The 72,089-nt window shown below is 45.1% G+C and overlaps 1 protein-coding gene across 2 annotated transcripts; it reads left to right on the top strand.

The window, feature by feature from the left end:
• Window positions 1-46,066: 46,066 nt before the first annotated feature.
• On the top strand, window positions 46,067-71,887 carry LOC119186867 (maleylacetoacetate isomerase-like). Of its 2 annotated transcripts, XM_075866593.1 has the most exons (7): window positions 46,067-46,205; window positions 46,286-46,337; window positions 47,306-47,373; window positions 53,017-53,097; window positions 53,643-53,720; window positions 68,225-68,351; window positions 71,556-71,887. In XM_075866593.1, exons 1-7 carry the CDS (start codon window positions 46,197-46,199, stop codon window positions 71,819-71,821), a joined length of 681 nt encoding a protein of 226 aa, XP_075722708.1. In that variant the 5' UTR covers window positions 46,067-46,196; the 3' UTR covers window positions 71,822-71,887. The 2 variants fall into 2 exon arrangements, with proteins under 2 accessions (XP_075722708.1, XP_075722709.1); XM_075866594.1 differs by lacking the exons at window positions 46,067-46,205; window positions 46,286-46,337; window positions 47,306-47,373 and adding an exon at window positions 51,159-51,221.
• The last annotated feature ends 202 nt before the right edge of the window (window positions 71,888-72,089 follow it).

The following is a 72,089-nucleotide window of genomic DNA, read 5'->3' as shown; positions in this document are numbered from 1 at the left end:
ACCGTCAATGTTTCTCTTCTTTTTTTTTTTTTGCCGCAGGCAAGCATTCCACGTATCGGCGCTAACATGTGCGATGATTCAATGGAAACGACTTTTACGATAACTTCTTTTGCATTCCTGACGCCGCTACCTTAAGACAGAAAGAAGTAGATATTTAGATGTTTAAGAGATGTCGTGCCAGCACGCCAGAGCATCTAATTTAGCTGCTAATATCATTACTGGTTTTGCCAGCCAAACCTTTTGAAGATTTTTTGATTGTGCAAGGGCGCGACAACCTGCATAGACGTGGAAGAAATTGAGAAACACCCGCGACGTTTTTAAACTGAAGAGCCTTGATCCATCTATCCTATTTACTTGGCGTCGTTTCATCAGCAACGGGAAAACAGAATCATTTTAAAATATCATCAAAAATTTTGATTTATTTCTTATTCAGGATATTTCTTACCTTGGGCGTCTTTTCTAGGCCCCACCAGCAGAAACATATGGCCAGCCGCATGCTATGAAACGTGACTTTTTTGTTAATTTATTTCACTTTAATATTCAATACTTTGGTCTTACTGTTCTCATTTTATGGTATTCCACATGGCTGCCCTATTTTTTTATTTATTGATACATAAGCGAATCATTCTTCAATTTTTGTATTCCCTAGGCGACCGATTAAACCCACTTCCTTCTTCTCAATTCTAAAAATTTCCCGCTTACAATAACCGATGGTTTCGTGACATATCCACCGCATTAGGTAAGAGACAAAATTCAAGGGTCTAGAAAGCAAAGAAGCAAGCAAGCAAACCATGAAGACGCCATGAGTTTTGAAACTCAACTAATATACGGATGTTCTCACAGTATCTTTTCCCGATGATCCTGCTTTGTTCGTGTGACCGACGTAGGCGTACGTCAAGCGGCACTATTTAAAAAGCTTACCGCGTCTAATAACTTCTAAAATTCGTAGTTGTAATCGCGCGATTTCCAAGAAATAAAATATAATTTGAACATTAGATGGTGCTCCACTAAAAAGAATGAAATAGTGATGCCGAGGATATACCGTTTCGTGTCCGCCACTGAACCTCTAGCTTCACTAATGTAGCCTGATTTTTCTCTTTTTCTTTTTGACGCGCCGAAGGTTTACGATTAAAAGGAGACTACTACAAGAGTCTGCCCGACAGATGGGCTTGGATTTGTTCCTGGTGGTGGTTCCAGATACACGTACGGTGACACGTTCTGTGCATGATGCTGCATGTTGAATAAACTGCGTTACGGCAGCGTGGTTCATTGGCCGGAGGAGTGACATGGTTACTTTTTAACACGTCGCATACCTACTTGAAGGTTAGGACAAATATAGCTTCTATGTAAGTAAGACAAATGCGGTTGTTCTTTCAACACTGACTTTCATAGTGTTTTGGACAAAAAAAAATCAGTTCCAAATCTGCATGTTACAGCGCAAATATCGTCGAAAAACGATAGTCTTGCGTCTGGAGACAGTGAACAAAATGTTTATTTGATGTTCTGCGCAAGAAAATCGATTAATGGTATTCGGCAGGCGCTGCGTTAGAGTGCCTCGAGCGTGTGGCGGAGGCAAACGAGCGCATCTAGGAACGTTAGACACAAGTGCCATCTGGCAGTTATCTCCGAAAACGAAGGCGGCAAGCCCCGCGGAGAAAGATGTGCGCCAGTCTCGGAGGTGATAAGGTGTAGAACGCAAAGCCACGGGCAGGTGCCACCACCGTGACGTCGTAGCAAAGCGTTGGAAACACCTTTTTGAGCATCGCATTGCACTGTCAGCGCAGCGCGATTAAACGCTACATTCCTTAGAGCTACTTGTGTGTGCCTCTTCTAGTATAAAGGCAGACATACAAAACATCGAAGTGTTGTTGTGGCGCCTCATATATGCGCAATAATTGCTTTTTAATTGACAATCGCACAACTATGAACGCTAAACCTTGATCAATATTGGTGGGTGCTGCGGATGGGGTTGGCCGTTAGGTGCCGTTTGAGGTATCGTTACGGCGGACAAACAGAAAAATGTACAGACAGACAGACAGACAGACCAAAATTTTTCCGTCGAAGGTCCCCAAGAAAGACTATCGTCTTTAAAAAAAATGGAGGACTTGGGCAGTCCGCCTCACACGCAGCTTTTGCTCCGGAACTGCAGCCGTCAGGTTCCCTCTTCATAAATACGTCAACGACGCATGCGATAATGTTAGGGTGATCATCTCTTTAGCATAGCGAGTTAGGACGAAGAAGGGGGCGGGATGCACTAACAAAAGAGTCAGCGAAATGAGGGTGGTTGTTTTTGTCTATTTTTTATGGCGTTCTGTTTCAGACTAATATACTGTCCATTCATTGGTGCAGTACTTCAGCTGGCCATGCGATGTTCTCAAAACTCCCTTTCGCCTGAGAACGCACTCGTACAGGTTGTCGCATTTCACGTGCAACTTCAGCTAGAGCCCTTCGCAAGCCACCGCCACAATTCTTGGTTCCTGCGATTCATGCGAACTTCGTGTTTCGGAGCGTGGCGCGCGTTGTTGTGCGTGCATTGGATGTCATGAAAAATTACTAACTGGACGTTCCGAAACAAATTTGGGTCATATAGCCGTTCAGAGAAGGTTGTCGCGAAACTCGAGAAACTGCACGAAATGCCGGGACAGTCCCGCAAAATCCCGGATCATTGGTTACCTTAGTTAGAGTGAGCGTGGCCAAGATAACGCTGCCCCAAGACCATTGATCGTCAACGTAGTCCTTGACGGCGATGCATCAGGCCTATATAGGATATCATCAAATGAAAAACGCACAGCTTTAGCGACAGTGGATGACAACTTGTCGAGCGGTGCCACAGGTGAGGCAGAAGAGTCTATTGGGCGTGGTTCGCCACACGACTGGGCGGCGAAAAAGGAGTAGAAGCTCTCGTGAACGAATGTCACGCAGCATTTGTGAGCATATGACATATGGGCTGTTGCGGGACCTTGCAGCGACTATGGCGTGAGTAGCTGCACAGTGAGCAGTGGTTGTTAGAGCATGAATGGACTGGCTTCAGCAGCCGGGGTGCAAATGACGTGCTGCAGATGATAAACCAATTAAAGGCGTGCCTAGCATCACCACTGTAAATCTTTATGCTTTGCTTGCAATTAAGAACTTTGTTGAAAGTTAGCGCACGTGCTGTGTCCTTCCTTCTCATTTTGATGTTACATTACGCTAAATATTACCTATTGTTTCATGCCGAGCTTAATTCTTATCAATATCTTTGTTACGGGGCTTATGTTCCTCTCATAATTACAATGATATTTCTTGTAGAAGAACACTAAATATTGCTTTGCATAGTAATGCATAGTCTTAGAGCTCATGAATGGCACCGGCTCACGAAGATACGGCCATTTTTTTGCGCCCTGGAATAGTGGGCACCGTTCGTGGCTCTATACGTCATGTTTACGCACAGTCCCCTATCTGCTGTGATATCAGTTTGGGCTAACGCTATTGATACGATAGCCAGATACATATAGTGAGCTACTACTACCCTGTTTTTTTTTTCAGATCCAATAACCTGCACTAACGGTAAGTAGATGTACATTGTCTAAACTTTCGTACGTCATTTGCTTTATTTTGGTTATGGTATAGCTAGATTTTAGTAGAATTCGCTGTGGGGCTAGTTGGTGCATGTCTTGATTAAACAGTCAACTTCGCGCCAAATTCACAACCACACAGAAGAAGAAAAACACATGGACACTACATGTGCTCGTGGTGTCCATGACTTATACAGTACCTGCTTATACAGTACTTATAAGTACTGTATAATTTACTTTATACAGTACTTGCCGGTGCAGAGATCAAAAGCTCCGATGGTGAAAGCCCTTTGAGAGTGCCCATATTATTGCTCTCGCAATAAGAAGCGATGCATAAAATATTTACAGTCTATAAAATTTACTGTAATCCTTAGAAGTTTTCTTTTTTTTATTACTTTTTTATTTAAACATACTGCAAGTCCCACTCGGGCCCAATCAGAAGTGGGAATATCAGTGAAAAACAATACCAACAGTAAAGCTTGCAACTATCGATAACTAAAGTATAAACCACAATCAATAAGCAAAAGAAAATGATAAAATAAAATGCCTCGAAACATTACAACAGACAACATTACAAGAAAAAAAACATTCACATACAATAATTCAACACATGAGATGAACACCGTGCATGGAAAAGTGAACGCGACAATCAACTGCCACAAAGCTGCTCAGCATAAAAAGAACTTTATATATCAAACGACAAGTTATTTAAAAACTGAACAAGTGATTCAGCTGTATTAGCGTCTACCACTTATCAAGTATTTATTCCATTGTAATATAGCATGTGGAAAAAAAAGGGTATACTGGCTGCGGCGGCTGCATTTCCTATGGAGGCGGAAATGTAGGCCTGTGTGCTCAGATTTGGATGCACGTTAAAGAACCCCAGATGGTCAACATTGCCGGAGCCCTCCGCTACGGCGTCTCTCAAAATCATATGGTGGTTTTGGGACGCTAAACCCCACATATCAATCAATCAAAAAGGGAATACTGATGCATGTTAAGCTTACTAAATGGCTGCTTGTCTGTTTAGTTGTGGTTTGTACGACCAGATCACATGGGGGGCTCTCTTATGTAGCTTTCATGCGGTATTTTCTAGTGACCATGGAACAGTTGATATAAAAATTTCAAGTGAGATACAATTCTGCGATGAGCTAGTTTTTTTTTTCAATCGGACCCGGTCACGAAGAACTGAAACACTGCAAAACGCGAGTATGTAGTGTAGATAAACCTCAAAACCAAGTTTTGCACTCTTTTTAATTTCCTGATCAAGTACTTTTGATGTGAGCTCCAGATCAGATCCGCATATTCTAACTTTAGACTGACGAGAGCTTTGTACGCAGTTAACTTTATGGTTGATGACGTAAGTCGTCATTTTCGTTTGAAAATGCGAGCTTTTTTTAGCGCGTTCTTGCAAACGTTTTTTATGTGTGTTTCCCAAGTTAAACTGTTTGTAATTGTAGGACCTGAATACGTTATTTATTGTTTTTTTAATGTAAGCATTATTAATAGTATAAGACAATTCCAAGGGTTCTTTTTTTGTTGCTAAATCTACTGCATGCCGTATTGGAAGTATTAGGCTTCAATCGCCATGTTTCACACCATACGCCAATTGAGTGCAACGTATCATTTAGTTTAACTTAGTCAGAACGATCAGTCACATAAATATATAAAACACAGTCGTCAGAAAACAGTCGGATCTTCACAGGAGAAGGAACACATAAATATCTTCTATATAAACTAAGAACATTAAAGGGTCAAGTACCGAGCCTTGCGGTACTCCTGAGTGAACATCCAGTATATCGAAATTACGGTCATTAACGGCAGCATATTGTTTCCTTGAGGACAAATAACATTTCCAACGAATGATATTGGGTTCAGTGCCCCTACAATGTAGTTTGGTTAATCTATAATTAGAGGCATCCGAGCGTCAAATTTGGGGCGCCAAATTTTGTTGTTTATGATGGTAATTTGGATTTAATGTGCTTGCTCATGTTTAATACTGTCACGTGAGAGAAGGAAGGATTGACGAGACTGTAAAAGAAATATCTTGTATGCAGTAGTTTTGGCGTGACCGGCTATTCAGCGACCGAGCAGAGACATCCTTCGTCCCCTTCGTCGGGCACACACGCGCATAGCCGCAACGAATGTCAGTATATGCATGCATGTAGCTAAATCCCCGGCGGCAGAAGCGTCGTCTCAACGCATCTAGATGTCAACGTCAGCGGGAGAGTGGTATGGCTTTAAGCGCGCCACATGTACGATATTGGTAGCCTGTGGTGCACATGAAGATGACGGAATGACACAGCGAATTTCATATGTCACAGGAGTAACCGCGTGAAGGACTCAGTATGGATCTGTGTAGCGAGAAAACAGTTTTTCTGGCAAGCTGGCTTAATGAGTTGTAGACCACAGCAGTACCCAAAGAACCGGGAGGAAAGTGTACGTTGTGGTGTCGTTTATGATACAACCTCAGTTGGTTTTTGTGAGATATCAGAAGGTGAGTACGGGTGGTTTCGTGTGCGTGGGCAGGCCGAGCGTTAGCGTCCATGGCGTATTCACAGGTTAACACTTCAAGGGACAATATGACTGTATATAAGGCAATGTTCGTTCTCGGCGAAACAGCAAGAAAAATGGAGAGTAACAGAAGATGTCACGGCAGGAAGAATTGTAGCCAAATGTCACGTACGGTAAAGCAAGACCCCAGTCGGAGTGGTTGCAAAAGACACACTTAGCGAGCATGCCTGTAAGTCTTCGATACAGACGCTACGTCAGTGTATTGTATGCGGATGTATGACGTAGGGAGTTTGTGTGTCGTTTCACATGATTGCTAGATGTCGTCTATGACCTTCGATAAAAACGTGTGGCAATGGCTGTAAACAACAGCGTGGAGCTCCGTGGGACAAAATAAGATGTTTTAGGAAAAAAGTCAGTGACTTCTGCGGCGCAGCTTGTTGCAAGACCTTGGAGATGGCGCAGCGCCTGGCGTAGTCTGTGGCCACAGACATTTTTTTTCATTTATTTATTTATTTATTTATTGACAATACATGATGCAGGAGACGAAAGGCGACATTAGTAGTCACCTGACTAGGCCTCTAGCATTACACAATACATTCTTCACACAGAGCAACTGCGTTGAAAAAAAGAAAGAAAAAGAAACATAAGAACACAATCACATTGCGAAGAACTATAGGAGAGAGCTTATACAAGATAAAGACTGCAACAAGGCTTCGAAACATTGTTTAGATTTGATACACGTATCAATGCAAAGCAAATAAATACAACAGATTGAGGGAACAATAGTGGTGTGGACACCAGTGTTTCATATGGGAGCATATGTACATGGATAGTCGTAAAAGTTAGTGTATATATATATATATATATATATATATATATATATATATATATATATATAACACTTCATCCATACAATTATAAAAAATGGCAGCATATCCACGGTGTGAATGATGGAGAGTGGGGCGAAGCATTCGTCCGTCCATGCGTCCGTCTGTGTGACCGTCCATGCGTCTGTTCGTGCGCCCGTCCCTGCGTCCGTTCATACATCCGCCCCTGCGTCCGTTCGTGCGTCCGTCCCTGCGTTCGTTCATGCATCCGCCCCTGCGTCCGTTCATGCGTCCATCCATGCATCTGTCTGTGTGTCCGTTCGTCCATCTATTCAACACTCCAAGTCACACCATCTCGCATCTTTTTATCATATATTCTCCATATAGAAGCACCGCCATTCAGTGGACATTCCAAGGACTAAACGAGAGGTGGCACACGCACACTTTCTTACGGCTTGCGCTTCGTGTCTACTTCCCACCTTCAATTACCTTGAGTTCATGGTATATACTAGTTCATTGTATTCATGGCCCTGCGGCTCAACGCTCGCTAAACCTTTCTAAAACCAAGGAGGTTACACCCGGCGAGTATAACGTAGCAACCCTTTCTTGTCCGATAGTGCTCAATGTACATGTCAATGGCTGCTAATGGGGATCGCAGCGTGCGCGTTGACTAAAAGCCGAATGCTCCTGCCTCTCATTCCCCAATAGCAGCCATTGGCATGTACATTGAGCACTATTTTTTATTGTTAAACAACGCACAGAAGAAATCTCTCACCGGCATGACCTTGGAGGTCAAATGTTATACCTATTTCGGGTATGTGCCACTAGTGGTTACGTACTACGAGGAACGCACAAGCCACGCCATAAGGAGCATTGTGATATTCTGTGTTTACAAAAAAAAAAACAAATTTTTTCACTATTGGCCACGTTCGTGCATTCAAACGCGCATTTAATTTAGACTGTTATTTTTTCTTCGCGACATCTCGCTCCTCTGGAGTTGGAAATATTATTTTTAACCGTGCTCTTCTGCGCAATCATCATGTTTTCTATGACGGGTTTGGACGGATATTGGCCTTTTACTGCGTCCTATCATCCTTCAAACTGCGTGTTTTGTGTTTTTGTGGGCCAGCTCAAGCAGCGATGTCTAACAATTTTTTCCGTGACCTGGACGTGTATTTTCTAGACGGTCGTCATGTCATACTCACTGGAGACTTTAACTGTGTATTAGACACGCGAGCTGACGTGCAAGGTCCAGGATGGGGTCGCTCTGATTGGAACGCGCGAGAGCTGCGTCGCCTAGTGCAACATTTCTCTTTGACAGACACGTACAGACTAGTGCATGGACCACAGTATGCCTGGACTTGGCGGCGTAGCACGTCGTCTAGTCGTTTGGATCGTTTCTATGTGCCGAGCGCGCTAGCTTCTTACGTATCACACTCTGATGTAGTAACATTACCATCATCGCCTGTTTATATATTAGACCACCGACCAGTGACGCTCGAGGCTCACTTTCCGTTTTCATCATCAGTAAAACCTTGGCGTTTTGACATCCGCATTCTGCACGACGCGCGTACACGCTCCAGTTAATCTAGAAGCTTGCGGGCCTCTCTCTTGGGATGCGGTCCGGAGGTGTGGGACGTGCTCAAGACGCAGTGGCGTTTACACTGCTCAGTAGCAGGGCGGGCCCTTAGACGCCGTACGTCCGAAGAACTAGCGGACACTAACACAAAGCTGCGTATTGCTCTTCGGGTTGATCGACTAACTCCCTTGATGCGCGCATGGCAGCGAGAGTTAAGGGGTCGTTATCAACGCCTCATTGCAGCTTCGTCATTGACGGCGGCTGTTTGGCGTTGCAGACATAGTCCTTGTGCTCATCCTGAGGTTCTACGCTTTGCGAAAAGCTCGCTGCTCAACCGGTCGAGTCGACTAGGAACTCCGGCTGCCAGATTCTTACACACTGCTTTACCGCCGACACGTGATCAATCAGTTTTCCTAGCTTACTTTGCCAACATGGCTCGTACGACAATGTCATCACATCGTGGTACCACCGAGACAGCCACAATGTTAAGTAGGCTCCCTCAAATTTCATCTGAAGTAGCTGAACTACTGTGCACAAGTCCGTCAGCTGACGAAGTGAAAGAGGCACTGTCTTCCATGAACCGTGGCTCGGCCCCCGGGCCCGATGGGTGGCCTGTTGAGTTTTATTTAACGTTTTGAGACGACATTGGTGCTCTTTTCACCTCTGTTATTTGCCGCTGTTTCGAGAACTTTGATTTTCCTGATAGGTTTCGCGATGGTCGAATTGTTTTAATACCTAAAAATGACCCATCCTCAGTTCGCCCACAGGAGTGGCGACCAATAACGCTCCTCAACGTTGATTATAAAACTTTCGCGGCAATTATCACTCGGAGTTTGAGAAGCCTGATGCCCTCCTTAATAGGTCATCATCAGGCGTGCTCTATTCCTGGAAGAGAAATCCACAGTCTCTTCTTTGTTACGCGCGATATAGTTGCGTACACGTTAACAAGATCAGCTCGGGGACTCTTGGTTTCACTTGACCAGGAAAAGGCATTCGATCGCCTCGAAAATGGCTTTATATTTAGCGTAATGGCAGCATTTGGCTTCTCACAAAACTTCGTCGGGCTTCTGAGAAACGCATACCGAAATATACGCAGCACGTTATTTCTTGATGGTTTAGAGAGTGCGCCATTTCCTGTTACCCGTGGTGTTCGCCAGGGGTGTCCTTTATCCCCTGCACTTTTTGTATTCAGCCTCGAACCATTCCTTCAATCGCTAATCGCTGATCCTTACGTTAGAGGCCTTCCTCTTCCAGATAGTGGTACCGTGACAGTGACAGCATTTGCTGATGACATCACGTTGTATTTGAAGAATGAGGACAGTTTATCCCGTAGCCTACGACTTTTTACTACATATGGCACGATTTCAGGTGCCGCGTTAAATTTTTCCAAATGTCGATATTTATTCATTGGTTCACCAGACGCAAGTATAAGTTCCTTTTTCGGTCTTCAAAAAAGTGACTCTATTCGCATTCTGGGGCTTGATTATACTTGCTACGGCATATCAGCCTCCTTGTGGAATTCAGTAGTCGAAGATGTAAAACGACACGTCCGGGAAGCACAAGAGTATGATTTACCGATGCTTGAAAGAAGGTATTTAGCACAGACGGTGTTTTGCGGCCATGCATGGTATATATCTCATGTCTTACAGCCCCCATTACGAATCACTAGGTTGTTGCAATCCCCCATTGGCTCTTTTTTCTGGTCGGGTGGAACAGAGCTGGTTTTCCGAGCAGCTCTTGGGCAACCGAGAAACTGCGGTGGATTCGCATTCCCATCCGTCTCTGTTCGCTACCGGCTACTTGCCCTACGATTCTTACTTCGGTTGTTGCATGGTGATCAGTGCCCCGCGCATGATCTCGCCTGCTATTTCTTAGGCACCAAGTTACGCTATTTACTACCAGATGCACGGCTTAATTCTGCACCGCAAACACTTCACGTACCTGCATTTTACTCAACGGCAGTAGCATTTTATCGACACGCGCAGCAGGTTTGTCCCGATGTGGACATTCTTGAAAGCCGCATTGTAGATACAACGGCGGCTCTTCTGCTTCCTCTGGTTCCTCCAGCCGTCTAGCACGATCGAGACATGTCTCGTGGAGCGCGATAACGGCATCGTTTTTGCCTGGTCACCTCCGTGACTTTGTGTGGCGTCTTGGATGAAGAGTACTCCCAACACGGGACAGACTGGAGAGGTGGGGCATGGTCCCATCTTCCATTTGTCCTAACTGCCCGTTACAGGAGTCTAACCAGCATATGCTGCACCAATGTGTCATCGCAAAGGTGTTTTGGAAGGCAGTTAACACTAGTTTTCGTGGCCTAGGTGTTAATCGCTTTGTAACATCTGGTCGCTGCTCGCGTAGTCGCTTTGCACGCCTTCTAATAGCTGCGGGAGCTTTTTGTTTATGGCGTAATAGGTGCGAAGCTGTTGCGGCAGGTCATCGTCGTCGTGCTCTTTTTCCGATTCTGGAACGCCTCTACTCTGAACTCTTATCGTTTCTGTCAGAGGAATTGTTCTTCCTTGGGGAGGAAGAATTTCTGCGACAATGGTCGTGCCGCTTTCTGTCCGTAGTTGACAGACGCGTTCGATTAGTCTTCCACCTGGCCTGGTTCCTATAGCCAGGTCACCTGTCAATGTCTGATTGGTGCATGTAATCACTATGTGTTTACTATTTTTATGTGTTTGTGTGTGTTTTATATAGGTGTGAGCTCTCCTATGTATGCACGTTATTCTAACGCTGTAAGTTATGTAACTTTTATGAATTTTGATACCTGTTGTACATATTTTCTAACATCTTCACCAAGTCTTGTAAATTCTGTACATATATCATCATGTACATTGTCCATATTGTGATTAGTGCATTTATGTAGTGTATGTACAGTTATTAGTACAATGGACTATGACACGCAGAAAAGAGACGCGTGCTTGTGACCCCAATATATCCCGGGAACAATCCGCCGGCAGATGCAGGGCGCGAGACGCGTGCGTCGCGTTCTATTTTCACCGATGCCGTCTGAAGGTTTTTTTTTATTCGCTAGGCTATGCATTCCGGCACTGCAGTCAGACTGGAAAACTCGACTGAACGGTGCCTATAGTTGAGTACGAAGTACTTGAAATCTTTAAACATTTTTAGGTTAGAAAACGGGTTAGAACGCTAATGGTTAGAACACTAATGAAATTACAAAAACCGCTTGAATGCAGTATGTTTGTGAACTAGACTATATACTGACGGACAGGATTGTATAAGATAATATTAAAATCCCCGAAGAATAAAACCAGAAATTTTACGAGAAAAGATAGTGTAGTACATATTCCAGAAAGTAGAAATGATCTGGGATAGATCCTGCATGGTAGGTTATAAACGACTCCCAGGACAAAATGTCTTGTTTCTATATAAAGAGTTTCATTGCTTGAAAGCATAGCCGAGAAGTTCGTGATAACGTCATACACAAATGATTTTTTGATATAGAGCGTAATGCCACGCCCCTTCTTATCTTCACCTTACGATACCTCGCAGTTGTATCCAGTGAGGGGTGTGACGTCAGAGCTGCTGTGGCTTACCAAGTTTCACAAAACACGAGCACGTCGAACTCATGGTTTATCGAAGAGAGAATCATTTCTAGTTCTTCTTCCTTGTTTCTCAAGTTGCGATCGCTTAAATGAAAGAACGTGAAAAAGTTTGATGGTCTCTTAACGGGGAAGATGGTACTGAGGAATAATTCGGAACCTAGGTAAAGTGATTTAGCCATGATGTATCAAGATCAGTGTGATTGCGCACTGTAGTAGCATTTCAAGCCAAAAGTTGTACTACTCTGTCCAGATCGATCTCATTCAGAATACGAGTCACACTCTCGCCTTCAGTTTTCCGCACAAAAACATGTCCGTTTTTCTGCCACGCAAAGCGAGCAATCTTTTCAGAACTTTTTGATCGGGAAAGCCACAAAAGCTGCTTATTCATGGGTGTCAGATTGCCGTAAATCTTAACTCTTGGTTCCTCGTTTCTCAGGAGAGTGCGATTTCACGTCATTTTTTTATTCAAAGGATAGGTTGTAAACCATAAACTAACGGCGGCTTCCTTGCCTTCACGAGGAGGTAGTCTGTGGATAGCTTCCAGATCACTTTCTGCTAGGGCGGGTAACTCAGGGTGACAAGCAAGAGTGTTCCTTTTTTAGAGATGGTTTTTATTTTCCTCTGTTAGCAGACGAAGACGAGGGAAAGGAGCCACGTATGTGTAAGCCAACGCGGAAGAATGGCTCTGGCGGAATGTTAAGTGGTTGAAGGTGGCTGGCGATGAAGCGCCGATGGTGTTTTGCGGCGCTCACGTCTCTTCTGACTGAGCATGCAAGCCCCGGCCAAAAGAAGCGTCGGCGTGTCCGGGCGTAAGGTCGCGACACTTCGAGATGACACGCAGTTGAAAGATCATGAAGCTCATGTAGAACACTGCCGCGCAAAGGAGTTTTGGAATGCCAAGCAGCAGGGCCGGGCCATACGACTCAAATTTTCGGTGGTATAATACACCATCGTGGAAAAAGAATGAGCGATGAGACTGATCAGAAGATTGTGATTCGAGGCGCTGGACGATAGCCCCTAAGGATGCATCATGGGGTTGCTCGTCACCCATGCAGGTATAATTTGCGAAACGGAAAAGACGTAAGTGTCGGTTTCGTTGTCAGGAATGGTGCTCGATTAATCAACCGGGTTGCGGGACAAGCAGTATGCATCCTGATGTAGGCATCCGGACTTGTGCGTCACCGTGTAGGTGTACTGTTGCAGTCACAGAGCCCAGCGCCCGAGCCGGCCAGTGGGTTATTTCAGTGGCGAAAGCCAACCTAGCATATGGTTGTTAGTTATTACAGAGAAACTCGTGTAATATAAATATGGGCCTAACTTGGAGACTGCCAAAACAAGAGCAAGACATTCACGCTTGGTAATGGAATAGTTGCGCTCAGCAGCTGTGAGGAGGCGGCTATGGTAGGCGATAAATCGGTCGTGTCCCCGCTGGCGCTGGGCTAGGACTGTTCCGACCACGTGACCACTTACATAGGTTCGAACTTCTATCGGATCAGATAGGTCAAAGTGGGCCGATATAGGTGGAGTCGTCAGGAGTGCGGTAAGGTGAAAAAAAGCGACAGCTTGAGCGGAACCCCACGTAAAAATGTCGTCTTTCTTCAGAAGGTCCGTGAACGGTCGAGAGATGGTTGCGAAATTGTTCATGAACATTCTAAAGTAAGAACAAAGCCCTACAAAATTCGGACATTTTTACTGACTTGAGTGCAGGAAAACTCGTGACTACAGAGATTTTATCAGGGTCCTGCTGCACACCCGATATGTCGACAAAGTGGCCCAACACCGTAATCTGCCGGTAGCCGAAGTGGCACTTCAACGAGCTTAACGGAAGACCAGCAGTGTGGAAGATGCCTGGAATACCTGACAAATGCTGAAAGTGGGTCTAAAATGTAGGCGAACATAAAATGTTCAGGTAGCAAAGGCATGTTGAACATTTGAACCCTTGTAGCAGAGTGTCCACCATGCTCTCGAACGTGGCTGAGGTGATGCATTGCCCAAACGGCTTAACCTTGGACTTACGTAGGCCGTTGGGAGTTCCAAACACAGTCTTTTCTTGGTCTTTCTGGTTGACAGCAATCTGCCAATAGCCAAAACGTCGGTCTATTCAAGAAAAGCATCGTGTACCTTAGAGACAATTGGGAGCGTCATCAGTGTGGGGCAAAAGGTAAACGTCCTTTTTTGTGATTCTATTCAGACGATGGTAATCAGCGCAGAAGCGCCACGTCTCATCTTTTTTTTAACGAGCACAACGGGGGCTCCCCGAGGGCTCGAAGAGCGTTCAATCTTCCCGTTGGCTAGCATTTTGGTGACTTCTTTCTTAAATGCCTTACACTCAGTTGCAGACAACCGGTATGGTCTGTGGCGAATCGGAAGAGAATCACCAGTGCTCATGCGATGTTTTACGAGTAAATTCCTGCCGAGTGGATGGCTATTGATGTCGAATATGTCATGGTAGTATGAATCCAGAAGGCGGCATAGCACGACTGACTGCTCAGGTTTGAGGTCCGTTGCGATTATAGAGCCTAAGGCAGCATCGAAGCACATGACATTCTGTGGGTGACATGTCCTGCGGGTGACATGACGTATGTTGTGGGAGACCGCAACATACGTCTGCCGCAAAACTGGTGACGTGATCGTCTATTAAGGGTGTGAGATGATGACCGAGATTTCTTGGGGTAGCACTTGCTTCGTAAAACCAAAATTGATAACAGGTAACTTATGTTCAGTGAGAGGCCATGGTTACGACGGAGTGTGGCACAGCGATGTCACGTGCCAGAAGAACACCAGGCATGTGCGTTACGTTTACGCCACGAATGAATAAAAGAAATCGTGCTGGCAGCGGCAAGGCTGGTGCACGAGGCGCAGAAAATAAAGAAGTCATTGTGTTTTTCGCGTGGTTTTTCAATCCAGCGATAGACAAACGTGTTGAGTGGCTTTTGTTATGTGGGCTCTACTATTAAACATGCTACGTGCTTGTGGCATGGAGCTGAAGAGGACAAAGAAGATAGACTGGCACGAGCTAATCTGTGTGGCTGGCGCGACTCGCTTAACCGGCTGTAAATATAGCAGTGTCTACTCTTCCGAGCCGGTCTCCTTCTTGTAACACATTTCGTGGAAAACACACTCACAGCGAAAAACACACTGACTTATTTATTTCCTGCACCCCTCATGCCAGCCTTGACCAAAATACTGCACGTGGTATGAGTACGATGCATCGTCACCCCACGTGTAGGATCTGATGACCGTGGAGCGAAATTGGCAGGCCCCACCCTCTTCTTTAACCACCGTCTTCTTTTCTCTTTTCTGGAAGCCTTCTTTCTTTCATGTTCGTTCAATAAACTTCAGTTGATAGTTTGCGCTTTTACTGCCCACTTCGTTTCTTGTCTCCTCCCTAGCTTCGTTTACCCCAGCATCTGTAGCGCAATTCTTCAGTCATTGCAGTAATCCACAAATTAAACTTCTCGAGTAAGATCATACAATGCAAAAGTAGGCACTAAATGGTTGAAGTAGTCTGGGGACAGAATAATGATTTTGCATGCAACTCTTTCAGGCGAAAATACAGGATTCCCCAAGTTTCTGATGAGTGCTTACCTTTCTGTTTTGATATGCAACTTTGTTTCTCACTGAGATGATAGCGCTTGCGTGGTGTAATTTTTTGTGTTTCATTTCTTGTGCGCGCTAATCATCCTGAGTTGTCTTGCGTTTTAAGCCAGATTATTGAGTCTTCAATCATCATTCGCGAAAGGTTGGATGCCGTATGCATGGGTTGCCGGAGAAGAATGGATATAGGTGGTATACGGGTGGTATTCATAACTGCGGCTGATGTCCAGATCTTGGGCTTTCGGGTGTTGTCGTAAAGGAACTGCTACTCTGGCTGTTATCCCTTCCATCCGCAGCTACTTCCACGATATGGATTTTGTTTCGTATCACCTTCTTCACTGCTTGAGCGCTTCGCGAGAGCATCCAGTTTTTCTTGAAAATGAATGAAGCAGCACCTCCACCAGATGTCATGTGGTTATGACGTTGAAGAAGGCAGCATTCGGCGTATTCAAGAAAAAAGCTTTTTACTATGAAAGCTGGAGTGATATCACACAACAATAGCTAATTTCGGAGCCATATTTACGTACTGCAGCCGCCAATCTTGTCCGTAACGACTATCGCGTGAGAAAAAAATTGGCCCGAATCTACATGTTACACTCTAAATGTCGTCAAAAGGCAATAGTCTTGTATCTGGAAAGAGTGAACAAAACATTTATTTGATGTTCTGCGCAAGAAAACCGGTGAATGGTATTTTGAAGGCTCTGCGTCAGAGGGCCTCGAGCGTGTGGCGGAGGCGAACGAGCGCATCTATAGGCACGTTAGGCACAAGTGCCATCTAGCAGTTATCTTCGAAAACAAAGGCGTGCAGCCCGCAGAGAAAGATGCGCGCCAGAGACGCGGGTGATAAGGTGTAGCACGCAAAGCGACGGGCAGGTGCCACCACCATGACGTCGTAGCAAAGCGTTGGAAGCACCTTTTGAGCATCGCGTCGCAATGTCAGCGCAGCGCGATTAAACGCTACATTCCTTAGAGTTACTTGTGTGTGCCTCTCCTAGTATAAAGGCACATTGCAAACGTCGAAGCGTTGTTGTAGCGCCTCAGATATGCGCAATAATTGCTTTTTAATTGACAATCACACAATTAAGAACTCTAAACCTTGAGCAATATTGGTGGGCGCTGTGGATGGGGTTGGCCGTTTAGTGCCGTTCGAGGTATCGTCAGGGCGGACAAACAGACAAATGTACAGACAGACAGACAGACAGACAGACAGACAGACAGACAGACAGACAGACAGACCTAAATTTTTCCGTCGAAGGTCCCCAAATAAGATTACCGCCACTAAAAAGTTTAGGTCAAAAAGAACAAACAGAGATCATATAAGATTCATACCCGGGCCCCCATGGTAACAGTGGAATATTCTACCGTAGTACTTTAAACTCCTTCCCAAAAAGAAAAAGAAAAACTTCACAGGTATCATGCCGAGCGAGGAAACGCCACAACACATGCATTTATATGCTTGCTAGACGAAAAAAAACAACAACAAGAAAACAAGGCGTCAGAAAACGTGAAATGGGGAAACACGTGCTGGTTGAATGCGTAGAGTGAGTGAGTGAAACAACTTTATTCGGTCCACAATAGACGCGAGTAAACTCAGCGTCACCTGGCTAGGCCCACTCGGGGACCATCAGGTTAAACCTGACGGCCCTCGCGCGGGCCCTCTGCACGGCCAGGATTTGAGAGGTCTGGTCCTGGGCCTTAATGAGTCGCTTCATTTCCTCTTGGGTGAAAGGGGGACCGGCATCTTGGAGCTTATTAAAAAGGGTTCAGCCATAATTCTTCCTTGTTATCACTTCTAGAAAAAGCAGAGCAATGTTGGGAAGGGGGGTGTTTATTACGCGGGGTAAATTGCACGAAAACTTTTTCGGGAGAAAGAAAAAAAATGCGGTAATGCAAATAAAAATATATAGGTCGCTTAGCCTTTCACAATTTACATGCGCTTACACTGTTTGAAAACAGCTTTTTTGTTGCACATCACTCATCTTCGGTGGTTGATGGCGCTAGCACCTGACAGCTGTTCCCGGACCACCCGCACACTTTATAAAAACGCTTTGCGACTATCTTTTCTCGCAATCTATCGTTTCACCACAACAGTGGTATCTGCTTGTGATCTCGAGGGACGCCCAAAAGCGTGCACTCACAATGAAAGGCGTAATTAAGGAAAATGTAGTTAGACTGAAGAAAAAAAGTAGGCTAAAAAAGAAAGGGGAAGGGTGGGGGGTTCCAGAAAGCGACCGACGTCGGTTTGCGCGGGCAGTCTGGTGACCTTCGCTTGCTGTGTGCTTGTCCGCTGGGATGTCTTTACAGATGTGTCTACACTTCCAAAGCTCGTGAACCCCCCGCTGTGGCGCACGGGTAAGACGGGGGACGTGCCAAGCACACACACAAAAAAAGCAATAGGCTCGCCACAACAGGCGAAGGCAGGGGGAGGGAGCGGTGGTTGAGGGGGGTCGGCAAAGTAATAAAAAAATGGAAGAGAGCCAGTAGGTGAAGGTGCAACAGGTGTTGGTTAGCGGGACTGCGGCGGATGAATGTAGGAGGGTGCGTTTATTACAGACAGAAAGAAAAACAATACCGCATGGACGGCACGGTACTCGGAAACAGGTGAGGGGGGGGGGGCGAGCTGAGTTTGTCGAGGGTGGTTGGCAAAGTAATAAAAAAAGGAAGAGATCCAACGGGTGAAGAGGCACCAGGGATCGGTTGGCAGGACGGCATCGGATGAATATAGGGGTTGGGTTGATTACGCAGGGGATTTGATTGATTGATATGTGGGTTTAACATCCCAAAACCACCGTTTGATTATGAGAGACGCCGTAGTGGAGGGCTCCGGAAATTTCGACCACATGGGGTTCTTTAACGTGCACCCAATCTGAGCACACGGGCCTCCATCGGAAACGCAGCCGGGATACGAACCCGTGACCTGCGGGTCAGCAGCCGAGTACCTTAGCCACTAGACCACCGCGGTGGGGCAGGGAAATAATCCAAATTACGCAGGGGAAAAATCCAAATTTTGGTGTCTGAAGTTGAGGGTGCGTTTAATATGCGAGTGAGTTCATTACGCGAGAAAATAGAGTATCAAAAAATGGCACAGTGGGTGCTTCCCTGCTTCATCAAGATTGCAACTTTTTTTTTGCGTAGTGGGCGCACTGCATGTGTACTTGTATGAGTTCATCTAAGCAAGTCTATGCCGAGTTCTAAAAAGACTATTATTCTCAGAGTTATTCGATAATAAAGAGCAAACCTCATAAGCGCGAAAATGCACGCGACAGCGACGAGCGACGCTATGAGTGACGAAACAGGGCGTTCGCGCGACGTGTCGCGTGCTCGTTTTCGCGCGATCGCTCGGTTCTCCAGATTTGGAAACCGTCGCTCATCGCCCGGAAGTGCTGGGCTCAAGCAGCCAATAGCGAAATACCGGAAAAGACAAAGACTACATAGGTGCACGTGACCCTGCCCGAGTCACGTATGCGCAACAAGAAATAACGCAATGTTTACGCATGTGCATATAAAAAAGTGCTGCAAGGCATTCATAAACACTTTCTGTTCCATTACACAACAATATATCTTATTTTTGAATTGCATGCCACTCACTACGCGGTTTTCTTGGTGCGAGTGGACGGCCTCATGCCAGCAACAATGGAGTTCGCTCGTCGAGGTTGTCGCGTGAATGAGGTTTGCCTGCGCTAGCGACTGATCGCGCGAAGACGATCTACGTTTGCATTGCTCGTCGCTGTCACGTGTATTTACGCACTTATAAGGCTTGAGCTTAAGAGTTACGAAACTGCGTTCCGAAACCCGGATATGCCATTGGCCGACCTAGCGGGAGTGAGCAGATCGTCGCACCATCTGGGAGCGACAATACAAAACACTGCATCGCCACTTGTGCGTGCACTTTTTTTAGGCTGCTCAACGTCGCGCACAACACTGGCGTTGTCACCTCAATAAATGGCCTTAGCTTTCAAGGCGCCTGCCGCCGCTGTCAGCTGTTGTCGCTCTGCAAAGGCGTGATCAAAGTCAGGTCAAAGCGTCAAGTTTTATTTAATCGAAGGTGGTGCTTGCAATTTCGTGCTACCAAGGTTTTAACGCTGCGCTTTGATTATTTCTATTGCTCCTCGTTTTCTAGTTTCAAAATGTGCGCTTGAGATCGATTGCTCATGGGAAGTTTGACAAATCCTTTTAACTGTTCCGCTCTGCGGTTCACGATGTGTCTCACTAACACTACATGAGTCATGGTCGCACAAACAAGACAAAGATGCGGTAGAGTGCAAATCAAAGCACAATAGTTCCGATCAGTACTTACCGCGAATTGGCCGCTTTGTGTTGCACGCCGCGGTCGAATTCCACTAATCGCGAAATCAATGAGACACTGGCTGGGATACCATATAAATGTGAAAGCCCGATAACAAGAAAGTGGGAAGATTGAACATTGCTATTTACTTGCAACTAGCACTGCAAGCGCTCTTTTCTTTTCAGGTGCGATGTTCGTGGAATCTTTCCAATGGCACCGGCGTTTGCTGCTCGGGCAACGTCGTCTTCTGTCGCTAACAGACTTAAAGGTTGGATTCACCCGGATCAATGCTGCATCCCGCTTGCATCACACTTAGCCGCTCACTATTTTGCCGAAATGTAAACATCGTTGGCTCTCCACATGATTCTGATAAACTACCGACTTCGCTGCACCGTCCATTACGCTGTGCTAGCTGTGTACCACACGAACACGCCACTTATAGCCACGTTACTTCTTAAGCAATGCGGAAAACATAAAAAAGGAAAGAGCATCAAAAAAAAAAACAGCTCCTCTGTGCTTTATCACTTCTCCACCACTGCGACAAAGCAACATGTTCAGCACCCTTAGGCACCAACTCACCTAAGAACAAGTTCTAGGCTCTGCCATGCTGTTTGGCAGAATGCGGTGGCGCTCACAATCTTGCTAAACGCAAAAACACAAAATATTACATTTTCTAATTAGTTTTGTTGTTAAGAGATGGTGCTACAATCTACTCACTTCCGCCATTTCGGCCGATGTTGTGTTTGTATTTGGATACATAGAGCGTATGGGGTGTTTTGCAACTCGTATGATTGAGTAACTTTGTATTATTCTAGCTTAGGCTGTGTCGGTAATCTCGTGGCAATGTCAAGATTCAAGCGCCTTTCATTGGTGACCGCGTAAGTTACCGAATAATGTTCACATTTCTTGAAAATCGTAGTGCCTTCCACGCCATCACAATGCAGGAACGTGCTGCACACAAGTATTTTGAGTTGAAACAAGCAATCGAACCCACTCCATAAAAACTAGAAATAAATTAAGCACTCGGCCTGTATCGACGTCACAAAGCAAGCAATCGATTCACACAATGTCTAAAATTGATTATTTACACATATTGCGTAAGATTCCATAACTGATTTTGAATTTATTTGCTACATCATAGCAGAAATACTGCAGTGGGTGGTTCATGGGAAACCTAATAATTATTTGTCCTTCTTTGCTTACAGAACAAAACTTATCTAGCAATGGTAAGTAAGTATTTGTGTCACCACAGAGCGTCGATTCAATATGCACTTCGAGAGCCACTTTTTATCAGCGCCTTCTTTTGTGCATGGTGCGAATGAGTTGTCGCTTTGTCAAGACGTCAATTATTTTAATGATAATTGTAACATCAGACATAACATTCGCCAGTGACACAACTAGCAGAAATAAAAAGAGAAGATCAAAGCTACACCAGAGTGCCTATATATTACGTATACACGAAATGCACATCTGTATTGAAGAAGAACGGCTATTTGGGCTAGTTGGTTAAATTCTATGATAATAAGGGTTGCAGCGCAAGCACGAAGGTGCTAGAAGAAACGAGAAACGAAAGGCAAGGCAAGGAAAGCAAAGAGGACATCTGTAGCCTGGATAGAGAAATGTAAGTATTAATTAGTAAGTAATTGTTCACTTCAATTATGCCCATATATTGAATAGAAGCACTTCGAGTTAAACAACGCATTTATTGTTATTTGCTTAATGACCATGGAGTGGATATCACAGAAACGATGTGTTGATCTAAATTCATTTTGGTAATTGTTGAACCGTCACAGCAATCAGAAGAGTATTAAAAAAACTGAGAAGTCGTTGCTGGAAACATCACGCGCTTCGCTAGGAAGTTTTAGATGCGAAGAAGCTATTTCAGTAGCCTTTGTAACGATGTCTCTTCGTGCACCCATACGAACGCGCCGCAAAGCGTCCCCTCACCGCAAGTGTTAGAGCGGTGCCAAGCACCTCACTCAACAGCTGCGCCTTGACGTCACGCTCCCCTCGCAGTGCGTGCGGACGTCCATCTCCCCCTCGCTTCCCACGCGCTTGCCACAGCACCCGCAGCTGCCGCACCGTCCATTGGCCAGCAACACCTGCTGCTACCACCGCTCTCCCCACTACCGCGACCGCCGCTCGCTACACCAGTGACTCGTCGGTTCACGCACAATAATCTGACGTGCGCCTAACTTACGCGTCAAAACATGTCTGTACATGTAACCTCTCTCTTATTTCACTCTTTCCAACGCTCGAGTGCAAATTGAGCGGTAACACGTTTTCGAATTGCTTATCTGCGATGGAGAGGACGCTGGAACACGACGCTCCTTAACCCGCCGAAATATTCACCGAAGCAATTAGGCCTACCCCGGCCGTTGCCGGCATTGCGAAGGTTAGAGAAGCCGATCGCGTTGGCCAATGAAGATGTCGCGTCTGCGACACCAACGAGGCGTGTTCCAGTGAAGCCGAACGGTAGCATCGGACGTGGAAGACCATCGACACTGAAGAAACGTGAGTCGAAAAATAATAGTAGTAGTAGCAGTAGTAGTAGTAGTAGTACTAGGTAGCCACCTCTTGTTTATTCCTTGTAATGTCCACAGAATGGCGGTACTTGTATATGATGAATATATATTGAAAGGATGCGAGATGGCGGTACTCGGAGTGTTCACTACATGGACGGATGCATGGACAAACGTGTTGACGACGAACCAGTGAACGGATGGACAGACAGACAGATAAGCAGAAAGAAAAACAGAAATGTGGACGGATGAATGGACAGACCAACGGACGGCAGACGGACGGACGGCCGGATGGACAGATGGATGGACGCACGGATGGATGCACAGATAGACGGACCCACGGATGGACGTATGAACTGGCACGTAGACAGGCGAACGGACGGACAGACAGGCGGCACAGACAGATAGACATATAGACAAACGGACAGAGAGACGCATGGATGGACGGATGGACAGAGAGACGCACGGATGAACGGACGCATGGACGGACGCATGGATGGTCTTATGGACGCTTGACCCGAGTCATCATCATTCACTCCGTGGATCGCCTGTAATTTTTTCGTCCTTTTTAGGGGCGAAGCTTCTTATAGCGGCACCCGTTCGTCCCTCATAGCCGTTGTAGTTTGTAACAAGTATAACATTTTGACCTTCAAGGTGGTGCCGGCGAGAGATTTCTTCTGTGCGTTGTTGAACAATAAAAAAATAGTGCTCAATGTACATGACAATGACTGATAATGTAAATGAGATATAGGAGCATTCGGCTTTTAGTTAACGCGCACGCTGCGATCCCCAGTAGCAGCCGTTGGCATGTACATTGAGCACTATCAGACAGAAGAATGTTGCTACGTCATACTCGCTGGGCGTAACCTCCTTGGTTTTCGAAAAGTTTAGCGAGCGTTCCGCCGCAGTGCCATGAATACAGTGAACTAGTATGTACCATGAACTCGAGGTGGTTAAAGGTGGGAAGTAGACCCGAAGCGCAAGCCATAAGAAAGTGTGCGTGTGCCACCTCTCATTTAGTCCTTGGAATGTCCGCTGGATGGCGGTGCTTCTATATGGGGAATATATGATGAAAAGATGCAAGATGGTGGTACTTGGAGTGTTGAATAGATGGACGAACGGACACGCAGACAGATGCATGGATGGTCGCATGAACGGACGCAGGGACGGAGGCACGAACAGACACACGCACGGGCGGGCTTATGGACGCATGGACGGTCACACAGGTGGACGCATGGACGGACGGAAGCAAGAAATAATGGACGGACGAATGCTTCGCCCCGCTCTCCACAATTCACTCCGTGGATATGCTGCCATTTTTTTTTTTTTGTGTGTGAGGGCGATGGGTTTGTATGCATTTACAGTGCTCGGCAAATCCAAACGTTATATTCGGACAACGTAACAGCTGGCGATGAGAAGGAGTTTCAGGGTAGGGGGGCATACGTGGGACATGGTGATTGCATCCAGCAAATATTCTAGTAGTCGGTATTGTTTGATGGCGCCGGTGTAGCGCTGCAATCCCCCCGCGAGTCCAGCTACTTGATATTGACGTGGCGCGGCGTGTGATCCAAGGAGTTAACCTCATTCACGCCTGCACAGTGTCATTAAGCCATCGTAAACAGCACTCGCGAAGCGTGACTAAGAACCACAGACTGAATGGCTGTGCATCAGATAGATTCATTATTTCTAATAATTATTTCAACCTTGACCCTCCTTACCAGCAGCCATGCGCTCAAAGTATTACCTTTGGATTGCTTCGCACTGTACAACCTTTTACATGTACTGACCGATACGATGATAGATGTAACACAGTGGTGGCAAAAAGTCGCCAAGAGCGTTCATGTCATTCATGTCACAGCAGAATGCAAAAATGGTCCCCATCGTCCATCCTCTAAGAAGAAATGTACGTACGTCACTGTTTATTTTTAGTGGCCATGTCTCATGAATTGTTACTAGAATGAAAAAAAAAATCTCGGATCACTTTTCTGCATGACACGCTCAGACGAAGAAAAAAATTGCCCCCATTTTCGGCCGAATCGAAAATTACAGTGACACCTCGCTAAACGACCTTGCTAAACGACTTGAATAACTAGACTTTCGACTGTCTCAAAAAGCTTAGTAATTTTGATCGAAAAAAGAGTGCAGTACTAAAAAATCATGACGAATAATGAGCATCAAACTTAGATGTGTCATTTATTTAGGAATTGGGATGTATTTCAGGAGGAAAGGCTCACGTTGAGATTAGGTTGTTGCCAGTATTATTGACAAATACTATATCAGCTGAAAAGGGAGAATAAACTAATATTGCGTATTTACTCTCTCTTCAGGTGGTCGCAAAATCTGCAGTAGTAAGTATGGGCAGTAGGCTTACATAGTGTGAGCAGGCTGCATGTTCGATTCCTGTTGGTTGAAACATCCATAAAAGTTCTTACGGTCTTTTAGTTGTTCACACTTGTTTCTCTTCGTATAAAATCTTTCTATGAGGTGCCTTCAAAGCTTCTATCCTTTTACCGAAAAGAGAGCACAATGTTATATTAGACAAACGATTGCCCATTTCTACATAACCTATTTTTATATTTAACAATTATTCAGTATGGACACGCATATGGTAGGGTATGCCATTCTACTATGAGATTTTAGCGCAAAAATAATCAGTGAATAATATCAAGATGTCTGGTTTTCATTACCTTTACATACCCATGATATGGCTTCTCTTAATATGAAGAACAGTGATATCCTACCTCTAATGTCATGAAAGGTATTAAACTAGTATTTCAAACACTGGAAAGCTCGAGAGATCATTGCATAATATAGGGTAATAGTCAATCTTTTTTTTTTGAGAAGTGATAAGGCTTTGATCTGGCATACATGGCAAAAATAGCTTAAAAACGAAGTAGACTTTAGCATTGAATTTTAAAAGGTAAAAAATGTTCTTGTAAATTTCGATTCGTTGGTGTCTAGAGGCTGAATAAATGGTGAATTTCAGTTCCTAGTGAAAGAAGCGATATTGATCAAGAAGCAGTCATGCCAGGGTGTTATAATGAATACTACTAAGAACTAACTCAACTGAGAGAATATTTTATAATGAACGACCTCATTGCCATGAGCTTCAGTTATGACTAGCACGAGGAAGCCATAGCGCTTATTTTCAGCATAAAACGCCTTCACAGACAGTCTGTGTCGAAGTCTTTGGAAACGCTCGTGCCAAATGAGATCACGGACATAAGAGTGAACGCCAGAAAGAATATACTGGCTGTGGACGTTTTGCACGCAAGTGCGTTGGGCGTTCTGCGCAGTGTAACTGACTTGGACGGCAACCAGGTGCGCTCTCATGTTCCCTTGGGATGTGATGTAGTAACCGGCGTGATCTACGACATAGATGTGGCTATTTCCAATAATGACTTACAATTTCTTGTCAAGTCAACAACTGATACTCCAATTGTTGATGTCACCCGGCTAGGCAAGTCTCGCTGTGTGAAGATTGCGTTTAAGAGCACATCACTCCCCTCTCATGTGAAGGTGGGGTACTTCAGACATGCTGTGTGGCCTTTCATTCCAAAGCCTCTCCAGTGCCGTAAATGCATGAAACTTGGACATGTGGGCAGCGTCTGCGAAAATTCGGTGGTATGCCACCGCTGCGCTGAGCCCCATGAAGCGGATAAGTGCGTCGCAACTGTCAATAAATGCTCTGATTGCAATGGATCCCATGAAGCCACATCGAAGGACTGCCCGCGGATTCAGAAGGAAATTGCCATCTTGAAGGAGATGGTGCGCGATCACTCATCTCATCGAGAAAAGCTAAAGTCAGATGGCGTCGTTCACGTCGACGTCGGTCTTCAAGGACGCCCGCTACCTCCTCGACACGTTTGCCAGATCCCTCATCAGTACCACCTCCTTTGCCTCCCAGACTACATGCCGTGGGAAAGGCTGTGAAGGACAAATCCAGTGAGCATACCCTAACTGCGACAGAGTGGCCTGCACTTCAAAGGGAAGCAGCATCAAGCGAACCGAAGGAGCTTCATGACGGCCAGTCCGCGATCCCGGTTCGAGATCTTTCCAACCAAGACAGGCAAGTGACTGCAATCGTGCAATCATGAATTGCCACGATTCGCACGCTACTGAGCAGCATACAATCTCCGTCTGCTAAGAGTGCACTGCAAATACTGGATGCACTGAATCCAGTTCTTGCTAACGTCGTATAAGCACAATGGCTCAACGAAATCTCATCTTCCGCACTGAAGTTAAAAGTGCGTCGATTTTTCAGTGGAATGCCAAAGGCATGAAGTCCCGTATCTTGGACGTTCGCCAATTTGTTCGGGCCAATCAATTCCTATACTTGTCATATGTGAACCAAACGTATCAACGCCTTATAAATTGTCTGGTTATGAAGCTTTTTGTTCAGCCGCTTGCGAAGAACGAAGCAAAGTAATTTTTCACACTCGCACAGACTTGACTTATCTTTCGCACCCAATAAGTTCAAAGGACGACAATCAGTACGCGTGTCTTCGTGTAAAGAAGAATGCAGTTTCGTTCACGCTTATTGGTGGATATATATCTCCGTCATCGCGATTTGACTGTGACAGATTAAAAGACATCCTAATGAGGACCGATGGGCCTTGGATCATCACCGGTGACTTGAATGCCCATCACATGCTTTGGGGGAGCACTAGGATGAATGCCAGGAACCGGAACATTGTTACATTCGCTTCCGATTACGACCTTTCTATCATGAACGATGGTACCCCCCCATATCTGCGGGGTCTCACGTATGGCAGTTGCCTTGACCTGACATTGGTGTCACGGTGCTTCTCTCACAAAGTTAAATGGTTTTGCGATATTGAGACTCATGGGAGTGATCACATACCCACCTACGTGACCATTGATGGTATCATAAAAAAATTCTCTTCCGGTGTTGTAATTGGCACTGACTGGTCGATTTTTACATCGCGTGTTGAGGACGCTTGCCAAGAAGGCCTTGCCTGCAGCCTGGAAAATACCATAGTGGAAGCTATGCAAGCGCCCAAATTTAAATTACCATTTTCGTCTAAAATAACACAGTTTGACATCGAACTGAAAAGATTACGAGCTATACGAAGGCGTGCTGAACGACAATACAGACGCACAAGATCAATTTACGATCTCAGGGAAGCAAGGCGGCTCCAGAAAAAGATTCAACGACGTATTTACAAGCTGGAGAGCGAACGCTGGAAAGCATTTTGCGAATCTCTAGACCCTCATAAACCGCTGTCATATATCTGGAGAACAGTTCGTGGTCTTCGCTCCTCTGCGCAACAACGGCACCCTTTTAAAGCTTAGGCACTCCATCACAGAAAAACAGAACTCGAGGTGGCTGAAGAATTTTGCACGAGAGTTGCCGGGAATATTATGAACGAGAGCATCGACGCCGTGATCGTTCCTGAGACGCGATTACCAGAAATGGACATTCCATTCACCATGGATTAACTGGAAGGTGCGTTAGTCGCTTCTAAGCACGTCATCGCCAGGTCCTGATGGTATTACTTATAGTACGTTGGGACAACTTGGACAAAAAGCCAGAAAAGAACTTTTAACATGCTTCAACAACTCCGGGCTCAGCGGCAGTGTTCCCCGAGAATGGAAAATAAGTCGATTAATACCACTTTTTAAATCGGAAAAATCACCATTGGACTTGACAGCGTATCGCCCTATTGCCCTAGCAAGCTGCCTCGGAAAAGTGATGGAAAGAATGGTTCTATTTCGTCTCGAGTGGTACTTGGAACGATACACCAAATACCCTTCTTGCATGGCAGGCTTTCATCGGGGCCGCTCCTCCATCGACTGTGTCCTTGACTTATCGACATTTGTTCAACAAGAAAAAAGTCGCAAGCGCATATCAGTGGCACTCTTTCTTGACGTGAAGGGTGCATATGATAATGTAGCTCACGATGCCATCCTCACTTCTCTCGCAGCAATGGGCATTGGTGGACGAATGTTTCAATGGATAAAAGATTATATGAGTGGCAGGGGTTTCTTTGTGCAAACATATGAGGGTACAACTGCTGAACATTACTCCTACTGCGGAGTACCTCAGGGAGGTGTTTTAAGCCCCACATTGTTCAATGTTGCCCTCATTGGTCTGGTGAAGGTTCTGCCAAAGTCGGTGTGCCTATCCATATACGCCGATGATATTTGCCTCTGGAGTGCTGCAGTTACTCGCCCTCAGGTGCGTGCACGAATACAGCGGGCAGCAACCCTCACAACAGCCTACCTTCAGAAACAAGGCCTAACTATATCAACTGTGAAGTGCGCGCTGATGGCGTTTACACGCAAACCAATCACGCCATACCCTGTTTACATCAGTGGACAGAGTGTCAAATATGCACGGACGCATCGTTTGCTGGCAATAATAATCGACATAAGTCTTTCGTAGAGCCCACATTGTGCATACTTGAAGAAGAGACTGCAATCTATTGTGCATATTATGAAATTCATGTGCGGGAAAGCATGGGGAACTTCTGTGGCCTCCATGCTACAGCTGTACAGGGCCCTATTTCTGGGTCTATTGCGCTACAGCTTGCCGGTACTGACTAACACTTGCAAATCCAATACTCATTCATTGGAGAGTTTGCAGGGTCAGGCACTGCGTATCTGCCTAGGACTGCCCCGACGCGCTTCTACTTATGCCACAATCATGCTAGCCAAAGACCATCCGGTCAGGACATATAGAGTTGTGGATTGCCTCAGAGCGCACATTCGACATGCTAGCCGTGTCCCCGACCACCACTTGGCCCTTCTACCTTCCGGAAGACCACGTGCTACGTTTTCAGACGTCATAGCCAAGCACCTAAACAGCATTCCATCAGGATATACGCCAGCTGCGAGAACGGCATGCCCTTTGTGGTGCCTCAACCAGCCGCAAGTACGTCTAGAAATTCCGGGAATAAAAAAAAAAGCAGTCACTCCACAGTAGCATTGAAGCAAGCAACACTGCTATTATTACATGAGTTGTACTTAGACCGAACGCAGATATACACTGATGGGTCCATCTCATCCAGCAGCTCATCAGGTGCCGCTGTAATTCCGGCTGCAGAAATGACAATCAAGTTTAAGTTGTCGCATATGACTACATCTACGGCATCAGAGCTTGCTGCTATAAGGGCTGCTTTACAATATCTCGTTCAAGAACGTCCTGGAAAATGGGTCATATTCTGTGATTCGAAGGCAGCGCTTCAGAGTTTGCAGTCTGCCATGCGTAGGAGGAGCCATGACCAACTGGTACAAGAAATAAGACATTGCCATCATGAAGCTCTAGCACGAGGGCATGATATTATATATAAATGGCTGCCTTGACATATCAGTATTACCGGAAATCAATTAGCCGATGATGCAGCCCGCTCAGCCCATGGAGGAACCCGTGAAGTCCCGATTCCTCTATCAAAGAATGATGCAGCAAGACAACTTCACCTGCTGGCTCGAGATCTCACACGCACGTTCTGGTCGTCTACCAGCTTCCAAAAGTGTCAATTTTATGAACTGGATCCTTCGCTCAAGCTAAAGCTACCATCACAACTTTCCCGCTCCGATGCGACACTGTTATGCCGCCTTTGGTTGGGTGTTGCCTTTACAAAGGTGTACTCCTTTCGCATTGGTATGGCAGACACCCCTACATGCGACTACTGCGGAGCTGAAGAGACCATCGAACACATCCTGTGCAGCTGCGCTTGCTACGACACACAGCGATGCCAGCTCCGGATGGTTTTGAATCAACTTGACCCCGGACCATTTTGTGTGCAGAAGATACTAGGACCTTGGGCATGTGCCTCAGTTGCGCAGAAAGCAACTAAAGCACTGCTACTTTACCTAAAGTCAACAAACCTGAGCGACCACCTGTAGACTGTGTGTGCGCCCCGAGTGTGCTCGTGATTGTGTGTACCTTCTCATCTCTGTGCAACCTCTTTTCCCCCCTTTATCCCTTCCCCAGTGCAGGGTAGCAAACCGGATGTGCGTCTAGTTAACCTCCCTGCCTTTTCTTGCATCTTTATCTCTCTCTCTCTCTTATTATAAGAGCAACTACACGGCATATGCAGATGAAGAAAAGTCTATCATAGATTGCATTAGATAGCTATGATCTAAATGAAAATAACTTTTCAATCCTAACAATAGTCATCTACCGCCGCAGTCACAGAAATCTGGCCTTGGAATTCGCCTATAATAACTGTTTTCAAAAAGAAGTGTTCACTATGTTCCTCGGCCGCCATGATTAAATTCAGTTCTAAGGATGAGAGAGAATAGTTAAGCCGAGATGTCTTCAGAATGACTGCGTAATGTCCAAAAGCAAGAATAAATATCGTAATCTGGGGCAGTCGAGACCCCATAACTTTGTTTTCAAGAAACATTGATGGTACGAGGAGCGGAGTTGTCTCAACATTTGTCATCATCCTGGAGAATACCACTAACCCGGAAGAAATATTGACTGTCTGAAAGTCAAGTAAAAAAAAAATCAACGAAAAAAAGCTGTTGAGAACACACGAGCTTACAAAAAATTAGCAATTATATATCTACAATGTAATTTGTCTCAACAGAGTGACAGGTAATTTTTTTTTCATCATTAGAGTTTTTTACCTATTTATTTATTTATTATTTATTTATTTACCTATTTACGTGTGGTAGTGTACATATTGTTACGGAGTTTCAATTTTTATTTCGCGTATACTTTAGATTTGCGGTTTAAACGTGTTCGTAATATGTTCAAGGCTGCAAATAATGAAAGAAGAAAGAATGGCCTAGGGTATAATATAATAACCTTTGAATCCGAGGTACAAGGGTTTGGACCCACCACCTTGCGGGGAGTCTTTGTTTGCCAGGGTCATGACATACATTGTAAGCCGAGCTAGATTACCTTCGCGGTTATAAATAAAAGAAAAGAATAAAATACAGCCAGCTTCGCTCTCCTTAACGCTTAGTGCCACTAGTACGAATCTGCCTTCATTTTGTGAAGTTAGCTTACAGTGATGCAATCTTTAATGCTTGTGAAACTTTGATGGACTATGAAGCATCTTTATTTTAAGTAAGTTAACTACCGACCAATCCAGAAACAACTCCCGGCTCGGAAATTAGGCAGAACAATCATTCGTGTCCTGCAGCTGCTGTGTATTGGCATTATTTTACTGTATTAGTTACTGTTTACACCCTTGTGTAACCCCATGCTCCCTGTCCAGCGTTATTTGTCTTGCTTGCATTGATATTCGTACAATAGATTTTTTTAGCTATTTCACACAACCTGTACACTCTCATTACTCTTACAGGCGCTTCGTATTACGAGTGGCTTTTGGCTGGTCGGTGCCTAGAAGATGTCCCGAAAATTTGCCACGAAAAATATCACGAAATGATTAAATCCAGCAAACAGCGTAGCCGGCAGGTGTACCTTAACGATACATGTGTGAATACCAATGATAACCTGCGTCAATGAGGAAGGGGGAACATATTTACGATACTTACAATTTTGTCTACATACAAAACAGAAGAACTTATGGCTCTTGAAAAAAATAAATTGTCGATCTACATTATTATATATTAATTTCACTGCTTTCAGCGAATTCATTTCACTGTTTACGAACATGCTTACTTATCCCGGAAAATACCTTCATTCAGACCTAGATAATCCCCCAATTCCCTAAAATAGGCTACAGTTAAGCATCTCAAGATCCAATAATAGAAGAAGAGCTGAAGAAAAAAATGAAGCCATAATTCACAGCTCAGAACCATGTCTTCGAACGCTCTGTTTGTTTGCGTTTCCAAAGGTGATCGTGTACCATACCGAAATGAAATAAGTAAGTACATTGAATTATATGCAAAAGTAAAGACAAGAGCAAAACCTGCTCCAGGGACTTTTTAATTCACACTGACAGTGCAAGCTGACAGCCTGTATTATCAATACACCCTGCACAATGACTCTGTAAACGTTTGGTCCGCAATGCATGAGAATTCCCATGTGCTCAGATTTGGGTGCACGTTAAAGAACCCTAGGTGGTCGAAATTTCCGGAGCCTTCCACTACGGCGTCTCTCATAATCATATGGTGGTTTTGGGACGTTACACTCCACATATCAATTAAATCAATGAATGAGAGTGATTGATAACTCGTATGCCAGCGAATGCTTACATATCCGTGTGTTTGTAATCAAGTGGCTTATATCGTATTTGCTGCTTATAATAACAACAGTTCCGTTTAATAATGTTTAGGAATGGGTCCTTGAATGGCTACACATTCTTTGCATTGACAATCAAGTACCTTATTTCGGACGTACTGCTGCTAAAAATAACACTTCTTGTTTGCCATGGTTCGTAATGTATCTACAAATGCTCACATTTTTATTGTGTTCATAATCAAGCGACAGGCTACCCCCGCGTTTTTGCTAACAATAACGGATGCCTTTAGTCTTGTGTGGTATAGTGTCCACAACTGGTTGCATTTTCCTTGCGTTCATAATCAAGCGAATGATTTCGTTTATGTACAATAAAACTTTCGTATAATCATATTTGGTAACGTGCTCAAGAATGTCTACATTCATTTACATCTATAATTTAGCAACTTGTTTCGTACATGGTCCTGCTAATATTCACGTGATAGTGTTAAATAGATGCGTTGGTGTAGGCGTTGGCGTTAGCGTTGGTATTGGTGTCGGTGTCGGCGTGGGCGTCATTCGTTTTGAGCTAAAAATTGTGATCTTGTACGTGGCAGAAAAATGTAGATAGATGAAAATAAAATAAATAATAAAAATATCCAGCTTCAAGTAAACAATAAACCGGGACGTTTTTGTGCAAGCATGTGTGTTCTGCACTTAATATAACGTAATATCCTTCGACACGCAGTGAATTTACCTTCACGCTTTAAAAATACACGCGTCTTGTATACAGGGTTCACAATAGAACATGTGATATCTCAATAATATTTCGCGGTACAAGTGTGCATTGCCATGTGGCGTCACAACATGTGGTTATCAAGACTATTGTTTTTAAAAATGAAGGACCTCTTCAGAAAGCCCATTACACGGCAACGAGTCGCCCAGAAACATCTCTAGCACCACGTACAAACCTCGACGGAGCCTTACATGCTGTACATCGAAAATATAAAAGACAGTTGTCTTTCTTATCATTATTATTGTTTGATTTGCATACACAGATACACAAGGACACAGAAAAGAGGGAGAGAGCAAGCTGCCAACTGTCACCTTGAGGGGCACAACGCCTGCTCACCACTCTTTCGGGAGGAGCCAAGAAACAGAGGAAACAAAGTTTAAAGGAGAGAAAAAGGAAAGAAGATGAGGAAGGGAAAAAATGACGAAGACATTGACGAGTATGCGTAAAAAACACAAATAAAAATAATAGAAAAAGAAAAAAGAAAAAAAAGAAACCGTCTATAAATGGGTGGCCAGGTCCGTTTGGTTCATAAATGTAAGGAGAGCTCGGTGGGCCTGGTCGCGTCGGGAAGCACTACCACGCGGAAAGGGGTAGTCCTAGAGTCGCAAACTTGAGTCCCAAGAATTTATATTCCTTAATCAACAGAGACCGCTGCGTAGCAAACGTGGGACAGTGCACTACGACATGCTCAAGTGTTTCGCAGGAGCCAGAAGCTGCGCACAACGGGCTGTCCACACGCCCTTGACGGTGAAATCGTTTACGCACCAGCACAGAGCACAGCAGCGCTCCGGAACTACGAGGCAAGCCACGGCCACGAACACGGGGAGGGAACGATCCATTCGCCACACGCTAGTCTGGGTGCTGCTTTAGGAGTTGTGAGCGTATAAGCAGACGAGCGTTGTCCATCGTACATAGAATTCCCGGACAGTCACAACCACCATGGTTGGATGATGATGCAAGGTGATCCGCTTCTTCTTTGCCCGCAATACCGACGTGCGAAGGTACCCACTGTGCAGCTAGGCATACCCCACGTGACAAAATGTTGTTAATGGATTCCATGATGCTGCTCAGAATTGGGCAGTCGGTCTCTATGCTGATGAGTCTGCTAAGGGCACCACGAGGGTCAGTGAGGATGACAACCTTCGATGCTGGTAACCCTTCTTGTACGTACTTAAGGGCGACATCAATTGCTGCTAGCTCGGCTGTCACCGACGATGAGGTGTGCTGTATTTTAAATAACCACCTGATATCGGTTGAAGGGTAGCAGAAAGCTGCAGAAGCGCTCAGGCCATCGCTGCGTAAAGAAGCGTCTGTAAATACTTTTGCATAGTCTTCGAAGTTTTCAAATAGGTGTGAATTGGCCAATTGGTACAGTTCCGAAACAGGTAGGTCACACTTTTGGCGTATTCCTGAAATTGATAGATGGGTAGGGAAGGTACATGGCCTGTGCTCTATCGATGTTGGCAACTGAATAGTTTCGCCGGAATCGCCAGTAATCTCATTGAACAAAGCTGCCATTTTACCCATCCGAGAAAGTGGGTGCTGTAACAGCCTGTTAAAGAGTGTCTTGTCATGTGGGGCTTGGTTCAGACGCTCAATATGATGTAGCGTTCTCTGGTCCGCTTGCAGCCTTAGCGGCAACTGGTGTGCTTCAGTCAGTAGAGGGATGGATCGTGCTTCACGAGGTAAGCCAACCGGTACTCGGAGGGCAACATGATGATCCCGTTCCAGCTGAGACATTAAAGCAGGCGGTACATTCAAGACTGGCAAAGCATACATCACTCAAGAGAGTACAGCTGATTGGTAAACCTGTAGTGCCGTCTTGTGATCAATACCATCACACCTAGCAGTCAAGGCGGCTACATACTTGAACAGGGCCAGCGATTTTCGCCTCACAGTTTTAACAGCAGGGCGCCAAGAAAGACGATCATCCATGTTTACACCCAGGTAGCGATGTTGGTGTACCCACTGTATCAGTGTGTCTCCGAGGTAAAGCCTGCTAAGGCTTCGATGAGCGCGTTGCCTTGGATGATACGCGATCGCAGCTGACTTCGCAGGTGAAACCTGCAGGCCAACTTCCACCAAGTATTTTGAAGTTGCATTCACAGCTCGCTGCAGTATACCGCGAAGATGTGGGCCAAGGTGTGACGGACCACTGACCCAGAGTGCGATGTCATCAGCATAAATCGCTATGCCTATAGTAAAGTCATAATCTTGTGGTAATCGGCCTGGAAGTCCAGCAAGTATGCTGTTAAATAGAAGCGGTGACAAGACGCAGCCTTGTGGGACGCCACATTTAACAGCGTGAGATTGACTCTGTATCTCTCTAATGCGCACATTCATTCTGCGCTCAGATAGAAAATCACGGAGAAAGTGTAACAGACGACCTGAAATTCCTCCATTCATCAATGCACAAATAATCGCCTTATGTGGCACCGAGTCAAACGCTCGCTGTATGTCGAGAAAAAAAACATACGCTGAATGTCTGTTGCGCCGCCGCGGTGGTCTAGTGGTTAAGGTACTCGGCTGCTGACCCGCAGGTCGCGGGTTCAAATCCCGGCTGCGGCGGCTGCATTTCCGATGGAGGCGGAAATGTTGTAGGCCCGTGTGCTCAGATTTGGGTGCACGGCAAAGAACCCCAGGTGGTCGAAATTTCCGGAGCCCTCCACTACGGCGTCTCTCATAATCAAATGGTGGTTTTGGGACGTTAAACCCCACATATAAGTCAATGAATGTCTGTTGGTTCGAGCTGATTCAAGCGATGATAGAAGATCTGCTATGCTGTCGAGAAATGAACGGTGGAGACAAAATCCGCTCATGACATCAGGGAAGAAAGTGAGCTCCTGTTATCTGGCGTCCAGACAAAACAGCGCCATATGTTCCATCAGCTTCATAATATTAGAAATTAGTGATATTGGCCGGTATGACTTCAGGAGTTGTGCAGGGCGACCAGGTTTTAAAAGTGGCTTCTCCACAGACGATTTCCATTTAGAAGGAATCAGACTCGTTTGTCACACTTTGTTGTATTCGTCCAGGATAATTGGATGAAAGACCTCATCGATGTTTCACAAGGCTTGGTACGTAACACCATCTCCACCTGGGGCAGAGCGACGGTAACAGAGGCCAAGTGCATGACGCAGCTCGGCCAGGGTGTTATGCCAGCGAGTCCTCGGCAAACGTCCGTGCCTCTGAAAGAGGTGTTCACGCCGTTGGGTTGCGAACAACCCAACGGCGTGAACACGCGCGGCGCCTCTCTGGCCCACGTGCATTGAGTCAGCAGCGCACGTGACAGCGAGCCGGCGTCCTCGTGTCTGGGGGTCTGACGTGGCCCAGCGGCGACCCCATTGGAGGAATCTGCCCTGACGACCAGCGGCGCTGCTGATTGGACATTTTGGTTGAACCCGGTGCAAATAAAAGAAGCCCTGCGGCGCGTCGCGATCGGCGGTCCTATGAGAGAGGAGTCTCATGTCGGAGAGCCGACATGTGTGTGAGTCGGCGGTCTTAGGCGAAAAGCTGACCTATGTGTTAGAGAGGAGAGCTCGGCTCTTCGAGTCTCTATCGGCCCCAGTGCCGAAATTGTAACGCCTCTGTATATATGCTGTACATAAACCTTGTTTAACTCACCGTCGTCTCGTCCGCTCGTCTTATCAGCTCTGCACAGAAGCAGTCGCGAGCTGAGAAACATACGCTACCAAACGGCTGGTGACCTTCCCGGCGGAGTTGAAAGCAGTGGCGCCTTCGGGACCGTGTTGGCGTCGCCGTCTTTCGCAACAGTGGTGGCTTCAGCGGGATCGGTCCGTCCTTCGCAACAGTGGTGGCAGCGGTGGGATCGGCCCGCTTCGCAACAGTGGTTGGCAGCTGCGGGATCGGCCGGCGTCAGCGACATCGATGCGGTGAGTGCCTGATGTTTTCCCCTCAGTTCACCAGACTAGTCTAGCTCAGGTTGTAGTAGTTTAGAGAAGGGCTGTGTGAAGCATCCGAGTGAGCTTTGATCGTTTCAAGCCAAGTCGAAGCGCTTTGAAACCAAAGTTAATGCAGAGGGGGTAAACACGGGAGTGTGAAAAATTGCTTGCGCGTCTTGCTAGTAGGCTTATAGTGGGTACGGCAAGTAGATTCTTAACAGGGGCAAACAGCAAGAGGCTAGTGTGAACGATGGAGAACCTTAAAGTGAAGGAACTCATCGAAATTTGTGAGGAACTCGGCATTACTTTGGGCCGTGCGAAACGAAAGCAAGCGATCCTTGAGATCATGAAGGATGAGGGAGTGTCGGCGGAGGAAGTCGATGAGGCCTGGGCGGATATCAAAGCACGCCGCGAGGAGGCTGAAAGGCGAGAAGCTCGCGAGCGCGAGGAGGCCGAGAGACAGAAGCGCCTTGAGTTGAAACGAATAGAATTGGCAATCCTACAGTGTTCGCAGGCGCCTAGCGTAGCTTCTCCGACGATTCAGGTCAGCGGTTTTAGAATTCGGGACCAACTGCCACCGTTCGTAGTAGGCGAGGACATGGCGAAGTATCTCGTCAAGTTTGAACACGTCTGTGAGCGAAACGCTTTGGAGCGGTCTCTTTGGGCGCAGAACCTGTTAGCTCTTCTTCCCGGCGAAGTGTCCGACGCGATAACTTGCTTGTCGAGGGAAGCGTTTGAGAGCTATGACGAGGTTAAGGAAGTGCTCTTGAGACGTTATAAGTTGTCACCCGAGGCTTTCAGGCAAAGGTTCCGGTATGCTAAAAAGGGGAATGAGTCACATGTTGACTTCGCGTTTTGTCTTAAAGCCGATTTAATTGAATGGCTCAAGGGCGAAGGGGTTTATGACGACCGCGATAAAGTGGTGGAATGCGTTGCATTGGAGCAATTCTACCGCTGCATCGACGATAATGTCAGGCTTTGGCTGCAGGACAGACTTGGTGAAGTACAGCTAAACAAGGCAGCAGAGTTAGCTGAGGAGTATTATATTCGCCGAAAGTTGCACAGCAGGGCAGTGCGCGTTGAAAAGGATGAGAGAAAAGGGGGCTTTTCAAAGAAACCTGATCAACGGAAACCCGCTCCGCACCGTAATTTCAAGAAGGACCCGTGCCTTACAAAGGACAGTGTAGGGGAAGGGCAAACAGAAGCGGAGAAATCGAGTGAGGTTTCTACCACACAGGCATTAGAATCGGAAAACAAACGGAAGCCGCTAATCTGCTACAACTGCAAAAAGGAAGGGCACATCGCGAGAAACTGTCAGGAAAAGTTTGCTTTCGCAACGATCCGAGAATCAGAAAAAAACATTCGGTTGTTGGAGCCGTATCTCCAAGAAATTAGGGTGAATGAGAAAACGTGCCGAGCACTTAGAGACTCAGCGGCAACCATGGACGTTGTCCATTCTTCATTGGTGTCTCCGGATGACTTCACAGGAGAATGCGCGTGGATCAGGCAGGTCGCCGAGGAGCAGAGTGTTCCCTTACCAATCGCCACGGTTGTCATTAAAGGCCCGTTCGGTGAGCTTCGCACCGAAGCGGCTGTGTCTGCCGCGCTAAATGATCGTTTTCCTTATCTTTTCTCCAACAACTCAGAGCAGCTTCTCAAAGAGCAGGGCAAATCGTTCTTCCCCAACTTAGCGTGCATGGCTCTCACGCGATCGCAAGCGCGGAAGCTATCGCGGCAGCTTGATCTGGTACAATGCGGTGAACTCTCAAGTGACCTTGTCGGTGGGTCGACGGAACCCAAGAAAGGAAAGTTTCCGCATGAGTCATGTGAGCAGTCACGCGAGCGGCCCGTCGCCGAACCGACCGGCGCGGTTTCCGTAGAAAAGGGAGACGACATGGCGCCATTGAGTCAGAGCGAGGGGGTTGCAACGCTCTCGCCTGTAGCGGAAAGTTTGAGCGAGCTGCCGAGAGTCGATCGAGAGACGCTCATTCGAGAGCAGCGTGAGGATCTCTCGATTGAAGCGCTAGTGGAAAGCCAAATTGAAGCGCTAGTGGAAAGCCAGAAAAACGCGGCAAAAGTGCTGTCGAAGGAGCACTACGAAGAATCGGTGAAGAAGCGTGCTTTTGAAGTAGGGAGTCAGGTAATGCTGCTGCAGCCGTTCAAAAAGAACAAGCTTGAGGTTGATTGGGAAGGGCCCGCCAAAGTATTATCGAAGCCTTGCGATACAAATTATGAAGTGAAATTAGGAAGGCGGCCGGACAAAATTTACAACTTGATGAAACCATACGTTCAACATCAAGCGGTCGTAAATCTGTTGTTGAATGCTTCAAAGGAACAGGAAGCAGAAATTTTGAGTTCTAGTGAGGTAATTGAAGGGGGATCGAAAGTAATCCGGGAGCAGATAAACCTAGAGCCTAGCTTAAGTGAAGGAGGACCTGAGAAAGAGGACCTGAGAAAGATTGGTTCCGAGTTTGAAGACGTGTTTTCGGACCGCCCCGGAAACACGAGGGTGATCGAACACGATATCGAGCTAAGCGGTGAGGAGTCAATCCGTAGCAAGCCGTATCGTTGTTCCCCTGTGCAACGTCGAAAGTGTGAGCCGCTCTTGGTGCCGCATAGGTATCGTCGCCTAAAAGTGGCCGGTTACTGAGGTGGAGCATGTTGCTCCACAGCGCAACTTTGACGTTCGCTATCAAAAAAAAAAAGGGGAAAGCTAAACGCTAATGCAGGTGCATTGAGCAGTGCGTTCTAGCTAGTACCTTCTCAACCTTTCGGTGTCTCGCTGGCGATTCGGGGCAAAATTTTGACCTCATCACGACCTGGGCTGAGCGCTCTCGTTAAGAGTGATCTCAAGGGGCCAACTTTATGTGGTATTCTAATCCGTTACGTTGTTGTACGCGGGAAAAAAAATTGAGTTGTCATTTTAAGGGTCTTGTGTCCCACATGTGTCCCCACGGGAACAAAATTCCGATAGACACGTAGATAGGTATATGTTGTACTATACTTTGTCTGGTGTTCTGTCGGGTGACCGAGGGCACTTGCTTGTGTCGTGTGTTGTCTGTTGTCGAACCGTTCTTAGCAAGTTGCAGAACCATCGACAAGTGCTGAAACCGAAGATGGTCAGAAGAGCCGAGTGAAGTTGGCCAGCAAGTTGTGGCGACAAGCCAGTGGAGCTGGGATCCATCGTCAAAAATGGGATGTGTTTCCGGAACAGTCTGGAGCTGTATTCTCCCCATGGCCCTGGAGGCGAACTTGGAGGGACCTGGCGAACGAGCGCACCTGACATCCGAGCCCCGTGGAAGCAGCTCGTCTTTCCGGTGCATTGTCTGGCGGCGGGGGTGCTGTTATGCCAGCGAGTCCTCGTCAAACGTCCATGCCTCTGAAAAAGGCAATCTGGGTCAAGGCCAGCCCGCAGTCCACCTGACGCGAACAACCCAACGGCGTGAACACGCGCGGCGCCTCTCTGGCCCACGTGCATTGAGTCAGCAGCGCACGTGACAGCGAGCCGGCGTCCTCGTGTCTGGGGGTCTGACGTGGCCCAGCGGCGACCCCATTGGAGGAATCTGCCCTGACGACCAGCGGCGCTGCTGATTGGACATTTTGGTTGAACCCGGTGCAAATAAAAGAAGCCCTGCGGCGCGTCGCGATCGGCGGTCCTATGAGAGAGGAGTCTCATGTCGGAGAGCCGACATGTGTGTGAGTCGGCGGTCTTAGGCGAAAAGCTGACCTATGTGTTAGAGAGGAGAGCTCGGCTCTTCGAGTCTCTATCGGCCCCAGTGCCGAAATTGTAACGCCTCTGTATATATGCTGTACATAAACCTTGTTTAACTCACCGTCGTCTCGTCCGCTCGTCTTATCAGCTCTGCACAGAAGCAGTCGCGAGCTGAGAAACATACGCTACCAAACGGCTGGTGACCTTCCCGGCGGAGTTGAAAGCAGTGGCGCCTTCGGGACCGTGTTGGCGTCGCCGTCTTTCGCGACAGTGGTGGCTTCGGCGGGATCGGTCCGTCCTTCGCAACAAGGGTAAATTCTGCCTCATCCATCTCACACGGAGGTCCACAAGAAATTGTTACGGAACGATGGCTGGCGTTGTCTTTTGACGTAGGACAGGTGAAAATATTGGCAAAGTCTTCCGCAAGAATTTTCGAAGACCGTCCAGTCGTGATGCACAATGGTGTAGTTGGGTTTTTGCAGACCTCAGGTGTTCGGAGAGCCTTCAATATGTGCCATACACTCCCAAAACCACTCGCAATATATACTTCCATGCAAAAATGTTGGTCTGTCTGTCTTTCGATTTATCTGTCTGTGAACCGAAACTATTCAAGCTACTAGGCCAAAATTCAACCGCTTTCGGAACGCTTACCAATCCTAAGCTGTTTTTTTTGCGCTCATACTTGTGCGCATTGTCAATCAAAAAGCAAGTATTGCGCGTATTTGCGGCACATTATCAACACGACGTTATTCTGTGGCGGGCCTCTCTATGCTAGAAAAGGCCTACATAAATAGTTCTAAGAACAGTAGCGTTTATCACGCTATTCTGACAATGCGACGCTATTCACACAAACGCCGCCATTTTTACGCTTTCCTAAGACGATACGGTGCTGCCACTCACCCTTTGACCTGCATTCTGTTGTTTACAGTTGCGTAATGATTCCAACAGCAGCAAGGATATTAGCAGCACAAGAAGGAGTAAGCTGATATAAAGCGCTCCTGCTCGCGAGGTTCGTAGCCCTGGGCACTGCTACACAAATAAACTTGGGCGGATGACACCTCATTACAATAGATGTTAACCAGACGGGCCGACTGTATCGTAGGAACAGATATGTACACACACATATGTAATGTAGGAGCACATATGTAATTTTTATAAAGTTGGAAAGCCACCACTGCAATGACAGCTGGCGTTTCACGGACATTAGGGTCTATTATAAAGGTATAGTTCCGAGAGCTGACATGGCTCTGTAGTAGAATACTTGATTGCCATGCAGACCAGCTCCACCGCCGTTCTCATCGTTTCGCATTTCCGCGTGCTGGAGCTAATCTTTCAGTCCAACCATTGCAGCATTCGCACTACTGACCTGCTCTCGCGTTCCGTTCAGAAGAGTACGCGCATGGAAGCTCGTCTTCGAGCGTGGCACGAGGGTATGCGCGAACGCAATCTACTCCGCCTAATTGACGATTTCGTCATTACCCGTCTCACCTACGTTTCACTAAACTGCTCAAATCCGAACGCGACGAAATTTACGTGCCCATTAGTTGAGTTTATAAGACTTTGGATTCCTCCCCCAACGCATCAACAAAACGCCTTCTTCGACAAGGGGTATGCAACGCCATCGACGAGTTGATTGAAGCCCACCTATACTGCTCAAGTGCAATGACTTTGCTGTTCACCTATATATACTAGTCATTGGCTCCTCTCTTTCGTCGGCCACACCTCTTCTCATCCACCAGAACCCGTCTCACTGCCGCACGCCCTTCTGGCAGTCTTCCGCGTCAAGCCACTACCAAAGAACATGCTTGTAGGCCACTATGAGGCTCCCCGCCAAGCCCGCGTGGCCAGGCTTCGTAACAAATACTACAACAACAAAGCCGTCCTTTGCGCTAACGTGGCTTGTTACACCACATCCGGCGGGGCTTTTGCCATCGTCTCCGTCTGGACCTCTTCATCACCACATGGGAAGACGACGGTCATAGCCGCCACCATATGCACAACTTACTCCGTCGAGGCGACGGAGGCGGCCATTGCTGTGGCTGCCATCTCCACCAAAGCCAGCGTAGTACTTAGCGATTATAAGCCCGTCATCTCCAACTTCACCCGAGGCCATGTTTTGCTACCACACTGTGGCTTCTTCGCCCGCTCTTGCAGCGGGACAAACCACGCCACATTGAATAGTCTGGGTCCCCGCCGACTCTGGTCACTCAGAAAACGATTCGGCTCACCAACACGCTCGAGGGTTCGTCAACCGAGCGGTGGGCTGCTCTGAGTCGGACGCCATGGCGCCGGATCTCCTGGTCATCTACTATGACATCGCCCAACATTATCGCCCTGAATGGTACGCCTACTCACTCCCTAACGACAGTGTTCCCTAGAGGTCGCAGATTGCCTGGCTGCTGACACACACCTTTCCATGCACCCTTATGTACGCCTTTATCCACATAAGCGTTATCGATTCCCGCTGCTGATTATGTGGAGGCGTTGCCTCGCTCAACCACATCCTCGGGCTTGTCCGGAGGACCTGCCCCCCACCGACCTCGTCTCGCCACCTCTTTCCGAGGAACAATGAGTGGCGCTTCTTTTCAGCACAGAGGAAGATGAAGCATCACTCAACTCGCTAAATACATGAATTCACGATGTGCTTCCTTTGACTACGCATATTAGCTCCATGGACATTATCTACCATCATATTTGTCCGAAGTATGCGTAGTTATCACCTCACGGCATTTTAAATAGTCGGTTAGAAGGGCATCTAAATGCTCTGCCAATGACTGCGTTTATTAAACGGGAACATCGCAATATGAGGAAAAATTTGGCACAGGAATATTTTACCCGGAACTTTAGTGGTCTTTCTCATTATGACTGCATGATTTTATTTCTATTTATGCAGCCGAACTCATGACCACACTCTTTGCTCTACGAAAGTTAACTACTTAAATACAGTAGTTCCAAATATCATTGATTCATGAGTGTGCATGCTCTTCTCTTGCTGAGTCTGCTGAAACGCCTGTACTGAAGCTCTCTAAAGTACTATTTCCCGCTCAACTTCAATGTATACAATTAATTTGGTAACCAGGCCACAATGCTCCGTTGTTAAATGGAAGAGCTGACTTTAGCACAGGGGGTCTTTCTGGCGCAGATTATTTGGGTTTTCTCGCTAACAGCATACATCACTATTGCAAGATTCCGCTCACTACGATTCGGAATAAGCTTATCGGACTCTGTATGAACAGCTGCGCCAATATAAACACCTTTTATTTTCCTGGCGCAGTTATTAATCAAAATTGAGAATAAGAGAAATGTTCATTACCAAATTTCGTTGCCGCGTTACCTTCCTCACTTTTAATCTGCATAAAGCAACTTTAGAGCTTTTTTCCCTGTGGCTCTTCTGTAATGAGGAGGAAATCATGAATCATTTATTTCTATCCTGTCACCAGTTCACATCATTGAGAAAAAGAATCGCATGGCCACCTCTTTGAAGTCAGAGCCTGGAAGCATCAGAATCGGTTATTCCTTCTTTTGGCGCCTCTTATGAGTGAGGCCTTGGTATCGCTCTACGACGTAGACGTGTTCTGTTTCATAAATAAGGTGTGTTAGCACGTGATGTTCTTCGGAGCGTCTCCGCAGCTATGTTCGGTATCCCTCTTCAACCGATGCGCTTAAGTCAATAAAAATTGTTGGTAGTCTGCGCTCGATTTTCTTAAAGTGTTTCTTGATTGTGGCGTCCTTTCTTTTTTAGCGCAATTTTTTCTGCTTTGGGCTATATACTCACAGGAATGTTTTCTTCGCGTCTGAAAAATTGATCAGTCTAAAAATGTCTAGCTGAATTCGCTATCTTTTATCATTTAAATACTAGTAATTTGTACTTAACATCGTTACACTAAGTAATTATAGCATATATGCGTAATATAAAGCAAACGATTCGAAAATTTGCCTGCTACTCGGTTAATGCCCTGCGTTGGGTGTGAGCCTTAAGATGAGGAGAACAAGATGAAAGAGAACTGGAGCACGTTTAAAGAATTACCACAGATACTAAGAACAACATACCTAGTCACCGCCATTACACTCGACGGCAGCACCTGATTGAGATCAAATTTCAAGTAAAATGTTATTATATCGTACTTTATATTTGGTTTACACTTTTGTTACGAGTTATGTCATACTCAAATAAAACATTCCAGCCAGTCTAGCAGAACATCTTCACTAATCGGGCCACCCGCGTCATAGAACCACATGAACTCATGGACGCATAGCGTAGAGGGGTCCTGCGAGGATCCCGGGACATATTCTCCCGTATCCCTTAGTCTAATCAAGCTTTCTCTCCTTGTATATTTTATTAGGGCCAAATACAAATTTTTCCTCTTAGTACCAACGACAGTGTGCTTTATATAGTTTAGAAAAATTATTGATTTGAGGTACTTAGGTACAGGAACACACTGGACAAAAATTGTTGAAGGTTGCCCCACCACATTGTCCGGAGAAAAGAATCTTTGTTTGACTCAGTTTCAGTTAAAGTTACCAGGCTCTTTTTGCGAAAAAAAACGCGTTCCAATAAATTTGGTTGCTTTCAATATCAAGGAAGAAACAGAAGCGCCTGTTATTGCGCGCTCCTTGATGTTAATGGGAAACAATGGTAATTACTTTACCTCCACACAGCGGTGTAGGGTCCTCCGGGGTCACGACGACACATGATTTGTGCTTATGCTGTAAGTGCGCGGCGTGCTCTTGTGATATTCTTTTCAATTGTACTCCGTCAATTAAAGTCTAGCGTACGTGTTTCTCCTTTACATCACTGTTTTCATTATTGCGATATCAAACGCACTTGTAACGAAATCAGCCCGTATAATTTAGTCAATTTGCCTAACCTCGCACGACTACTAGAAAAGTAGCATGCAAATTTATATCCTGCACATTTCCTACTCTCATTGTTGATGCACGCAATATCACATTCAAATGTTGCTGCACAGGAAAACATGGACTTCGAGACTGCACGTGGGTGGCCTCGCAGTTATCTCGAAGCCCGCGTACACTGCGATATTCTTTTCCAAACTGCTGAATAGATGACCGCGCTGCAAGAAGAGATAACCGAAAAAAAAGAAAAGTACTCGAATGTAAAACCGTGACAAGCTGACAGCTAGAAACGTTCGGCGAGCCGGCTGCAGCGAGTAGCAGATAGCTCTAAACTTTTTCCACATACGCTTTGAGGCTCTTCGCTCATCTAGAAAGGATTCGTCATGTCGAAGGTGAGTTTGCGCCATCATTTATTCAGTTTTAGAAGAGACTAGGCCACTCGGAGCCGACGAGAAACTATGTTCATTTGTAGCCTGTTCTACTTTCCAGTTATCTCAGTTCCTGCGGCTGGCGCGTACGCATTGGTGAGTTTTCCTTCTTGCCTTGCTTCTGATTGCCTCAGTGGCCTCATTGTATACCTCATATCCCCTGCACCTCAAACATTTTCTACGCGTCAACGCTACATTGCCCTGCGAATGGACATGCGAAAAGAAAAGGCAGGATCGGCAAGCTTTACATAGCAGCCGTTCATGTGTGCTTCAAACAAAGGCGTAGCAAACATGCAGCGCGGCGCACCTAACAAAGACCGACAACTAATTTTTATTGGACCGGTGTTCTCTCTAAACAGAGAGATTACTGTCACAGTGTCTAGTCACGAAAGAGCAACGCTGAAAATGCTATTAAGCTTTTACATTCAAAATGGTCCGATGTGCGGCTGCTATAGCACCTTGTATACATAGACTAACGAATGCAAAAAACAGTGGGAAATGAACACTAGCGCGTTTCGTCTTGGTGCGCAGTCGTGTGCTGCGCATGCGTAAATTGGCATTTAGGCGTCGCAGCTCTACAAGCTTCACTTTTAACCGCGAAGGTAGTGCTGATTCTTGGCGTGCAACTAGTATTACCTCGTAAGTAGTATATATAGCTTAGAGCGCAGATGGATAGTAATATACATACAATATTTCTCAGAGCTAATTATCATGTGCGTGATGGTCAAACTACGTTCAGGAAAACGAATCATTCTAGAATTAACCTTCAAGGCCCTTCTGTTAGGCTGTGCGATGTACTGTTTTTGTTGCATTTAAGATCAATGTTAAAATGGTAATCTTATATAGTCACATCTCAAAATGATGTCTCATCCAAAAAAAAAAGAGAGCTAACAAGTTTTTCGAATAACACGTGATGTAATTCAAGAAGTAAACGAGAACTGTACAGAATCAAACATTATTACCACTTATCATTTCCTTTAAATGATGCGTGTAGTGAATATATGTGCCCATAATAACAAAGTTGCTTACTGAACAATATATAAGCGTACTTGTATGTATCACAGTTCTGGAGGTGAAGAAGATTGACTTCAAATATCATCCCGTGTACTTGTGGCCAGACACTGGCGAACAGGTATGTGTGTGTGTATGTTCCGCGTACAGAAGTGTGCTTGTGCTGTCAGATGTTTTAGATCGGTAATATCTAGGCTAAGGTATGTCTATAACTTGGAATAAAACTGTTTTCTCCTGGCATAATGCGTGATCAAATTGTTTGCCCTAATTAGGAAGCAAATACATTTCGCTCCACTGATCAGATTCTAACTGTACTTCTCCAGTGACGGGAATACTTGTGTTTGAACAGTCTCTCCAAAAAGAAACAAAACTAGAGATTTTTTTTTTACAGAACTAAACTCAGGAAATTTTTTTTGGAATTTGAGTTGGTGTAAACGCCTTGGTCTCCTCATGTCGTCCAACCTCTCTTGGAAACATAACAATGAAACTGTTGCTAACCGGCATCGAAATTTATATCTTTCTTTTAGTTACTACATTTACGTCATTAAAGAGCGGAACTCCTCAAGGTAACCATTGCGCCCGGTAGTGTGAGCAGAAACTGTCACCATTATGAATCGGCAGGTGCTCCTTCTGTCTTCTCCTTCTTATAACCCTTCTGCATATGCCCAGATAGCCACACGGGACGGCCGATTTATTCTGTCATGAAATGAAATAGCTCTTATGGTTGAGGGAACAAAAAGCGAGAGAAAAAAAACAGTGAAATAGAAAAATTATTAGTGAGGAGGCAATCAAACCCGCGTACACTACGACCTGAAAGCGAGCTTACCAGCCACTCGGTGAGCCAGCCACCCTATAGCAGAACGTAGTGAAGCCTTGTATAACATTGTATAGCAAAGCGACGGAAAATGGATGTCATGATGATGAAGAAAGAAGAGAGTAAAGAATAACACAAAAAGAACGACAAAGAGAGAGAGAGAAAGTAGGGGAAGAAAAAAAAGGGTTGAAACAGCGAGAAAAACAAAGACACGCACCGAAAATATCAATAAGTAGGAATAAAAAGGCAGACCTAATTGACCTATAAGAAGCAGAGATATGAGAAAAAAAAGAGAACGTAGGAAGAAAAATGCACAAAAAGACTGCCCAGCTCCCCCATTCTTCAATGCTTGGTAGCTCCAGTCCGGCCGAATCTCAATTTGAATACACAGTACACTTGTGAGGGCCCCCGCATTGCATCGCTAGTATTTCAATTTGAACCTGTGTAAAAGGGAAGCATCACGTTCGGCACCTTAAAGGGCCACTCAACACGCTTCCAAAACACAAAAAAAGAGCGCGATATTCTCTCTTGATATTTCTCGTCCTTCTTGGCGCACTACAGTGACGTAGACAGTAGTTCCCGTGACATGCACATCGTACATGCTCTCGATTCGTTGTTTTACGCGAAATATCGCATGTGATTTGTCTCCTGCACTGCTTTGCCACGCAGTCACCCATACGTTCTTATTTGTCTCGTATGAATATCGTGCACAATCAATTGATCAAACTTCTTTTTTTTGCGAGTTTACAACTGCGCAAGCGGTGATAACAGTCTGCAGCCGAGAAGCGCGAAATCCTGATAGGCTCTAGCACTTAGTACTGATATTGTTAACGTTCATTCAAGAACTAAGGGGCGATGAGGATGCATCATGTGTATAAAAGAGAGGAAAAAATCTCCCCCTCGTCTTTAAATGCGCGGCGGTGAGTGGCCCTTTAAAGGAACACCGACATCAAATTTCAAGATCGAGATGTGCCCATCATTCGATCACTTGGTATGCATAGGTCTTCCTGGCCAAATTTGAATGGCATTCGTCGCGTGGAAGTTACTTTAATTCGATGTCAAACAGCATAGAAAAGCTAAGAAAAATAACGGAAAATTGACTGCCCTGCTACATCGACCCTAGTGCTACGTGTTTGGTGTGATACATTCCACAAATACCATCCTGAGTGACGATACGCTAGTAAAAATGACGTCGACGATCTAAGTGTGTTCTGAGCCGACTCCCGGCCATGCTCTCACTCATGGCTCTCCTTGCTGTGTTGAAGCGTGCGTGCGAATCATCGTGTCGCATCGACTGATTTGACATGTGCTCGACAGCGTGAGTACAATCATGCAGAGCGACAATACGTGCCAGAATGTCGGGGAACCGCTGCGCAGTGAGAACCTGCACGTCTAGGTGCGGAAAAAGTGGAAATGGCATGGCGTTTCATGCCTTTCCGAGCCACGAACCTCAACGCAGCCAGTGGGTTGACTTCGTATATACGCACCGATGGACAGAGGGACTGGCCGCCTAAGAAGAACAGCCGCATTTACTCGCTTCGCTTTGCGCCGAGCTGCTACAGGGTAAATCCTGTGTTGGTGAACGAGTTTGGTTTCACGGGCAGTACGAGGCCCCTTCTCGAGGTCGGGGCTAAAGGGAGAAGGGAAGAACAACTTGGCGCTACTTAGCCTAGCCAGCGGAACCACATGGAGAGGCTTTAGTCTACATCATCAGAGACACAGTTGGACATATTGCACGTGCGCTTTTATAGCAGACGAATTGCCAGTGTGCGTGACGTTACCTTTTTTTGTGAAAGCAGCATCAGCCGTGCAGCGGCCTCGACGTGGCCGCGAGATAGCGCTGACAGCACTACAATTTGGCGCACTTTCGACCCATTTTGAACCACGTTCGATAGTGTATATATAATTGAATATTACAGATATTCATTCGTACCTAATATGCGTTTTAGATCGCGAATCGCTACTAGGGTGTCGATAGCTACTCGTTGACGCAAAAATCTTAACATGAGTAAATTTGATGTCAGTGCTTCTTTCAGCTGCCACTGGGCTGCCACCATTAACGTTACAAGAAGTACGCTGTCGCTACCACCGCCATGACACTAACCGTTAATTCCTCATTTTTTTTCTCTGGTTGTGAATGGTCGTTACCACAGTAAACTTCTTACAACAGCACGTGATCACTATATTCATTATATCGTCTCCACCTTACTGCCTACGTGACTACAAGTTTCTTAGGGTGGGCACTTAAAAGCGCCTTGAAACAGTGTTCCAAGTAATGATGAAATGAATTCACTGGAAGAGCTTATTGCCTCAAGAATTCAAGGCCGCAAAAATTTTAAGAATCGGTCTAGTACGAGTGGAGTTACAAAAATTTGTCACACTCTGCAATCGCCTTGTCTCTTCTCTCGTGCCGACGAAAGCGCTGGAAGCTAAGCAGAGAGGGATGGCAGGGCCACAAAGAAACGGCACGCGCGCCCCATGACCTTGAGCACGCTTTTTTTTCTTTCTTGAACAAGTAGCACGCTTGAACAAGTAGCAGCCTCCCGTGGCAATCTCCGTAACGAGCGAGCGCGCCTTGTTCAAATCAGCCTATGGCTGATGGATGAACTTGCTTCGTGTGATTTTTTGGGTGTATTGCGTGGTGTGTCGAGGGAAGAGAAAGCATTTTTTTTCGCTGACTTTGATAATTTATTGTGAATTTCAGGCTGCGTGCTGCGCTATAAGATTTGGCTTGCGTGTTGTCGTGAGCCTTCACTACCGATCAGCAGAGTTTTCTGACCATGCTCAAAAAGTGTCGCTGTCCCGTGTACTTGATCCTGCTTGAAAAGCATAAGTGCTTTGTATCGTTCAATGTGTTCTTACTCGTTCTTTCGTGGTCACCATTTTATGAAAAACATTTAATAAAGGTTTGCAATAACTTGGAAAGGAGTTTTGCAGCATTTCAATTTGTCTCCTTTACCTCTGGCATTTGACCCAGCAGGACTCATTCACTTATTTTATCCCCCTCTCACTCTTTGCCCGACTTGTGAAGACTTGACTACATTGCTAAGAGCTCCGAGTACATTACCAAAAGGGGAAGGGAGAAAATGTGACTGGCACAATAGCATATGGGAACTGGAAGAAAAATAAAACAAACATTTGTTACTTCAGTTGAGGTGAAGCGGTGCTGTGTATTTGTTGAGAAGAAGGTATTTCCTTTCCTATTATCTCTAAGAATAAATAAAGTGCGAAGAAAATCGCAGAGACAGTCCGCTTGCTAGACAGAAGTCTACGCATGGGTAGTATCCGAAATAACACGAAACAGAACACAGGGTAAACTCCGAGGGTTTAGTGAAAAGAAAAAAATAAGACTAACAGTGTAGTTGTGTAATATGTTCGAGATCATGGCAGTCAGGCACAGAAGCTGAAATGAGACTATAGTCTCTTATCAGCACAGCTTGTAATTGGTCGCGCAAATCTGCCTCACAGCAGAGCTACCGGGCAGCAGCATGTCCTGGTTTCACTAGGAAATTACATTCACACCTACGTCTTTAACGCTCATACTATACCGTTATATTGAGTGTTTGTTACCTTTTGTGCTCTGCCCAATAGTGCATACTATAGTGTACGATTGTGTACATGGCTATGCATGATCTCTTTTTTGTATTTTTTCTTCTGTATTGTTTTTATCTCTTTCGATCGGTGTTTGTTTATTTCTCAGTCTCTCCATATTTTCATATGCTCCTTCTCTCTCTCTTTGTTTTTAATCCTTCTTTCTCCTTGTATATTTTGTTGTTCTTCTTTACTATTTTGCCAATACTTTCTATCTGCTTATTTCTATGTTCTTGCTTTTCCCTCCTCACTGCTCTCCTGCTCACCCACACTCTTATTTCCCGCTCTTTTGCGGTATGGAACGGTACAAGGGTTTTATGCTATGCGTTGCCGGGATAGCCGAGCGATTAGGACGTTCCTCTTCCTAACGTTGACACGTGCTTCGCAATCTTGCATGAAAAGTTTCAGTAAATATTTCCTTTTTTCCGCTTCTTCCGATCTCTATGTACTCATTCTTTGGCACATCTGAGTCATTGCATTGTGCACCGGACAACTTGGCGCTCCTATTTTGGGAGCGATGCACAAAATGATGAATAGGGTGCGCGCTCTTCCGTAATAACCGTAATGTCCTTTCTACGATACACGGAAAACTGTGAGAAGGAACACAAAGACACATGAATGCACACTGGCTCGTTAGCACCCTCCGAGAGGAGTGCTTGTATGTGTGAAAAAAGTAAAAACCATTCTTCGTGGCTGCTTGACACTACCTAAGCGCGATTGCGCACATAGCAAGTCTATACATGTCAGTGCAAGCTGACTGGAAGGTTGAAAGACGAGAGGGTAGAGGAGAAAGTGAGATATGTAGGGGGTACACGTAGAGACATGATCCGTAAATAATGTACTGCCAATGTATGTCACTGCGCGCTATGGGTCGTTCGCCGCAACAAGAACAAATTTAGGCTAGAGTTCCTGGTGCCGGTCTGTCGTCCTGAAAGGCTGCAATAGTTCTTACTGCGATGACTTTTGCTATAGACGTTATGAAATGGTTCGCTAGCCTGCGCGCCCTGTCATGACTGAGGTCGTGAGGAGGCGTTGGGGACTATTCTACTATAACGCAGAGGGGTCGTCGGCTCCTCCCTAGGTGATTGCACTGCTAGAACACCGTAAAATTTCTAGGTCGGTTGGATGACAAGGCCTCGCCCTTTTTAGCTCATGGAAATGGTGCTTTGTTTTGAACCGAAGTTTTCTCTGATCGCTCTCTGCACAAAGGCTTTCAGTCGCACTAGTTTGCTTTTAACTTACAACCAAAGTTCACGGCATTACTACATCATGAATCTTCTGAAGTTTTTTTTTCAAGATTTGCGCTTTTAGAAGCCTGATGTCACAATAATGCTCACTGCATTTCACTTTCCCTTTCAGCAAAGCGAAAAATTCAAAACAATGAATCCAATGGGACAGGTTCCAGTTTTACTGGTCGACGGAAAACCCATCAGCCAATCGGTACGTTCTGACATTTATCGAGCTGGTTTGTTGAAAATTACCATTCCTCTATGTTTTCTTTGTCAATATTTTAGTTGTCAATCCTGCATCTTCAGGCGCATGATGCTTGGCATCTCATTATGAAATTAGAGAGCTTGCCACAAAAAACGTCCGGGAATAATCTGAATCTATTATTTAGGAGAGATAAAAAATCAGTCCGGCCAGTGTGGAATGATAGATAACAATGCTCGCTCTTTTCCAAGCTTCATTCTCATGAGCTAAGCTGACCTTTTAACATTAGATATCAATGAATTTCCGCACGATGTTGCATTATTAAGTTCAATAGTTTGCAATCACGTTTAATGTGCTCCCTGCAGAATCCTCTGATGTATGTTCATGAAGAGAGAGAATATACGTTCATGAATATTAACAAATAAAAAATAAATTGATTGTATGAAGAGTCTTATATGAATGTTTGGCAAACTCTCTCGGCTCTCCCACCACTGTTACCAAAAAGGAAATGGTGCTATTATTAATAATAAAAGCTATTACTACGTCATTCTCAGGTGGCCATCATGGAGTACTTAGAAGAGATGTATCCAGAGCCAAGGATGCTGCCCGCAGATGCCTACCCCAGAGCTAAGGTAAAGACACAACTTCCTTTCATCTTGTTTTTTTATATGTTTTTGACACAGTTGTAGTGGCCATTTTGACGGAGGCAAAATGCTAGAGGTTCATGTGCGGAGATTTAGAGGTGCATTAAGGAATCCCGGATGTTCTACATTTTCGGAACCCCTCACTATGGTCCATTATAATCCCTCACTCTGGTCAATATTCTGGGACGTCGAATTCCGAGAAATAGCACAGTGTTCGCGATAACGTTTGTCACTGAACTAACGTAAGTAGAGATGGAGAAAAGCCTTTACCTCGAGCCACAGCTCTCTTCCTCATATAAGTATACATGAAATGTGGACATTACTGCATGATGTATTTTCTGAAAGAATCTTGCCACACAATAGTTACAAGAGGGGCAAATGATTTCAGAACTTCCTGCCACCTCTCGTATAGAAAATAGTGCAGGAGCCGTTAGCAACACCTCTGGCATGAAGCAGTGCAGAAGAAAGTTCATGTAATTAAACAGCAGCTTGGAAGACGGTCACTCACAGCCGGCTCTTCTGAAATTGAAGCCGTAATCAATCGACTTGGAAAAAGACATACACATCTTACACTCTTATTCTGTCTGTTGTATACGGTGTGAGTGCCTAGATGCATTCAGTGAGCTGTCATCCCTAAAGTTTTCACCAAATTATGGTGCTGCACTAATGGTCGTCTACTGCTGATTTGCTTTGTCATGAGGCTCTCTGTGCTACATTTCTCACATCTTGCGGAAACACCCATCACAAACTATGTTTTATATATATTACGTCCTGTGTGATACATCAAAAACTGTGTTATACTTGCCACAGCTTATTGTAACAAAAAACCATTTTATATTTTTCAAATAATCAGGTAACAGGCATCAAGCAAGCATGTAGGACTTATCCTTTCTTTAAAAAAGTTTTTTCATGCCCAAGTCCTCTTTTTTATTCTAAGTTTGTGCAACATGGTCAGGTGGCTAGCGTCATCGTCCTACCTTCAGGTGCCGAAAAATATGCATGACAATGTTGACAGAGAACTTCAGCAAGCTGTGCAACTCTGGTTAGTGACTTTTGCGCCACAATAACACTCCTGTCTGCACAGCACTCGATGTGTGTACCTCATGAAAAAAAGGGTTGCAAATGGTAAGTCTCGTCGTTCTTGTTGAATCTTGCTCCCTTGTCAGTTCTTCTCTCCAAGAACAATGAGAGCCTAAAGGTCAATAAATAATCCAAGAGTGAAGGTCAATGTTTTCTAGATGTGATGGTTTTAAAGAAAAATACAACGAACGGTGCTAGGGGTTCTTCGCTTGGAAATTTAATAGCTGCAAACGATGCCCATAATCACATTTAAATGAATAGTGAATAAGACCGTTGTGTTTATAGAGGGTTCAAATTGAAGTTGTTCGTGATTTTGCGACGCTTAATGTAACGTTTAGATTTTAAAACTGTATTATTTTAACTTACTGGCCTATTGGCGTTTGTGTACATGTCGCAAGCGCAAGCGCAAGCGCTGTTGCTGGAGGACATTACATTTTTATGGTCTCATAGTTAGAAAATTGAGTAGTATATATTTTTACTGTATATTTCGGTAGCGCTATTGTTAGTATTATGATTTACTCCACTCTAATACAGATTTTAGCACTATTAGTTCTGGTAACTATCAGTGCTTTAAATAATTATTTGTTCTTCGTAACTGACGTACAAGTTCGTTTTACTGTCGATAGGCCATGTCTAAGTTACCTTTTAAAAGCTGTTTTCATTCACTCCCATCCATCTACATTCCCAATTTGCGCTAAGGTTAGCAGCAATAAGTATACCATAGAGGCAGCTGTGCTTTGAAGATTACCGAGTTCAGTGACACCTGTAGAGACAACTACAAAAGCAATAATAAAAAGTGCTTGGTTTGCGCTAAACAGAAAGCAAGATGGCTGATTAGGGAAGATTTCACGTGGCGCAAGGGGTCTGTGCTACACAATACAAGACTGTATATTAGAGTAGCCGGTTGTATGGCGTATTATCTGTAGCTGCACGTGCACTGGAAAACAACAAAAATGGCACACTAACTCAAAACTAAAAAAAAAGAATGACCACAGTGAGACGGGGCTCTTATCTGCATGGCTGCAGTCTGCGGCTGACCGCAGATGATTGTTGCTTGTACATCAAAGGACACGAGTGTTTACGAAGATACAGAACGGGCGTCTAAAAGGGCTGACGCTAGCTTTTCATGGAACCACAAGTTCACTTTTACTCTAGTGCTGTTTATTTTAGCAGCGAAGCTCGTTTTGGTGGACAGTTTGCCGTGCGCGCTGTAGATGATATCAAGGTAACAGCGAAGTTAGACGAAGGAGTACTCGATGCAGTGGGAGTTACAGTCGCTGAAAAATACAATCTGACACAAACTTTGTCATTTCGCCTCGGACTCCCGTCCCAGTAGACAGAGCAGTGCTTGAAAGGGGGCCATCAGAAAACCACAGTTTTTTTACGTCAACAGCAAAAACAGCGGGCTCATCCTGTCGAATCTGTTTTTTTTTCATCACTGGTACAGTAGGCAGGCATACCTAAAAATGCAAGACCACCACACAAATAAATTCGAGCGCGTTCTACCGAAAATCATGCCCCCATCAAGTAAGCCGCCTACGTAGAAGTGAAGGAGCACGATGGCGTTTGGAGGACCTTTTAAAAAGAGACCATTGTCTTGCAGTCGGCATAGTCAAGCTGCTGCTGCTGCTTCTGCTGCTGCTGCTGCTGCTGCTGCTGCTGCTGCTGCTGATGATGATGATGATAAGAAGCTCGCGCGTCACACTTGAAAACTATAGCTTCCTAGCGCCGACAGGTTTGAAGAAGTGTCACTGGCATAATTATCGAGTACGTTGATGTACTTAGTGAATGCATACCGTGCGTTTTTCAAGTATCGGAACTATGAGAATACGCCGCTTGCTTGTGTGCACATCACATAGTCCTGTATATTATTATATTTTATGCTGTTTAATACGTCGAGCTTTGCCACTGTGTCCCTTAGAACCGCAGTGCCCGCAAGTGCTCGGGCGGAATCGTCGCGAACTCATTTTTCCAGCTGAGAACTTCGCAGCTCAATGAACTTCATTCGCAACCTGGCACACGAGAGAGGTGGTGCCTGTACCCTGGCAAGAATTGCGCTAGTGGAGTATATTTTCCAGTTGCTAAATGAAAGGCCTGCCTAAAGCGGTGAGAGTGAGCTTCAGCGGAAAGCTCATTAAAAGCCACCTGTCTGTCACAAGACACGCTCAGGAGGGAACTTGCACACGTTTTCTAAAAGCTAAGGGGGAGGGGCGAATAAAATGAGCGACGGTGCTAAAAAAAGAAAAAAAAGAAACTAAATTTCAAAGCTTCCTTATTATTTCAGCGTGGCCACAAATGAGCATATAGTCGCTCCATAGCTGTGGAGAGCTTGTGAAATAACCAGCAACAATACACAGAGAAGAGTTGCGAAACATAGAAACACTAACAAACACATAAAAACAGAATAAAAAATTGGCCCCGTATCTGCATTTAATCTGCAAATGTCGTCGAAAGACAATAGTCTTGCGTGTGGAGAGAGTGAAAACAAAACATTTATTTCATGTTCTGCTCAAGAAAATCGGTCAATAGTATTCCGGAGGTGCTGCGTTAGAGTGCCTCGAGCGTGCAGCGGAGGCGAACGAGCGCATCAAGTCACGTCACACGTGAGAAATGAGCGCCATCTGGCCGTTTTTTTTTTTCAAAAACAAAGTGCGTGGCTCTGAGACGGGCGTGCGTGCCCGTCTCAGAGGTGATAAGGTGTAGAACGCAAGGCGACGGGTAGGAGCCACCACGGTCATGTCTTAGCAAAGCGTTGGAAACTCTCCCCGTTCCGTGCAAGCGTTGCATAGTCAGCGCAGCGTGATAAGCGCTACGGTCTTTAAAATTGCTTATGTATGCCTTTTCTAGTAAAAGACGCACATGTAGAATATCTGCGTGTTGATATAGTGCCCCAGACATGCGCAATAATTGTTTTTCAATTGACAATTGCATAAGCATGAATGCTCAACCTTGAGCAACATTTGTGGGCGCTGCGGATGGGGTCGGCCGCTTTAAGTACCCGATGCTTTTAAAAGTAAACAAAGAGACAATTGTACAGACAGACAGACCAAAATTTTTGCGTCGAAGGTCCTCAAGAAAGATTATCGTCTTTAAAAAATGTTCATGAAGGTCACTGAATGCTTATAGCAGCGTTCAACGTTATGCAGAAGCGACTCGGCTACTACAGGAGACATAGGTTCAAAATCCGCATGTCCCGTCTAAAATTTTAGGTAAAGATCAAATGCATGGTATATTTCTATATTTATTTTTTATTCTAGAAAGGTTAAACGAAAAAGAAAGGCTTTAGCATAGGCTATTATAAGCACAGTTTAATTCATAGAAGGTTAGCCTATTGAACATGAAGAAATAAATCAAACTCCTGGAGTTATGTGTATTTTCACAGTCATGGAAGCTGTGTAGTCATTGATGTACTTCAGTAGTCGTAACCGACACATCAATAATTCACACAATGCAGCGTGAAGTGCTGCATTTCATATCAAGAAAGGTTGGCACATTTCTTTTTTGTTGCGCAAAACGTTTCGTTTCGTTCGCACGTTTTGCGTAGTGTTTAGCAAAAGTCATAAAACATATTAGCCCAACAGGCTCATCATCATCATCATCATCATCAGCCTGATTACATCCACTGCAGGACATAGGCCTCTCCCATGTTCCGCCAGTCAACTCGGTCATATACAGTCAACAGTCCGTGTACTTTAGCGATGAATTATACTATGCTATAGATATATGCAAATAGCTTTGAATGTGACTTCAGAAAATTTAGCTCGCTCAAGAGATGATGTTAATTGTAACGCCGCCGCGGTGGTCTAGTGGCTAAGGTACTCGGCTGCTGACCCGCAGGTCGCGGGTTCGAATTCCGGCTGCAGCGGCTGCATTTCCGATAGAGGCGGAAATGTTGTAGGCCCATGTGCTCAGATTTGGATGCACGTTAAAGAACCCCAGGTGGTCAAAATTTCCGGAGCCCTCCACTACGGCGTCTCTCATAATCATATGGTGGTTTTGGGACGTTAAACCCCACATATCAATCAATCAATCTATCAATCATGATGTTAATTGTAATTGCACATCTGAGTTGATTTACTAAGGTGTCGGATGATGAGTCATGCGTGAGACAACACATTTAAACGCAAAATGCAATACCAGCCTCATGTAGAATTATGCCGCTCCGAAGCTGCAGTTAACTGTTCCTCTAGTCGCAGGTCTGATACTGAACTACATCGAAATGACAAAAGTAGAAAGGACATGGGAAACTCTTTTGCTTCTTGTTATAGATCTATCCAAGATGTTCTGATTTTAATGTCAGAATAAGCTTTTGCGTAGTACTTGTAAGTTTGCTTAATTTTTGTAAGTGACCAATAAAAATTGGCCCTGTATGTGCATGTTAATCTGCAAATGTCGTCGAGAGACGATAGTCTTGCGTCTGGAAAGAGTGAACAAAACGCTTATTTGATGTTCTGCGCAAGAAAATTGGTGAATGGTATTCTGTAGGCGCTGCGTTAGCGTGCCTCGAGCGTGCAGCGGAGGTGAACGAGCGCATCAAGTCACATCACACGTTCGACACGAGCGCCATCTGACAGTTATCCCGGAAAACAAAACGCGCGGCTCTGAGACGGGCGTGCGTGCCCGTCTCAGAGGTGATGAGGTGTAGAACGCAAGGCGACGGGTAGGGGTCACCACCATGTCGTCTTAGCAAAGCGTTGGAAACACTCGCCTTTCCGTGCAAGCGTTAGTTGGTTAGCGCAGCGTGATAAGTGCTACGATCCTTAAAATTACTTATGTACACCTTTTCTAGTAAAAGGCGCACATGCAGAATACATGCGTGTTGTTATGGTGCCCCATGCATAAGCAATTTTTGCTTTTTAATTGACAATTACACAAGTATGAACGTTGAATCTTGAGCAACATAGGTGGGCGCTGCAGATGGGGTCGGCCGTTTCAAATACCCGATGCTGTTAAGAATGGACAAACAGACAAATGTACAGACAAACAGACAGACAGACAGACAGACAGACAGACAGACAGACAGACAGACAGACAGACAGACAGACAGACTAAAATTTTTGCGTCGAAGGTCCCCAAGAAAGACTATCGTCTTTAAAAGACATACATCCTCAATAAGTGGGGCATCAGATTTCACGAAGTGGAGCTGGCGTGATATTTTGTCACTGAATAATCTTGAAAGGGATGCCATACTGTGGGTAATAGAAAAAAAGACTAAAATACGGTGACGGAGAAAAGCCGGTATACAATTTCCATCGTCGTATTCTTAGATATAGTTCTTTCGCTGACCCTCGACTGTAACAAACTATTTAATCAGTGCCTGACCCTTTTATTACTACAGAAGAATGTGTTTTCATTTTTCTTAGCATCTTCAAAAAGAAACGTAGAAACCATCGTGGGTTGCACAAGTAAACGATATATAGCGGTGCTATGTACTGACAAGAAATGCAGAAACTTGACATTCAACCTACACCTTCTTTTTCTTTTTAAGCTCAAAATAATAATTTGATACCCAAAATCTTTCGGAAATTTTTTTGTATCTTTTAGGCTAACTTAGCGTCCCTTTGTCGTATCCCACGCGGTAAAAGACACATCGGTTGGGTTTTCTGGCGCATAGCGCTAAGCCATTCCGAGATGGCGAACTAATTGAGCGCCCGCATACCGTGTGCATTCTACTACTTGGGCAGTGGAAATACCTTTGTCATATGTCTTTGTAGTCATTTCCCATGCACTGCGCGAGCATGATTTTCAACATTCAATTAAAAGGATGGTAAAGGAGCCACAACACAGTCACTTATAAGCTTGCGGTTTTTAGGAAAAATAGAAGAAATTAGCTCGTTCTGCCTGCCCATATTTAGAAAGCCCATACAATATTAATTTAGTGCAAAATAAGCTTTGGAAGCCACCAGCTATTATTTCAGCCCACCGTCGGTGACCGACATTTTACTATTACGTCTTAGGCGTCATGTGCTGCAAGAAGCGCAGTCGTCGTTCTCTACAAAAAAAAAGGGGGGGGCTGCTTTATATCATTCATCTTCAGTGCCAAGCTGGAAAGGGCTAAAGTAGCTCATGTTCCCGCGCAGCTGAATATGCAACGAAATCATTCGCTTGAATGCGGGCGCTCGCAGCGCAAGCAGCTGAATACGCCAGTGCTCAAGTGTGTGCCTGTGTTGCCAAAAACTGATATTGCTCCCGCTCCCATGTTTATTGAAATAATCAATTGCCATGGAGAGGGAGACCAAATACGCTGAAGACTCAACAGCTCGTTTGAGATCGCAGAAGGGTGAACCAGGTCAGCGAAATTTTGATCGTAACTCGAGTGGTAATGTCCATTTAAACGAACACATTTTTTTCGATAATCGTATGCTACACATTGCAAAATTGTGAAGATTAGCGTCGAGTCCAATATGTTTGGCAATGCCGGCAATCTTAGAGGACATATTCTGTTCATTTATACTAGAAGAAGGAGAAGGTGTTTAATGAGAAGGAGGAGGAGAGGTCAGCCTTGAAAGCGGGTTTCTAGCCTGCTACTACTCATGGGGGTAAGGGTAAAAGGGAAAGAAACAGGAGGGTATCATGAGAGGTGGTTGTGATATAGCACAATGAGCCACTGCACACAAGGTCTCGTTCGGTGTGGGACACGCACGTAAGTGTCTACATTCTCAGATTCTCTAAAGACCGGAATCTAAACCTTTCTTGCTTAGAAATGCGAGTTGGCCCTTTAAGTTGCGTTGAACGTGATCCACACGTTGCGAAGCACGCAAAAGTTTCTTTTCTGAAAAGGGTCAGCAGTATAGGTCATTTGTGAGACGCTGAAGAGATTGTCTTTCAACTGCGTATAAAGGGCACACACACAGGATGCGATTTATAGTCTCTGGCGTGTTACACGAGTTGCAGCAAGAGTTTTGCTCTTGTCAAATCTTGCATAAGTATCGTCGCGTGTATGCAACACCCAGTCGCAGCCAATTTAGTAGCGTTTCCTGGTCTCTCTTCAGTCGGAATGGAAGGCGAAAAGCACGATAACAGTCAAGCCTATAAATGCGCTCACGGGGATAATCTGGATCATTTTATAGTCGTTGCATAGATGTCTTCATACCTTTAAACAGCAAGGCATTGGTGTCATATCGGGAAAAGTGAATTGATATCAATGCGCCATTTTCGCTTCTGCATCAGCTTGTTCATTCTCAGCTACGCCACAATGACTGGGAATCCATTGTAACGTGACGGTATCTGGATTGAAATGCATCATTCAACATACTCGTTATGTCACACACCAGAGGACTATATACACTGTCTTGTTTCATGCAGTTTTCAATTAGCTGAAGTGCCAGCTTGGAGTCGCAAAATAATGTCCATTTCGCTGGACTCTGCTGTAAAATGTAGCACGCAGCTTGTTGAACGCCGGTCAGATCAGCGGCTGTAGATAATGTCCGGTTTGGTATTTCGAAGCATTTAGTGGTTCCCATTGAGGCACAGTGAAAGCTGCTGCTGCTGCTGAGGTTTGCATGACAAAGCCAGCTGCGAAAATGTGCCCTGTATATCCGTACATATAGGCAATATACGACAAAGTGAAATGCTTAAGACCAATGGTTGTTATTTTTTACTTCTTTGTTATCCCTGGGATCGAAGTTGCAAGATACCTTTAGGCATCGTCCAAAGTGGTATGTCGGAGATCACATTTGGTGCATACCTTGCAGGCAGCATATCTCAGTGTGACAAGAGCTTCCAAGTATGCAGCATTGGGTCGTGTGTTAAAAGTGTCTGCCAGTGAATGGTCTCGATGCCATGTCCGTAGCCTCAGATGTACTCGTAGTGGTTCGTGTTAAGGATAAACACGAGCTGTAAATGCACGTGCTTCTGCAATAGTACCCATGTAGAAGTGCATCGAGGTACTTCTAGACGAATCCGTAGGACACGCGCCTAAGCTCCTTCGAGTGTACGTACGCCAGATGCACACGCACGTCAGAAAACAGGAGAGCTGCAGCTAATGAATCCAACAAAAAGTGCCTGTTATGGCTGGAGTAGAGATGATTTCAATGGTCCCCATAATTTTCCAGACTTATGGCGAATGACCTGGACAAAGCTGTCTAGTTTTTTTTTCTTTGCGATGAGATGTGCTTCGACCAAGACAAATCACGATCAATGATAACTCCAAGGAACTTATGATGAGTTACCGGAGGTACTATGTTCCCATCGATCACTATGGGGTAGCAAGCCGTGGACTTTCTCGTGAATGGCAGGGTTGCACTTTTTGTCGGTGACAGTTGCAGTCCGCAGGTACTGAGGTATGCAGACGTTGTCGATACCGCACGTTGTAGTTTCTTTTATACTTGCAAACATGTTAGGCTCGTGGTCCAAATGCAAATGTCATCTGCGTACATTGACACCGAGATTTCACTTCCTAGACTAACGCGCTTCATAACGAGGTCAACAAGTACGATATTAAATAATGTTAAGCTCAGGAATCCACCTCGAGGCATGCCACGGTGGACGGGATGTTTATTTGTGTCTCCGTCAGTAGTATACATGGATAAAATTCGTTCTTTAAGATAGCTGGCATGTCAGTGATTCATGCGGCCAGCAATGCAATAGCCTTCAAGATAATTGAGAATGAAATCATGCAGAACATTATCGAGTGCGCCTTTGATATCAAGAAATACTGCAGCCGTAAATCGGTGGCGCCTTTTCTGATGTTGAACGATTGTCACCGAATGAATCACGCTCTCAACTGGTGACTTTCCCTTCCGGAAGCTAGTCATGTCGTCTGGATATACTCTTTGCTTCTCTAGGAACTATCCCATGTGCACCAGAACCATTCGTTCATTGTGTTTTCCTACAGAACTTGCTAACGCCACAGGTCTGTAGGGCAACATATCACGGGGAGACTTGCCTAGTTTCAGCAATGCCACGATCTTGCAAGTTTTTCAATGTGCCGGTACAATTACAGATGCCCAAGAAAGGTTCTACAAAGACACCATGTCTTCGGTAGCCCGAGGACCAAGGTGGCGTAGGGTAGCATAGGTGATTCCATAAGGCCCAGGTGCACTGGAACGTTGCGAAGTGAACACAGCCGCACGACGCTCTTGCAGCATGAAAGGATGGTCGAGACGGACGTTTGCCGAAGGGTTGCGCACAGAAGCAGTTAAGCCATCCGTTGTTGCAGAGGCATAGAGGTGCATGCAGAATTCTTCCGTGATCTGTTTCTCGCTGGATGTACTTATAATGGCCAATGCACGGAATGACGTAGTTGCTCAGTAGAAGATGGTAGAGCTCTTACGACGTGCCATATCTTAGACAGTGGTTTTCGTGGGTCCAGGGTGGTTAAAAATGCCTTACAGTTTTGGCGGCCAAGCTTTTCTAAGTACCTCTGAAGTTTCTTTTGCTGGTACGAGATGTCCTCAGGTCTGTGATCGATTTCGTTCGCCTGTTTTTCCGTTCAGCTCGACGACGAACTGCCCGCAGTTTTTCGTATACCACATAAACCGGCTTCCTGAAATTAGATGTTGTGACAACACGTGTAGTGGTTTGTACTGCTCTCGCAATTCTTTCTTCTATTTCTGTCGGAAAAACTTTAGAGCTAGAATACTTTTCTGGCTCTTCTTGAAAAGCCTCCCAATCTGTGCATCGTCTTCGATTGCTTGCAACGCCGGTATACCATCGTAGTTGTACGTAAGTAGGAAGGTGATCACTACCATGTGTTTCAACGTCTGCACACCAGGTGGTGGATGTTGAAAGGCACCAAGAAGCAATGGCTAAGTCGAGACAGCTGCTGTACGTTGAGCCACGGAAATATGTCATTGATCCGTCGTCAATAATATGAAGGCCATTGTTGCTTGGGAAGTCTAGAACTTAATTCTCTACATTGAGTACTTATGACGCTGTTGCCCCAAAGATGTTGATGGGCATTGAAGTCACCTACGATGACGTGAAGTTTTCGACTCGAGTCGATGACAAGTTTCACGTGTCCAGCATCGAATCTCCCGCTCGGTGAAATGCAACCACCAGTGATCGATATCGTACGTCTTGTTAGCTCCAACGTGATGAAAACGTGCTCATTGCTGTTATGCATAAGTATTTGGTTATGGAAATGCCTGAGGTTACAGCGCACGAATACTAACACTTTGCTAGGATTTACACTTGTCTGGGAAGGAAATTGTTCATATCCAGACAGTCTGAATGGTGAAGTCATATTCGACTCGCATATCACAGCAACAGGGAATCGATAGTGGAACATTCTCTGTTTAAAATCTCCAAGGAGACCTCGTAGCCCTCGAGCGTTCCATTGAAATATAACAGAATGACTAAACCTTTCACTCAGTGACAACGATGAGCATGCTGACGCCATGTTTTTGTTGCTTTAAGATAGCACCAAGCACCGGTTCTAGTCTTTCTAGAATTTGCACTGAAGCCTTGGCAGCAGGCGTCTTGACACCAACACGCAGCATTCACAAGGTACAGATCAACTGCGTAAGCATCGCTTTGATTTTCACATGCGATGACGAAGTCTCATGTTCATGCTGGTTTTCTGGCCCTTGCACTTCAGCACTCTGAGGCAGCAAAGAAGGCCATGGGGCATTGTCCGTCACGTTTTTCAAAGAAGGTGTGATTCAAGGTTGAGATACCGCTTCGGATATAAGAGGATCTCCCACTGACTCATCAGGCAATACAGGCTTTCGTACACTTGTCGATGCTGATAACCTCCTGCGGGTACGAGAGTGCCTCTGGCTATGGTGCACCTTACAAGCCGCTTCTCTGTGCGTAGAGTGATCTCATACCATCTTCCTAAGCACGGTCATTTCGGTCTTTATTTTAGGGCAATCTTTAGACCTCGACTCATGTGGGCTATCGCAGTTAGAGCACCTCAGGTTATATGCTCCGCATGAAGACTCTTCATAATCTCCGCTGCAGCGAAGAAAAGTCAATCTGTTCACGCACACAGCGCTAACGTGCCCCAGTTTTTCACATTTGCGGCACTGTGATGGCCTAGGTATGTACGGGCGGACGGGAGGCCTCACATAGCCCACTTTCACATGCAATGACTATGTGTCTCCCTCAAAAACTATCTTTGTACATTTCGACCGTCCAAAACGGTGTACGTCTGTGATATAAACAGACAAGGATATCAGCGTTAACAGATCACTGTTAACGATACTCTTGTCCATATCAAAAATCACACCAGCAATAGTGCAGCCTCCATTTGTAATGAAGGAGCACACAGGTATGTTGCCCATCTGAATCACAGTCTTCGACCCATTGAGGTTCAGTTTTGTATAACCGCCAACAGTGAGTATCTTCCTTCTGGGAATAATGCGGACCTCTTTTATTTGTTCTGGAGCTATCCTTCCAAGATACGCCATGAGGGCTTGTCTATTCAGGGAATTCAGGTTGCCTGTAGCAGTGATAGGGACGTGAGCAATAGTGCACGTCTACGGAGAGGATGATGCATTGTAGTTAAGGTCACTCACGTTTGATGTCCTGCGAAACTTCCTCTTCAATCGGCGGTTTGTGGCCTCAGCATATCCACCGTCAGATTCCATGTCATCCCCGTCGGGGCAGCTCGATGACCTTGGTAGCGCCATGTTCAGATACTCAAGCGCACCAGTCCGACTTGACGCTTGCATGTCGCACCCCAGTCTTGGTGGAAAAGGGGGTGGAGCATCCGTCCTTGCTGTCGCCATCGAACCCGCCATGGAGGGGACAGCACGAAAAAATTGGAATAAAAAACACATACGAACAGTAACAGCAACACAGCAGAGGCTCGTGTTCTTCGTCTAGCTAAGTAATCTGGGCTTCAGGCCACCTGGCCACCGAGGGTACCACCCTTCGTATATAGTAGTGGTAGATCTCTATGAATGGAGTAGCATCAATAAATTATTTTATCGAATATGTACCATTCAACTATTTTTTTTTACCTTTTGCAACTTTTCGTAAGCCGATCTTCAAGTCTGATTGATTCGTGGAGTTTCACGTCCCAAAACCACCATATGATTAGGAAAGACGCCGTAGTGGAGTGCTCCGGAAATTTTGACCACCTGGGGTTCTTTAACGTGCACCCAAAGCTGAGTACACGGGCCTACAACATTACCGCCTCTATCGGAAATGGAGCCGCCACAGCCGAGATTTTATCCCGCGACAATCTTGAAGTCTATATTGCATGTTATGCACGTACGAATGACGCATCACACAGAATCAGGGGTCTTATGGAGCATTTCCAGGTAATTCTAGCATTATGTCTTCCATGTTTTTGTGATAACTTTATTCGCCTATGAAAGAAAATGCTGTTTTTTTTCAGTGGAAAAATACGCTGTTTATGTTTTCATACGTGAACTAATAAAATAATAAAAAATGCGGTACCATGACGTAAACTATATGCGTGTACTTAAATGTCGTTGTGTTGCCTGTTTGTTTTGTTACCTCTACTATTGCACGCTGTTATGAAACCAGCAGACGCAGTTTGCCTATGAAAAGTGCGCTAACTTGATGCGATACCGCATGATGAGGTGAAGCTCGAATTGATCGCTAAGCATCTTTACAGTGACTGCACTTGTGACTTGTCACGCCAAATGTGTTGCTTAAACAATGATATAATGTGTATGTTTATTGGCGCAAGGGCCATGGGATGGCCGAAGAACACCAGGACTATGAATGTTATGAAATAGATTGTCTTCATGCGTGAGCAGAGTGACTTGACGAGTAGTTCAAGAGTGCAGAGACACGTAAGACTTGCAGAACTAGTGAACGTGACAAGATAAAAAAATTCACTTCACAAAAATATAGGGTAGACCAGCGCATCTGCAGATGCAAGTAAATCGAAGGTCACGACACTTGCAGATAATCCATGTGATTTGAGTGCATTGTGAAGAACGCCAAGTTGTCAAAATTGACTAGAGCTCTTCACTAAGGCTTCTTGCGTAACAGAAGTCACTTTCGGGCACTGAACCTTAAAAACAAATATTAGCAGGAAACAAAACGAGATTTTTACTGATTTCAAGAGCACGCTGCGTGTAATTGGTTTAAAGAACACGTTGGACGTCTTTGGGCTCAAAATTTGTTGCTGTCACCATGCAGGGGCTGCGAATGTAAAAATAAAGGTTTCTTTTTTTGTCATCGCACGCTTTGACCATCCTGTGCACAAGTTGTTGTAACAGTTTATTAGCACTTATTCTTTGTGCCAAAGCGCATCAAAAAAGGGCATTTATTTTTGCATCAAATTGACACCATGTCTGAATGTCATTTGCATGCGTTTTACGTGGGGTCATTTCATATTATCAGAGATGAGAAGGGGCGGCGGTGTCATACCAAGTGTGGTTTTCACGAGTTATCACTCTATTTCAGCTGCTGCAGTACTGAAGACTTCCCGCAAGTGAGCAGAAGTTTGTCATAACTCATTGGTAGTACGACTACTTTCTCTGCAGTGTCGAGAAGTCGTCGAGCTACTCGTTTCCGGAGTCCAGCCTATTCAAACCATTGGCCTGATCCCAATCCTCGGCAGGGTGGAATGGAAGAAATGGGCCGAGCGCAACATCACTCGTGGTTTTACCGGTGAGCGCAATAACCAACAACTCGACTTCCAGAACTCGGATGAAAGGCCACATGTTTTCGAGAATATGCACTCACGTCGTCACAGCCGCTTTTTCTTCCTAATATACTGACCTACCAAACAGAGAAGTTGTGCACTGAACAACAAAGTTGCTAATGAGGACGTCACGTGAATACTTCCTATGCGGGCTGGCGCCATGTCCTGACAACGTGAAGACGGACTTGACGACAACAGCATACAACGTGACAACTGATGACTCCTTTCTTATTGTGTATTCCGCTTCACCACATTCTAGCTCATTTGCGATCGTAATAAATCAAACAGCTGTAAAATAGCGTATAAAGTAATGTTTTTAGAGATTATAATATAGTTTAGGAAGCATATAATCCAAACGCAACTTTGAAGGTTACTGAGCGATTTCATTCGAGAGTTGAAGAAACAATGGAACCCACACGCAAACACAAAAATTCATCGGTGACCTTATTATAGTTTACGGTGCCTAGAATAGAAATATGAATATAAATTTTTTTTGGGTATTTTATTCCAATAGGCGGAACGTCGACTTCAAACTGGAACATCTGACGCAAGAATATATATTATTTATGTCTGGTATACTTTAGAAGGACCTATTTTGCTTTGTGAAATAAAAAAAAATGTCTGGTGTAATGCCTTGCAAAACCAACTGAAGGGGTTAAGATAACACTAAAAGCAAGCAGGCTGCTATTTGCGTTCCAGTTGGCTTTATGCACATACACACTCAGTGTGTATGTGCATTGTATTATTCGGACTTGTTGCACAGGTTTATTTGCAAGTATCCTGAAATTAGAACAAAACTTGTTAGAAAATACCGCGATTATGTACTATGTATCATTATTTACAACAGGCCCAAGGTCACCACCTTGCTATAACTAAATGCGGGAAAATCACTGGGTAGGAGGAAGCTATCAACAGAGATATTTTAACATTGTTGGATGTTTATCATTGTTTGGTCTTGTTTGATCACTGATTGATCTTGTTTCGTCATTGACTTTATCATTGTTTGATCTTGAAAAAGCGAAATAAAGTAACTGAACGGAAGGTTGGAGCACTTGTAGGTAACTCGTCGACAAACAGGTTGGCCAGATTAGACTAAAATAAGGGCACCGACAAACAATAATCAAGTAGAAAATGCACTGCCTTTGTGCGGATTTTCTGTCTTCTTCGAAAATCATAACATTGGTAACCTTCGATATGAGATTCACATTTTAATGATCATCTTAGGCGAATATTTTTTTTAATGAGGATTGGCGCATACTGTGCTCTGAAGGAATACGTAAGGTGTGAGGAATGGGAAGCATTGAACTGATTCTTACTGTAGGTTAGGAGTATTTTGGCTTTACTGAACAAATTGTGGTGCTGATGAGCTAGAAGCTTGAAGACTTGAGAGTACATTCCAGTTCTTCTTACAAGCTTGTGTTTTTTTCTAATAGGCTAAGCTGTCTAATGTCCGCTAAGCTCTTTAGCACGTATACACTCTAAAAACATATCGAGTAAAAAGGGTGTCTTTTTTGTCGCACAACAATAATCGTCATCAGGCTTGCGTACGCTTTCTTTCTTGAAAAGTCGGCGCTGGCCACTTTCCTATCGAGAATGCAATGTAACCCTGATATTGTTGTGGGACAAAAAGACACCCTTTTTACTCGCTCTTTTTTTAGACTATAGTCTTGCAGGTCACATTTTCATCTGCAGTGGTTGCACTATGAAAAGCTCTTAAACCATGGCGATCGGCAGTCAAAGCCAGTTAGTTGTATGGAAGTGGCATCAGGGCCATACATTAGGTGTTTAAATAAGTATTTATGTAACACATAAATCAGATATACACTTAAAAATGGGGGTTCTTTACGCTACACCTTTAAGAGTTGAACGTGATAGCAATATCCAGCCCCTAGTTTGTACTGACTTCAATATGGTCTGTGTCAGCGAATTTACCACATGCTCTTTCATTCCGTGTAATGGGTAGCATGTAAATTATGGGCACTTGTGCCTGGGAATTTTTTTGAGGTTACTATGCACCCATTGCGGGGCCCTAAGGGAAAAGGCACCGTAACGTGTGTGCCTTTGGTAGTGAGTGGCCCGCTTTAAACCATGAATTCATGATAATCGCACGGTCGGTCACCCGATCACAATGAATGCTTCTACAATGCATTATTAATCCGATACTAGATGTTTATTGTGAAGAATGTGTACATGACGTTTGGTTTGTAAAGCATTCAAGTTACTTACACTGCACATTCAAGCGGAGGAAGTTATTTTCACTGTACTTCTAAGCAAACGCGTGGCTCTATAGTACAACATTCGCTTGCCACTCGAATGACCCGGGTGTAATCACCACTCAGACCTAGTTTTTTATTTTTTATTTTATTTGCATCTTTCTTGATTTTTTGGTCACGCACAAGATGATCATTTTTTTCGCTCACAACTGCCGACGCCGCTGCCGACACCCACATCGAAATTTCTTCGAAATGAACTCTTTGTGTATTCGCATTAAAATTAGAAATGTGGAGCATCAATACTCTACCTAAAAATGTGAAGTTTATGGGCTTCAAACTCACAATTTACAAAGTTTATCCTTGTTAGACTTTACGCGGCACTAGAAAATAAGTACGCCAACGCATAAAAAGGCAAAATCACAACAGAATAATTTCGTTTAATAAAAGAGGCCTCCATTTACAACTATCTGCGCAAGGATGTGGCCACATCTTCATACAACTTTTTATGACGCAACCACATTAAATATGTGGTTTAAACCAGCTGTTAATAGTTCATTTATTTCTTGGTACCTGATGAGTTTAGAGTCTCACGTAACCAAATACTGCTTCGTTATAACCGATACCGTGGAGACGCTAACGTTCTTGGTTGAATTATAGAAGTTATATTGTAAGTAAGATGAAACTTACTCAGTCACAATTTTGTAGTCAATTATTTATAACCAATTGTTTACTCTATCTGTGTTCATTATAAGTGTTAAGCTTTGTGTTAAGGAAAGTAAGCGGCAAAATAGCATTTTGGAGCACTCCAGCACTCTGGAATGTGAGGCAAATTTTAGGCCCAATGGCATCACTATTTGGAATATCTGGTCAACTCTTGAATCATTTGACGTTAGCAGCAAAAACGATTGATTCAATTATATGTTCGAACTCCCTTTCCCTATTCAAAAATATTTTCAGCACTGGAAGCCATTTTTGCGGAGACAGCTGGAAAGTACTGCTTCGGAGACGGGCTGACCTTCGCTGATGCCTGCCTCGTCCCTCAAGTGTGCAACGCGTACCGTTTTGGCATTGACGTCACACCCTTCCCTAAGGTGCGGCAGATTTACGAGGCGCTCCAGCAACACCCGCTCGTCCAGAAGGCCGAACCCTCACGTCAGCCGGACACCCCTCCAATGGGAGTGCCTGACACGCCCAACCTCTTCAAGGGTCCAGGAGACCAGTAGTATTAAAAGGTCATACGTGTTGAAGTATAAGTTTAGTTGGAAACATAAACTAGCGTTTGTAAAATGCTTCCGGCCTTCTAACTTGTGGACATATTCATTTTTTAAGGTATAACGTGGCCAATACTTGCCCATTTTATCTAGTCGAGAAACGTGCATGCGAGAATATTGAAATTATGCTAAAGAGAATTGGTATGATACTTGGGCCGGAGAGCCCTGTGAATGGCAATGGACAGAAAGTTGCTGTGTGAATCACTGTCTCTGAACCGAT

This window comes from Rhipicephalus microplus, chromosome 6, assembly GCF_043290135.1.
Source record: "Rhipicephalus microplus isolate Deutch F79 chromosome 6, USDA_Rmic, whole genome shotgun sequence".
In the NCBI taxonomy this organism is placed as follows: domain Eukaryota; kingdom Metazoa; phylum Arthropoda; class Arachnida; order Ixodida; family Ixodidae; genus Rhipicephalus; species Rhipicephalus microplus.
Note: the sequence above shows the minus strand (reverse complement) of the source record. Positions and strands in the feature narration are given on the sequence as shown.

Coding starts and splice junctions, on each gene's coding strand:
- LOC119186867 (XM_075866593.1), top strand. Junction 47,374..53,016: donor GGCCAGACACTGGCGAACAG/GTATGTGTGTGT, acceptor TTTCCCTTTCAG/CAAAGCGAAAAATTCAAAAC. Junction 68,352..71,555: donor CATCACTCGTGGTTTTACCG/GTGAGCGCAATA, acceptor AAATATTTTCAG/CACTGGAAGCCATTTTTGCG.